Source organism: Triticum aestivum, chromosome 7D (genome assembly GCF_018294505.1).
Source record: "Triticum aestivum cultivar Chinese Spring chromosome 7D, IWGSC CS RefSeq v2.1, whole genome shotgun sequence".
NCBI lineage: Eukaryota > Viridiplantae > Streptophyta > Magnoliopsida > Poales > Poaceae > Triticum > Triticum aestivum.
In genome coordinates this window covers 390732480-390804568 of record NC_057814.1, presented here as the reverse complement: position 1 = coordinate 390804568, position 72089 = coordinate 390732480, and the positions used below count along the sequence as shown (strand labels likewise).

The 72089-nt window shown below is 43.3% G+C and overlaps 1 protein-coding gene across 2 annotated transcripts; it reads right to left on the bottom strand.

Annotated features, from left to right (window-relative positions):
* Positions 1–57656: 57656 nt before the first annotated feature.
* On the bottom strand, positions 57657–63346 carry LOC123169047 (uncharacterized). Of its 2 annotated transcripts, XM_044586900.1 has the most exons (6): positions 62709–63346; positions 61474–61686; positions 61116–61264; positions 60976–61044; positions 59183–60455; positions 57657–57836 (listed from the first exon to the last, which is right to left on the bottom strand). In XM_044586900.1, the coding sequence occupies exons 1-5, from the start codon at positions 62946–62948 to the stop codon at positions 59213–59215; spliced, it is 1914 nt and encodes a 637-aa protein (XP_044442835.1). In that variant the 5' UTR covers positions 62949–63346; the 3' UTR covers positions 57657–57836; positions 59183–59212. The 2 variants fall into 2 exon arrangements, with proteins under 2 accessions (XP_044442835.1, XP_044442834.1); XM_044586899.1 differs by lacking the exon at positions 57657–57836 and having other exon boundaries at positions 58973–60455.
* Positions 63347–72089: the final 8743 nt, after the last annotated feature.

Below are 72089 nucleotides of genomic sequence, written 5' to 3'. Positions count from 1 at the left end.
CCGTCTCTTTATTTGCCAATCTGAAATGGTATAAATTGACAGCACACTAACCATTGATACTTATGAGTTCTTGATCTGTAATCCAGTGGTGTCATGAAGCTGCCAACTCCTTCACAATGTCATTTCCTGCCATGTCTTGACCTGAACAATACCATATTGTGTTAATGCAATTTTAAACTGTGTCACTTTATTCGTCAGTAAGAAATGTGATGAATTGTCAGCACTGATACTTTTATGTGCAAAACCTGTCATCTGTCTGCTTGTTTATCTTTCAGAGTGAGGAAGATATAAGTGTTGAACAAGCGCAGTCTCATCATCTTGCTCAGCTGCTTGCGCTGCAGCTCCCCAGCAGGGCTAACCTTTCTTGAACTCTATTGAAGTGCTGTCGGTTTTGTATATTATTTTGTCAGCGTGTTTATTTGCACTGGTGGCGATCTTTGATGCCCAGTGTATGTAATCTGCTGTCTGCTTGTGCTTTATTATCATAGTGGCGAACTTTGATGCCCAGTGGATGTAATATGCCGTAATTTCTTTATTGTATAGTCTAGGTTTTTTCTTATTCACGATGCTGCAGTTATTTTACTGTATATATATATCCTGTCTTCGCAGTAAACCGGCCAAACCGTAAAATTACGGTACATAATCGGGCCGTCATGCAATCACGATGTAGGTTGGGCCTGAAACGTGCCGAACAGCTCACGGGCCGGCAGCAGCCCGAAATGAACCCCGGCCCATGATTGTGCGAATCAAATCACGGGCTTTTAACAGGCCAAAATTGTCTCGGTCCTTGTTTGGCCCAATCAGATATCGGCTGCGAGCAGGCCGGATGCAAACCGGGCCGTAGTTAGGCCCAACTATATGACGGGCTTTTAACAGGCCGAAATTAATATAGGGCCGAAATGTTAAACGGGCCCTTAACAGGCCAAAACTAATATCAGGCCGAATTACTAAGTGGGCCTTTAGCAAGTGGGCCCAAAAGCATAGTGTCCAGTTGACGGGCCGAATCTGATATGGGCCATAATTGAGCCCAAAGCCTCTTAAAGGGACGGACCTGATCTGGGCCGTAATTTGGCCCAGAACGTGGTAGGCTTTTAACGGGCCGGATCTCATATGGGCCACTATTAGGCCCGGAGCGTGGCAGGCCATTAATGGACCGGATCAAATATGGGCCGACATTTGGCCCAAAACATGGCAGCCAGTTAATGGGCTGGCCTACTAGGGTCCTCAAAATCTTGTGGGCCTACAGCTGGGCCGGCCCATTAATGTCGGCGAAATCTCGTGGGCCTTTAGCTAGGCGGCCCATTACGATGCGCAAGAATCTTGTGGGCCTTTACCTGGGCCGGCCCATTATGGCACACAAAAAATCTTGTGGGCCTTTACCTGGGCCGGCCCATTATGGCCCGCAAAATCTTGTGGGCCTTTAGCTGGGCAGCCCATTATGGTCCGCAAAATCTCGTGGGCCTTTAGCTGGGCCGGCCCATTATGGTCCGCAAAATCTTGTGGGCCTTCAGTTGGGCCGGCCCATTTAAACTTGATGGGCCGGTCCACGTGTCAACATATCATAGGCGCGTCTCGCCCATTGGATGAGTGACACCTGTGCCAACGCGGACCTGACACGTGTCTCCTCCAGCCAATGATGATTTTACACGTGGAAAATCCCCATTGGTCGGAGCTGTTAACGGGTTATCAGATCCAAAACCCGACCCGATAGCTTAACGGCGTTCCGTTACGGTGGATGCCACGTGTCGGTCACCCTTGACGAAAGCACTTCTATGACGCGTGATTTATCGTCATGGAAGTGGACACTTCTGTGATGATAATTTTGGTAATGTCATGGAACACTTCTACGACAGCACAAGTATGACTATCTTGATTCTGTCATAAATTTGTCATGGATGTACATGCATGACAAAAAACGCGACCTACTGTGACAAACACGTATCATCACGAAAGTGTTTTTTTGTAGTGCATATGGTTACAATCCATAAGTATTTCTCCTTTGGATTCATCTGTACTAGTTTTCTTAGAGAACTTTTCATCCACTCCAACCTCTTGTGAAGAAGGCTACATTTTTTTAAATTGTAATTAAATGCCCATGTTAATCATGTCGGATCGAAGATGGCACGTTAGTGCATTTTACAAATCCTGCCAAGCAAATAGGCTTGTAGTAGTGTTCAAAACTGCATGTAGGCACTAAAACATTTTCTTCTTTTGCAGATAAGATTAGGCCCGGTGGTGGATAATTGATACAATATAACAATCAAATCGAATGCCAAGATCTGCATCTCTCATAAATTACTTTGAACTCATATCGAGGGACCTCACCGGAGATTATATTCGCCAGGTTCTTTGTTGTGAGAGCAAGGGTGCTGAAGGTAATGAAGTTTACCCTATATTTATTTTGCAAAAATGAATGGTTTGCTGATCAGCGCCGGCGGCTGCGGCAGAATGGAAAAGGCTTCGAAAAAGCTGAATTTCATTTTGGAACTTCAGATGACAGAGTAATCGGAAGTCATTGTGTCAACCCCATACATGACTTCTTAGTGGCTGATCCCTTTGCAAAAATGATGAGGTTTCGAAACCAACCTAACAGGTGGTAATATTAGTTTGAACCTCTCTTATATCCATGTTCAGCGGATCAGCGCGGGCGTTCGCAGCTAATGAGCTGGATTGCATTTCTATGAACCTTGTAATCTTCGGATTTGAGCCATATAACTTTGGAATTTGAACCTTGTAATATTTCGAGCTTTCGTGGTACAATCGTTGAAATGGCATCATATGAGACTCGTATATTGGTAGTACTATTTTGATCTTAATATGCAATGGACTTAGATTTTATTAACCATTCTTGAATGTGTTTCCCTTGTCGATCTCATAGCAAACATCTGTATAGCTAACACGACTGTAATCTTCGACATTATGGCACACAGTTGGTTTCTTCAACCGTATGCCCTGTAGAGCGCATAATTAATTATCGCACTCGAGTGTCCATCATCACCCTTCTGTGTAACTTTGACCTCATCAGCTGATGACCCACAAGTATAGGGGATCTATTGTAGTCCTTTCGATAAGTAAGAGTGTCGAACCCAACGAGGAGCAGAAGGAAATGATAAGCGGTTTTCAGCAAGGTATTCTCTACAAACACTGAAATTATAGGTAACAGATAGTTTTGTGATAAGGTAATTTGTAACGAGCAACAAGTAACAAAAGTAAATAAAGTGCAGCAAGGTGCCTGATCCTTTTTGTAGCAAAGGACAAGCCTGGACAATTTCTTATATGAAGGAAAATGCTCCCGAGGACACATGGGAATTATCGTCAAGCTAGTTTTCATCATGTTCATATGATTCGCGTTCGGTACGTTGATAATCTGATATGTGGGTGGACCGGTGCTTGGGTGCTGTCCTTACTTGGACAAGGATCCCACTTATGATTAACTCCTATTGCAAGCATCCGCAACTACAAAAGAAGTATTAAGGTAAACCTAACCATAGCATGAAACATATGGATCCAAATCAGCCCCTTACGAAGCAACGCATAAACTAGGGTTTAAGCTTCTGTCACTCTAGCAACCCATCATCTACTTATTACTTCCCAATGCCTTCCTCTAGGCCCAAATAATGGTGAAGTGTCATGTAGTCGACATTCACATAACACCACTAGAGGAGAGACAACATACATCTCATCAAAATATCAAATGAATAACAAATTCACATGATTACTAATAGCAAGACTTCTCCCATGTCCTCAGGAACAAACGTAACTACTCACAAAGCATATTCATGTTCATAATCAGAGGAGTATTAATATGCATATAGGATCTGAACATATGATCTTCCACCAAATAAACCAACTAGCATCAACTACAAGGAGTAATCAACACTACTAGCAACCTACAGGTACAATCCCAGACTTAGAGACAAGAATTGGATACAAGAGATGAACTAGGGTTTGAGAGGAGATGGTGCTGGTGAAGATGTTGATGGAGATTGGCCCCCTCCCGATGAGAGGAGCGTTGGTGATGACGATGGCGATGATTTCCCCCTCCCGGAGGGAAGTGTCCCCGGCAGAACAGCTCTGCCGGAGCCCTAGATTGGTTCCGCCAAGGTTCCGCCTCGTGGCGGCGGAGTCTCGTCCCGAAAGCTTGCTTATGATTTTTCTCGGACGAAAGACTTCATATAGCAGAAGATGGGCACCGGAGGGCCACCAGGGGGCCCACGAGGCAGGGGGCGTGCCCAGGGGGTAGGGCGCGCCCCCCACCCTCGTGCCCAGGGTGTGGGTCCCCTCTGGTATTTTCTTCGCTCAGTATTTTTTATTATTTCCAAAAATAACTTCCGTGGAGTTTTAGGACTTTTGGAGTTGTGCAGAATAGGTCTCTAATATTTGCTCCTTTTCCAGCCCAGAATTCCAGCTGCCGGCATTCTCCCTCTTTATGTAAACCTTGTAAAATAAGAGAGAATAGGCATAAGTATTGTGACATAATGTGTAATAACAGCCCATAATGCAATAAATATCGATATAAAGGCATGATGCAAAATGGACGTATCAACTCCCCCAAGGTTAGACCTCGCTTGTCCTCAAGTGGAAGCCGATAATGATAAATATGTCCACATGTTTAGAGGTAGAGGTGTCGATAAAATAAAATATGGACATGAGGGCATCATGATCATTCTTATAACAACAACATATATGGATATTGTCATATGATTTCTTATGCTCAAGTAATAATCTATTCACAATGTCAAGTATGAATCAGAAACTTCATTGAGAACCAACAAACTATAATCTCAGTCATTGAAGCAATTGCAATTTATCATAACATCAGAAAGAGTCTATGTCAGAGCTTTTCAGCAAGCCCACATACTCAACTATCATTTAGTCTTTCACAATTGCTAACACTCACGCAATACTTGTGGTTACGGAGTTTTAATCGGACACAGAGGAAGATAGGGGCTTATAGTTTCGCCTCCCAACCTTTTACCTCAAGGGTAATGTCAACAATAATAGTTCATGCTAACTTACATCCAATTAGATATATATATCAGGATCTTTCCAACATACTGTTCTTGCCAAAGGATAAAATGTAAAAAGGAAAGGTGAAGATCACCATGACACTTGCATAAGGTAGAAGATAAAAGTAAAAGATAGGCCCTTCGCAGAGGGAAGCAGAGGTTGTCATGCGCTTTCAGGGTTGGATGCACAACATCTTAATGCGAAAGAACGTCACTTTATATTGCCACTTGTGATATGGACCTTTATTATGCAGTCCGTCGCTTTTATTTCTTCCACATCACAAGATCGTATAAAGCTTATTTCCTCCACACTAATCAAGTCATACATATTTAGAGAGCAATTTTTATTGCTTGCACCGATGACAACTTACTTGAAGGATCTTACTCAATCCATAGGTAGATATGGTGGACTCTTATGGCAAAACTGGGTTAAGGGTATTTGGAAGCACAAGTAGTATCTCTACTTGGTGCAAAGAATTTGGCTAGCATGAGGGAGAAAGGCAAGCTCAACATGTTGGATGATCCATGACAATATACTTTATCTCAGATATAAGAAAACATAACCCATTACGTTGTCTTCCTTGTCCAACATCAACTCTTTAGCATGTCATATTTTAATGAGTGCTCACAATCATAAAAGATGTCCAAGATAGTATATTTATATGTGAAACCTCTCTTTCTTTATTACTTCCTATTAATTGCAACGATGACCAAAGCTATGTTTGTCAACTCTCAACAACTTTTAATCATCATACTCTTTCAATGTGAAGCCATTACTCTCCATAAGATCAATATGATCTCTTTTTATTTCTTTTTATTCTTTCTTTTTCTTCTATTCACTCAAGATCATAGCAAGATAATCAAGCCCTTGACTCAACACTAATCTTTATTATATAGCTCACGGACTCGATTACATAGAGGGATCATAAAGCAAAACTCAAAACTAAATCATACTAAAATTTTATTCTACTAGATCGAGATATTACTAAAAGGATCAAACTAAGAAAAAACGGTAAAGATAGCGATGTGATGGTGATACGATACCGAGGCACCTCCCCCAAGCTTGGAAGTTGCCAAGGGGAGTGCCCATACCCATGTGATTATATCTCCTTTGCTGGTGAAGGGGTTGTTGATGACGTAGGCTTTTCGTCCATCTTCCAAGGCATAGGCTCACCATCATAGAAGGATGATTGAGTCTCCGGGATCCTTAAATCTGCAGCCAAACTCATCCTCTTGAATCTATATTCATACTCACAGTTTTGATTTTGCAGGTCATAGATTTGGGCTTGGAGGTGCTCGATTTTCTCGTGGAGCTTGAAGATGGCCTCCCCAATGTCCTTGGCATCCAGCTTGTGGTTGTTGGTGAACTCCGTGATCATTATGTGATTGGATTCAAGTCCACGCTCCACCATCTCCTGGCACTTGAAAACTTGTTGCTCCATTGCCTTGAGCCTTGTCTCCACGCTTCCGGTCCTCCTTGGTCCCTCAACATCGCAGATGTGCAGCAACCCATCACGCATCTCAATGGTTTGAGGGTGTTGCAGCACCTCCGCGAGGTAAGGGTTGATGACCTTCTCGAAGAACTTGTCCTTGGGGGCGCTAGGAGACGTCATGATGATCTAGTCCTATCAGAAAAACAGCTCAAAATGAAAACAGAAGATATTTGCGTGATACAGGAGTCAAAACCTTCGGGAGATTATATAATGAATTTTTGCCGACCAAAATATGTATCGTGCAAGAAAACGGAGTCCGGAGAGCGCACGAGGTGCCCACGAGGCAGGGGGCGCGCCTAGGGGGTAGGGCGCGCTCTCCACCCTCGTGGAGGCCTCGTGTCCTTCCCGGACTGCTTCTTATTTTCCTATTTTTCTAAATATTCCAAAACGGAGAAAAATTGCCATTAGAACTGTTTTGGAGTCGGTTTACTTACCGTACCACATACCTATTCCTTTTCGGAGTCTGAAACGTTCTGGGAAGTGTCCCTTATGTATTCCTCCGGCGTTACTATTTCAATAACGTTGGTTTCAACATTTATAGGATTACCTGAGATATAATGTTTGATTCTTTGACCGTTCACCACCTTCGGATTTGTGCCTTCGAAGTTGTTGATTTTTATGGCACCAGAACGATAGACCTCCTCGATAACGTAAGGGCCTTCCCATTTAGAGAGATTTTTTCCTGCAAAAAATCTTAAACGAGAGTTGTATAATAATACATAATCACCTACATTAAACTCACGCTTTTGTATCCTTTTGTCATGCCATCTTTTAACTTTCTCTTTAAACAGCTTGGCATTTTCATAGGCTTGGGTTCTCCATTCATCAAGTGAGCTAATGTCAAATAACCTCTTCTCACCGGCAAGTTTGAAATCATAGTTGAGCTCTTTAATGGCCCAATATGCCTTATGTTCTAGTTCGAGAGGTAAGTGACATGCTTTTCCATAAACCATTTTATACGGAGACATACCCATAGGATTTTTATATGCAGTTCTATAGGCCCATAATGCATCATCAAGTTTCTTGGACCAATTCTTCCTGGATCTATTAACAGTCTTTTGCAAAATTAATTTGAGCTCTCTATTACTCAATTCTACTTGACCACTAGACTGTGGGTGATAAGGAGATGCAACTCTATGATTAACATCATACTTAGCAAGCATTTTACAAAAAGCACCATGAATAAAATGTGAACCACCATCAGTCATTAAATATCTAGGGACTCCAAACCTCGGAAAAATAACTTCTTTAAGCATCTTAATAGAGGTGTTATGATCAGCACTACTAGTTGGAATAGCTTCTACCCACTTAGTAACGTAATCAACAGCAACTAAAATATGAGTATATCCATTAGAGGCAGGAAACGGTCCCATATAATCAAAGCCCCAAACATCAAATGGTTCAATAACAAGTGAATAATTCATAGGCATTTCTTGACGTCTACTAATATTACCAATTCTTTGACATTCATCACAAGATAAGACAAACTTACGGGCATCCTTGAAGAGAGTAGGCCAATAAAAACCGGATTGCAATACCTTATGTGCAGTTCTATCTCCAGCGTGGTGTCCTCCATAAGCCTCGAAGTGACACTTGCGTAGGATCTGTTCCTGTTCATGCTCAGGTACACAACGTCTAATAACACCATCTACTCCTTCTTTATAAAGATGTGGGTCATCCCAGAAGTAATGTCTTAAATCATAGAAAAACTTTTTCTTTTGCTGGTATGTGAAACTAGGTGGTATAAATTTAGCAACAATGTAATTAGCATAATCAGCATACCATGGAGCAGTACGAGAAGCATTTATGACATTTAATTGTTCATCAGGAAAGCTATCATCAATAGGTAGTGGGTCATCAAGAACATTTTCTAACCTAGACAAGTTGTCTGCAACGGGGTTCTCAGCTCCCTTTCTATCAATAATATGCAAATCAAATTCTTGTAGCAAGAGAACCCATCTAATAAGTCTAGGTTTAGCATCTTTCTTTTCCATAAGATATTTAATAGCAGCATGATCGGTGTGAATAGTTACTTTAGAATCAGCAATATAAGGTCTGAACTTATCACAAGCAAATACAACTGCTAAGAATTCTTTTTCAGTAGTGGCATAATTTCTCTGGGCATTGTCTAGAGTTTTACTAGCATATTGAATAACATTTAATTTCTTATCAACTCTTTGCCCTAGAACAGCACCTACAGCATAATCACTAGCATCACACATAATTTCAAAGGGTAAATTCCAATCAGGTGGCTGAACAATAGGTGCAGAAATCAATGCTTTCTTAAGTATTTCAAATGCTTCTACACAATCATCATCAAAGACAAATGGTATATCTTTTTGTAATAAATTAGTCAGAGGCCGAGAAATTTTTGAGAAGTCCTTAATGAACCTCCTATAAAACCCGGCATGACCAAGGAAACTTCTTATACCTTTGATGTCCTTGGGACATGGCATCTTTTCAATAGCATCAACTTTAGCTTTATCAACTTCAATACCTCTTTCAGAAATTTTATGCCCCAAGACAATACCTTCATTAACCATAAAGTGGCACTTCTCCCAATTCAAGACAAGGTTAGTTTCTTCACATCTCTGCAAAACTCGATCAAGGTTGCTCAAGCAATCATCAAAAGAGGATCCATAAACGGAGAAATCGTCCATGAAAACCTCACAAATCTTTTCACAAAAATCAGAGAATATAGCCATCATGCATCTTTGAAAGGTAGCAGGTGCATTACATAAACCAAAAGGCATACGTCTATAAGCAAAAGTACCGAAAGGGCAAGTAAACGTGGTCTTAGCTTGATCATCAGCTGACACAGGTATTTGAGAGAAACCAGAATAACCATCTAGAAAGCAAAAATGTGTATGTTTGGATAATCTTTCTAGCATTTGATCAATGAATGGCAAGGGGTAATGATCTTTTTTAGTAGCTTTATTTAATTTGCAGAAATCAATTACCATCCTATAACCTGTAATAATTCTTTGCGGAATCAATTCATCTTTATCATTAGGAACGACAGTAATACCTCCCTTCTTAGGGACACAATGGACAGGACTTACCCACTGACTATCAGCAACGGGATAAATTATACCTGCCTCAAGGAGCTTTAATATTTCCTTTCTTACCACTTCTTTCATCTTAGGATTCAGCCGTCGTTGATGATCAATAACTGGTTTGGCGTCTTTCTCCAAATTTATTTTGTGTTGACATAGAGTGGGACTAATGCCCTTAAGATCATCAAGAGTATATCCAATAGCAGCATGGTGCTTCTTCAGAGTTTTCAATAATTTTTCTTCCTCCTTCTCTGAAAGGTTAGCACTAATAATAACAGGATATATCTTCTTTTCATCAAGATAAGCATATTTAAGAGTATCAGGTAACGGTTTAAGTTCAAACACGGGATCACCCTTGGGTGGAGGAGGATCCCCTAAGATTTCCACAGGCAAGTTGTGTTTCAGAATAGGCCCCTGTTTAAAGAACACTTCATCTATTTCCCTTCTTTCATTCATAAACATATCATTTTCATGATCTAGCAAATATTGTTCTAAAGGATCGCTAGGAGGTACGGCAATAGAAGCAAGACCAATAATTTCATCTTTACTAGGCAATTCCTCTTCACGGTGTTGTCTACGAAATTTACAGAAATTAAACTCATGAGACATATCACCTAGACCAATAGTAACAACATCCTTTTTGCAGTCTATCTTAGCATTAACAGTGTTTAAGAAGGGTCTACCAAATATAATGGGACAAAAGCTATCTTGTGGGGAACCAACAACAAGAAAATCAGTGGGATATTTAGTTTTCCCACACAAGACTTCAACATCTCTATTCCAATTGGTGATATAGTATCCCTATTGCCAAGCTTAATTGTGACATCAATTTCTTCTAATTCAGTAGGTGCAATATCATGCATAATTTCTTTGTATAAGTCAATAGGTATTGCACTAGCACTAGCACCCATGTCACATAAGCCATGATAACAATGATATCCTATTTTAACAGAAATAACAGGCATGCCTACCACAGGTCTATGTTTATCTTTAGCACAAGGTTTAGCAATTCTAGCAGTTTCATCACAGAAATAAATAACATGCCCATCAATATTATCAGCCAAGAGATCTTTAACAATAGCAATATTAGGTTCAACTTTAACTTGCTCAGGAGGTGTATAGGTTCTAATATTGCTTTTACGAACTACAGTTGAAGCTTTAGCATGATCCTTTATTCTAACAGGGAAAGGTGGTTTCTCAACATAAGCAGTAGGAACAATAGGATCATTATAAGTGATAGTCTTTTCTTCAACTTTAATAGGTGCAACTACTTTTACTTCTATGGGAGGATGATATTTAAACCACTTCTCCTTAGGGAGATCAACGTGAGCAGCAAAAGATTCACAAAAAGAAGCTACTATCTCATAGTCAAGTCCATATTTAGTGCTAAATTTACGGAAAACATCGGTATCCATAAAAGATTTAACACAATCAAACTTAGGTGTTATACCTGACTCCTTACCTTCGTCGAGATCCCAATCTTCAGAGTCGCGTTTAATTCTTTCCAATAAATCCCATTTGAATTCAATAGTCTTCATCATAAAAGAACCAGTACAAGAAGTATCGAGCATGGTGCGATTATTGTCAGAAAGCCGAGCATAAAAATTTTGAATAATCATTTCTCTTGAGAGCTCATGATTGGGGCATGAATATAACATTGACTTAAGCCTCCCCCAAGCTTGAGCGATGCTTTCTCCTTCGCGAGGCCAAAAATTATATATATAATTACGATCACTATGAACAAGATGCATAGGATAAAACTTCTGATGAAATTCCAATTTCAATCGCTTATAGTCCCACGATCCCATATCATCACATAGCATGTACCATGTCAATGCATCTCCCTTCAAAGATAAAGGGAAGACCTTCTTCTTGATAACATCATCGGGCATACCTACAAGCTTAAATAATCCACAAACTTCATCCACATAGATTAGGTGCTCATCAGGATGTAATGTTCCGTCTCCTGCAAAAGGATTAGCTAGCAGCTTTTCTATCATACCCGAAGGAATTTCAAAGTACACATTTTCATTTTCAGTAGGTTCAGTAGGTTGAGGAGCAACTCTTTGCTCTACTAGACGGGGTGAAGATACCCCGAACAAGCCCCTCAGAGGATTACTTTCCATAGTAACAAGTGACAGTAAATTTCAGCACACTATATAAATTTTTCCTTACCAAATTCCACCTACCAAAGGCGCTTCACTCCCCGGCAACGGCGCCAGAAAAGAGTCTTGATGACCCACAAGTATAGGGGATCTATCGTAGTCCTTTCGATAAGTAAGAGTGTCGAACCCAACGAGGAGCAGAAGGAAATGATAAGCGGTTTTCAGCAAGGTATTCTCTGCAAGCACTGAAATTATAGGTAACAGATAGTTTTGTGATAAGGATAATTTGTAACGAGCAACAAGTAACAAAAGTAAATAAAGTGCAGCAAGGTGGCCCAATCCTTTTTGTAGCAAAGGACAAGCCTGGACAATTCTTATATAAGGAAAAGCGCTCCCGAGGACACATGGGAATTATCGTCAAGCTAGTTTTCATCACGTTCATATGATTCGCGTTCGGTACTTTGATAATTTGATATGTGGGTGGACCGGTGCTTGGGTGTTGTCCTTACTTGGACAAGCATCCCACTTATGATTAACTCCTATTGCAAGCATCCGCAACTACAAAAGAAGTATTAAGGTAAACCTAACCATAGCATGAAACATATGGATCCAAATCAGCCCCTTACGAAGCAACGCATAAACTAGGGTTTAAGCTTCTGTCACTCTAGCAACCCATCATCTACTTATTACTTTCCAATGCCTTCCTCTAGGCCCAAATAATGGTGAAGTGTCATGTAGTCGACGTTCACATAACACCACTAGAGGAGAGACAACATACATCTCATCAAAATATCGAACGAATACCAAATTCACATGATTACTAATAGCAAGACTTCTCCCATGTCCTCAGGAACAAACGTAACTACTCACAAAGCATATTCATGTTCATAATCAAAGGAGTATTAATATGCATATAGGATCTGAACATATGATCTTCCACCAAATAAACCAACTAGCATCAACTACAAGGAGTAATCAACACTACTAGCAACCTACAGGTACCAATCCCAGACTTAGAGACAAGAATTGGATACAAGAGATGAGCTAGGACTTGAGAGGAGATGGTGCTGGTGAAGATGTTGATGGAGATTGGCCCCCTCCCGATGAGAGGAGCGTTGGTGATGACGATGGTGATGATTTCCCCCTCCCGGAGGGAAGTGTCCCTGGCAGAACAGCTCTGCCGGAGCCCTAGATTGGTTCCGCCAAGGTTCCGCCTCGTGGCGGCGGAGTCTCTTCCCGAAAGCTTGCTTATGTTTTTTTTCTCGGACGAAAGACTTCATATAGCAGAAGATGGGCACCGGAGGGCCACCAGGGGGCCCACGAGGCAGCGGGGCGCGCCTAGGGGGTAGGGCGCACCCCCCACCCTCGTGCCCAGGGTGTGGGTCCCCTCTGGTATTTTCTTCGCTCAGTATTTTTTATTATTTCCAAAAATAACTTCCGTGGAGTTTTAGGACTTTTGGAGTTGTGCAGAATATATAGGTCTCTAATATGTGCTCCTTTTCCAGCCCAGAATTCCAGCTGCCGGCATTCTCCCTCTTTATGTAAACCTTGTAAAATAAGAGAGAATAGGCATAAGTATTGTGACATAATGTGTAATAACAGCCCATAATGCAATAAATATCGATATAAAAGCATGATGCAAAATGGACATATCATCAGCCACGGGTAAACTTATGATCAAAGTCATTCCACACACTTCGTTTTTACAAAGCTTTTTGCCAATAAACACCCACGATTTGCCCCTCTTCTAGCCGACGCGTGGCCAAACTAGCCGGGCGGGAAGCTTGCATGGTAAACTGCGCGGTCGCGCGGGAACAGGCTTACCAACGATACATTTGACGCCTCTTCAAGCCCACGCGTGGTCAAACGAAACGCGTGGGGTGCTCAAGCGTGCACTCGAATCCTCCGCCATGAACGCGGTGACAAGACGTGACAATTACAGGCCGGCCGACCCCCATTTATTGTAGCGGCCATTTAACCCTTGTGCCTCTTCAACCTTTCGATCGCGCCCCAGTATTGCAAGAAGCACATCCACCATGACAAATTCTTAGAGGGTCGTGTATCCTGCGCGGCTCCCATGGCGCTCCGAGCGGCTGACGACGACGAGCAGCAGTTCACCATGCATGCCATGGTGGACTCCCACAGAAGGTTCACGGTGCTCTCGGTGGTGTACACCAACAACCTGGTCTGGGTGGAGCACTCCATCCACATCATGGAGTTGTTGCTTGCCGATGAGAAGTACAAGGTGGTCGGGTTCGACCCCAAGTACACCCGCGCTCGTGTCGGGTCTTGTCCCAAGGTCGCCATCGCCCAGATGTGCGTGCGCAATCACGTCCTCATCTACCACCATTGCCTGGCCATAAGGCCTTGCGAGCGTTTCGTCAGGTTTGTCGACAGCCCCCACTACTTGTTCGCTATGGTGGACATCACCAACAATGTAAAGGTGCTCAAGAATTCAGGCACCGCCTGCCAGAATCTTGTCGACATCCAGGTCCAATACAAGATCTGGGGCAGCAAGGAGCATGAGAAGGACTCACTAGTTCACCTCGCCGAGGCCATCATCGACCCCTACTACAGAGACATGAAGGATTCCTGGAACAAGGACAAGTGTGCCTGGCACTCGGCCTGGATGCAGAAACTCGACAAAGCTCACGTCGTGTACGCGGCCAAGGAGGCGTACACGAGCTACAAGATTTACAGGCGGATCATTGACATGAGGAAGTGCCTCCTTCCCCAAAACGACCAGGGATCCAGCTGGAAGTAGAGCGATGGCAAGCGTCATCGCAACAAGATGTAGATGATTAGATGCCCGTTTCTCCTAGTTTAGTATGCATGTAATTGCTTACTTTGGTGTGTGGAAATGTTATGTGTGTAGTCACTTATGTAATTGTATGCTTAGTTTGGTTATGCAATGTTGTTCTTATAAGTATATATGTTGATGTTCTGTAGACAGAGCAAATCACATCGCACACGGACTAAACAATGGAACCCGTCGGTGATGATTTCATCAATCACTCACAATTGTATACCGGCAATCATTTGCTCACAACACACACGGCTTGGTAACAGGAATCGTCTGTGTTGTTATCGGTCTTCCCACACATTTTCGATTACGGACCTGTTTGCCGCGTATCACATCCTGTTAAATTGAACCGTTTCTGTTCTCTTGTCTCAACGCAAACAGTTCATCCGAGTGAACTGTATGTCGTATATCGCACACACCTTCATCTGGCTGACCGTTTCTTTTGTGTTGCCTAATCACAAACAGTTCATCCTAATGAACTGTATGCCGTATATCGCACACACCTTCATCTGGCTACCCGTTTCTGTTGTTCTGCCTCATCACAAACAGTTTATCGGGGTGAAGTATATGCCATATATCACACATACCTTGATCTGGTTGCCCGTTTCTGTTGTTCTGTCTCATCGCAAACATTTTGTATGGATCAACCGTATGCCCCGCATCGCGCACGCAACTAAAATCTAAACCGTGTTTGATGTATCCACCATCAAACATTTTGCATCTTTTTTGATGGGCTTTTTACATCACCGTTTGCGATTAATGCATCGCACATAGTTTCGTCAAAGGGTCTCTGATTGTAGTGTCGCGTTAGCAGCATCCTGCAGTAGTGTACCGTTCCTAGCTCAAAGGCATGAAAGAAAGCGCTTCTGGGAAGCAACCCGGAATTAGACTTTAGTTTGGTTTGAGTAAAGTAGGAATTTCTATCTTGTTGTAGCAAAGTCATTTCTCGTTTGCTTTCAATAAAGTGCCAATTTATGCAATTAGTTTGAATGTTCAAACTTCGTGGTAGTTGCTTTCCTATTTAGATTATTTGTTGTTATTGTAACAATTGGTACGGCTTACTAGAATGTGTTTTGGACTTGGAAGTTTTACACAGCAGATTCACCTATGTCTAGTATTTATCCTATTTATTGGGGAATTGTTTGAGTTCTGTAAGTTTCATAGAGAATTACGTTTCTACCTGTTGGTCTGTTTTTGACAGATTCTTGTGCAACTGTTGTATTTGCTACTATAGAATTGCATAGTTTTTGGTTTCTCTTTGATCAAGAAAGCCTATGATTGTGTCCTTTGTTGTAGCCCGAAATCACCATTCCGTTGAGCTATATTGTTTCTATGAGGTTAACTTCATTATGGATATCATCACAATCAGCAGCAGCAAAGAGGGTTGGAGATTCAAGATTGGGGTGCGCAAGGCATTCCCACCTCAATTCTAAAAAGACTCAAAAGGCTAAGCTTGGGGATGCCCAAGGCATCCCCGTTCTACATGAACAACCATTGTATGATACCTTTTGAACCTCTTGCATCTAGTATTGCTTTGTTTGCAGATAGATGTGTGCCTCAACCCATGCAAATGCTGGAAATTTTATCCTCCTTTAAAAAAAATAACATGATGCTAGTTTTTTCTTCATGATACCACACAAGATATATAATTGTTGATTTTGGTATGTAGAGATGGAGAAAAGGTATGCTTTTTCTTAACAAGAAGTAGATAAGAGAATTTTTCATTACACTACATGTCAACTCATAGTCACACATTTTAGTTAGATTTTAACCCTCATATTTCTCTAGAACATGGAAATATTAGTTAGTAGAGATAATCTATATTGCGTAGCATATTATATCAATTGTCATTATATGACATGGAAGAAATTAAAAAACATAAATTTTGAAATGTTGTACATTATGGTTTTACCGGTAACATCTTTTGAACGATTAAACCGGAGCAGATTCGGTCAGATATCACATAAAGCATATGTTAATTCACAATATTTTACCTTGATACAGAAGCAAGATGGATATCGGTCGGATGCAGACACGAACATTGGATTATATTTGATTCAAACATGGTGCGGTAGCGGATCAAAACCGAACACTTACCATATGCATGCATGTGAAATAGATTGTATAGATATATTTTAGAAAGAAATATATTTTCAATAAGATAAGAACCACATTGTAAGTTGGTAATTTACGAAAAACAATAAGCATATTTAAAATGTCGGATAATCTCGGCGAAGAAGTCTATATCATCGTTTATAAGCAGTAACATATCATATATATCCTAACAAGGAAGTTCAAATTCAAATCAGGTTGTGTTCATATGTCAAAGATATTTTGCCATATGAGTTTTTCTAATAAAAATTCCCTAACCATTTTCACAGTTACATCTTAGTTATCCGAAGGAGTGGTAATCCGATCCTCACATATGCTTGCATGTGTCAGCTGCATGATGGCTCTGGCGGAGGTGTCATGCTTTGCATGTTGTTGTTGAATCGAAGTTGGTGCGATAGTGACCCGGCCGTGGTGAGGTGGTATGGGACGTCTTTGGCTTCCGGTATCTCTTCCTATAGTATGCGGCTAGCAAGGTGTTGGTAGTCGGACAAGTGTTGATGGTAAAGACAACTTCAACTACGAGCATGCGCACTCCGGTAAAAACACAAGATATCGATCTAACGAGAATCTAGAACCGATGACCTCGGTAATATATGGACTGACAAGCTAGTAGTAAGTAAAATAAATTACCGTTGCACAATTAGTAATATTCGTTTTGTATGAAATATGCTCGTTGGATGCATTATTTGCGACGGATCGATGTCGGCTATGTGTAAAGCCAGTAGATATTTAAGCTAAGCTGGCTCGATAACGACTAAGATTTTGCATGAATATTCATTGATCGGACCATGGAGGAGATATTTATACTCTGAGCCACGTAGCACGCTCGGGTAGCTACATGCATGCACAAATCAGAAATGGGTCGATAGGTTTTTTTTTTCTGCAGGAATCTATTGATATTTTGAAAGGGCGACATATAATTTTGGTTTGCTTTGTGCATCAGTGCATGAGAATATAAATAATGCGATACACACGTCAGCTAAGCATTATATGAATTGGTTGTTCCAAACATTTACTTTCACACGAATCTAAGCAAAAACTTGAGTGGCGGACGCATGTCTGGATGTATGCTTAATTAAGAGATGGGGAAGCAAAGAATAATGTTGGTTACCTAAATGCTCCAAAGTGGCCGAAAGGCTCCACGCCGTCGAGGGGCCATTTCCAGTTTTCTTCGGTCCCTCCTCCCCTTACTTTATTATTAGGAATCCAATTAACTTGATAGATCGACTGATTGGAAGTTCGTTAATTATTCCAGTTAGCTAAAGCTGCCCCGCGGGCGACTTGGGAGAGCTCAGCCGCCGCCGCCGCCGCCGCCTAGTCCCTCCAGCGCCCTTCTCCCCCTCCGCTGCTGCCGATGGTCGGCGCCGGGCAAAGCCCGTGCGTGCGACGGCGGCGGCGGAGGGTCTCTTCTCCCGTTCCCGGATCCGTGGCGGCGCGGGCGTCCTGATCCGCGGGGTGTGGCCCTCCCGTCGGTGTGGCGGATCCCGGAGGCGGCGGTCTCCCGGCGGTGTACGGGTGCCCAGATCCATGGGTGTGGGACTCCCGGCAGCGTGCGGGCTCCCGGAGGCCGCGGGATCGATCGACGGCGGGCTTGGGCGATGGCGTTGGCCACGCGGTGCCGCATCTCGTCGCTCATGGCGGATCTCGCCACTCCGGCTTTCGTGGAGGAACCTGGACCAGGGGCGGCCGGTGGATCTCCTCCGTGTTGCAGGCTCTCTCCCGCTGCACTTGGTGGCTTACGATCGCGGTCGTCGGCCTCGGTGCATTCGCGGAGGCTGGTAGAGGTGACATCGGACCGGAGGAAACTCTGGATGGCTCGTTCATCCCGACGGCGACCAGGGTCGCCGCTCTCCTCCTTGCAGGCGCCGTCGAGGTCCCTGCCCTCCTCCCCGACCCCATGCTAGGGTGAAAACCCTAAATCTCCTTAGATTGGGCGCTGGCGGCACTGCGTGTGTCGTACCCTTCTTGAAGGCGCCGCCTGGGGCGTTTGGGTGCTCGATTTGAGGAACTGCAGGCGGAGGGGATGGGACCAGTGGCAACAGGTGGTGTTTCGCGTCGGAGGAGCGGCGTGGCATCTGGCACGTCGACAATGGCGGGTCTCAGCGACATGGAGCAGCGGGGTCTCGTCGGTGGGCGTGTGATGATGGACGAGCGCAGGATGATGGTGTTGTCTGGCGTCGTGGTGGCGTCGTCGGCAGCTAGACCGGAAAAGGTAGATGCAGCAGTACAACACTGAAGATGGATTGGTGGCAGGTGGCTACGGCAGCCTCATATCTGGCAGGCGTCATGGTTGAGGAGTGCGCCGGACTGGTGGGTGCCCCATACCAGGCAGGCGTCCTGGTTGGGACCTCAGGTCTTAGATGTTAGGTTTGGCTGCGAGGTCTGTTTGGTATTAGGTCCAGACTATCAGCATCCCTACATCAACTGGATAGGAGTAGCGGCAGATGTTGCCTAGACGGTGGCTTTAATCTTACTGTTGTATGACTTTGTAAGATTTTGTGTAAATAATTAATAAAGTGGCTGCATGCATGGTCGAGATGCAAAGGCCGAGGTCCTCCTCCTTTTCTAAAAAAAAGTTAGCTAAAGCTAACTTTTGCTTGGTAAATTTGTATGCACTCCACATGATGTAGGCATATGTGTTTAATTACCAAGACTAGGATCGACCTAGTTTGACAATAAGTAAATATATGCATTATGTTAACCACTAAATTAGTTTGTGCACGTATCTGTGCGGGCAAAGTTTCAAACATGTGAAGCACGCCATCGATCAACTGTAGCAATTGCGACTGGTGTGAAACAAACGGTAGGCACGGGAGAGAATGCTATAGATAATGTACGAAATGATGCGCATCTGATCTCTAAGCATCAAGCTAAAGACGTTCGTAATAGCCGTGTGCGCATTTCCGGGCTTCTAGCTACTAGTCGGTGTACTGGCTAGATGCTTAGTGCATGTACCTACAGTGAAAATAAGACATTTTTTCATCCACAGTATAACAGAAAAACAGAAAACAACGCTGTTCATTCACAGTTATAAGATATTCTAATATAGAGTATATATGGACTCCAATGAATAAACAAACACATTAAAACATGTCTATATACATCTAATTCGGGAAAGAGTTAGAACATCTTACATTTATGAACGGATGGAGTATCTTCTAATGTACTCTCGCAAGTAATTTTATATGACCGTTACAAAGATTATAATCAAACTCTCCGAATTCACAATCTTTCCTCTTAACTACCCCCCTTAGATCCCCCTTCCCCCCCTACTTCTTCCTGTTCCCGCTACACGTCCCGCGCGCACATCGCTTGGGCCCTACCTCTGTCGCAGGCGCTCTCGCCTCCCCCATCCTCCCCCCCCCTGTCCGCTGCCCGAGGGTGTCCGTCGGGTGAAGCCCGTGCGACGCAGGCGGCAGCAGGGCCTCTCCTTCCCTCCTTGTTCGAGGTTGCGGCGGCGCGGGTCGGCCACTAGACGGGGCGCGACATCCGACGGGGCTCCCGGCTGCGGGGACAACCAGATTCGTCAACTTTTGTGCTGTTGAGCTTGCTCTGGCCCAGATCCGCGTTGAGCAGAGCTTTCATCCTGGCTGGTGGTCGCGGGGGGGGGGGGGGGGCTGTGGCCGCCACCTCCTTCCTGAGGTGGTTGCGGAATAGGGTGCCGGCGGCTGCCCCGGTCGGCTGTGTGCTGGTGATTTGCTGCCTGAGGGGATGTTGTCCGGTGCTTGGCAGCGTGGGGCCGCTGAGGCAGTGGGGCGGCTGTGACCAGGGGGTTAGGGCAGCCGGCATCCGCTCGTCCTTTGGTGGCTCCGCCGTCGGTTTGGGGCTCGGGCCGGCTTTGGCCGGGTGGCTTCACAGGGACCGGCGGCTTTCTTGTGGCGAAGAGTGGTTGCTCTTCCTCAACATGGTGGTCATGCTTCAGTGCTTCGGGAGGAGGGTCCAGCGAAAGCTATGCAAGGCCTTGGCCATTGCTGGCGACAACAACGTCTAAGGATGTCGTTTTTCTCCTTGGAGGCGTTGCTCCCCATCCATCATCCCCGAGCCATTGGACTCCCTCACCGGTGTCGTGTCCTACCTTCCTCGGTGTCTTCCTTGGCGGTGTTCATTTGATTTTTCGGTACCAACATTCCTCTAGGTGCCTTTTGTCGTTGTCAATGTACCTCGATGTCTTCAATCTGCCTGGTATGTGAGGTCATCCCAAGACCAGGGGGCTCCTAGGATCGGTGTCAAGCGGGTAGGTTGCCGGTGGTACTCCTTAGTCCTGGAGCGTTAGGTGTGGTTGTTGATTGATAGTGATGCTCTCTCGGGTTGGTTGGGCGGGCGCCGCCAAATGTCGTGCTTGACCTTGTCAGGTGGACGATGACAACGTCTGCAGATGTCGGTTTCCTCCTTGGATTCATTGTGTATGTGGCCCTTCCTCCATCAAACTGATGGTAGCTTATCTTGCCTGGCCCGTCTGTTGGAGTTTGCTTTGGAGTGGTGACCTGCTTGGTGAGGTGTGTTGAGGAGCTCCGAGAAGACTTGAGCTTATTGCCTTTTACTAGCTTGCTTCCTTAGTTTAGGGATTAGTTTGGCTTGTTTAGTCCATGTTTTTTAGGAGAACTCACTATACACATGTGAGCCTCTCTCACTTGTTGACTCGCTCCTCCCTCTTCTATGTTATTCCTCATCTTCCCTTTTTTCTTTATTCAAATTAATCTCTCTTGCACATCATTGTACATTTTTATATCTAGCTACCTAAGTAGCCCTAGATCTATCTAGCTAATTTATTAAGCTCTCAGTTAGCTACTCTCTCTATACCACACTCTCCCATGCGTTAAATTAACTCGCTCGCTCGCTCTCTCTCTCTCCCCCTCTCTCTCTCTCCCTCTCTCTCTCCTTCATTAATGTTTTGTTATCTCTCCCTGAAGTCCTCTAGAGCTCTCTCCCTCTCCACTAGTATTTCTCTTTCCACACAACATATGGGGCTCATTTATCGATTGATTGATGTCTAGCTCTATCGGTCCTCTCTTGGTGAGAATTTACTTTTTGAATGAAATAAAATGTATAGAAATTGTTGTGGAAAAGATTGTTCAACCTTAGAGCCATTGTTATGTCGAGGAGTGACTTTGGTACCAGTCACCAAGCCGAGGCAACAACTAAAGTTGGTCCATCTATTTTTTTCCATGGATACATAAGAGGCCAATGTTTTAAAAATGTTGCCTCGTTAATGTTTTATCAAACTTCTCGCACACTCAATTTGTGTCATTCTTTACTAAGGGTCCTGGCAAAAATTTCTATGACCTTGTTGGTTTCAGTTTCTTGCTTGTATCATCTTACAGGGATCAATCTTGCCAGTGATATAATGGATCAAATTTTGGAAGTGTTCTTAGCATTTTCCTTCCAATACATTGAATGGGTGGCAAGGAGACATGGTGTCTCTGTAGTCATGCAAAAAATATGCAAATGTTCACATCCTATTGTGGCAAAGTGGAGGCTCACTTACTCATGCGGTATTTCATGGATAATTACATGGTGGACAAGTCATGGTGAGGAGGATGTGAATGTTTCTAATGTCGAAGGGTCAAGAAGTGAAGATTCGAAAGATGGATGGAGCACCAAGCGGCGCCTGTACACGATGAAGAGTTTTGACATGATGATGAGGCCGGACATGATGAAGAGGCTAAAGCGGCGGACACCCAAGACATATTGGCCACAATGTTGCAGACCCTCGCGGTCAAGAGCTAATAACATATCAAATTTACATACATTAAAATAGCAAACTTACCCTAAGAAAACGCAATTTTTACATGAAGCTATAAATGTTTTATATTAAATGTTGAAAAACCTGCAATGTGAAGCAAATAACAAAACTATTACTCTCTCTCTCTCTCTCTCTCTCTCTCAAACTTGCCACTTCCCCTTTGAAACCGTGATTCTTCCCCGGATATCATTCGGTTTCTAAGCAATATTAGAACTTTTGTGTAACACTTTACAAATTTGACCACAACTTCTGAAGGTCATAGAATGACAGCATGCTAAGCATCATATTTTTCAACCACACTTATATATATTTTAAATTCAAAATCCATACTAGGAGCTAATGTTTGAATTTTTTTGTACAAATGTTTCAATTTTCCAGTTTGTTTCTTCCATAAAACAGAAATATACACGCACAAACTTTCATATCAGATTTGTGACACAACGCTAACCTTTAAACGCCTTAAAATATCACCAAATTTACAAAATACCCTAAAAACTTGCTATGGCATGTAGGAACAGCGGGCACTCCACTAATAGGCTTACTAGTGGTGCGTTGTCCATTCCGCACACCGCTAATAACATATGACATTAAATTCCCTTAAAATAGAAAATTAACCATAAAAAATTCTGAAAATTTACATGGAACTATAAATGGTGTATATTAAATGTTTAAAAACATTCAGTGTTAAATAAATAAGAAAGATATCAACTCTCTCTAAACGTGATACTCTCCTTTCGGAACTATGATTCTTCCCTTGGTATCCTATGTTTCCTAAGCAATGTATACCAAAATTATTTTACAACACTTAGTAAATCTAATAACTTCTATAGGTCATATAATGCAACCATTCCAAGTTTCATTTTTCTGACCACATTTACATTATTGTTAAATTCAAAATCCATTTACTAGAATTTATTGTTTGAATCATGTTGGGGAACGTAGTAATTTCAAAAAAAATCCTACGCACACGCAAGATCATGGTGATGCACAGCAAAGAGAGGGGAGAGTGTTGTATACGTACCCTCGTAGACCGTAAGCGGAAGCGTTATGACAACGCGGTTGATGTAGTCGTACGTCTTCACGATCGACCGATCCTAGTACCGAAAGTACGTCACCTCCGCGATATGCACACGTCCCACGAACTCACGATCCAGCAGAGTGTCGAGGGAGAGCTTCGTCAGCACGACGGTGTGATGACGGTGATAATGAAGCTACGGCACAGGGCTTCGCCTAAGCACTACGACGATATGACCGAGGTGGATTATGGTGGAGGGGGGCACCGCACACGGCTAAGGGATCAATGATCAACTTGTGTGTTCTAGGGTGCCCCCTGCCCCCGTATATAAAGGAGCAAGGGGGAGGCCGGCCGGCCCTTGGGGCACGCCAAGGAGGGGAAGGAGTCATCCTCCTAGTAGGAGTAGGACTCCCCCTTTCCTAGTCCAACTAGGAGGAGGAAGGGGGAAGGAAGGAGAGGGAGAGGAGAAGGAAAGGGGGGGCGCGCCCCCTCCCTAGTCCAATTCGGACTCCCTATAGGGAGGGGGCGCGGCTGCCCATTGTGGGCTGCCTCCCCTCTTCCCTCTGGCCCATGTTGGCCCAATAGTCCCCCCGGGGGTTCCGATAACCCCCCGGCACTCCGATAATTATCCGGTGACCCCCGGAACTCATCCGGTGTCCGAATATAGTCATCCAATATATCAATCTTTATGTCTCGACCATTTCGAGGCTCCTCGTCATGTCTGTGATCACATCCGGGACTCCGAACTATCTTCGGTACATCAAAACAAATAAACTCATAATACCGATCGTCACCGAACTTTAAGCGTGCGGACCCTACGGGTTCGAGAACTATGTAGACATGACCGAGACACGTCTCCGGTCAATAACCAATAGTGGAACCTGGATGTTCATATTGGCTCCCACATATTCTACGAAGATCTTTATCGGTCAAACCGCATAACAACATACGTTGTTCCCATTGTCATCGGTATGTTACTTGCCCGAGATTCGATCGTCGGTATCTCAATACCTAGTTCAATCTCGTTACCAGCAAGTCTCTTTACTCGTTCCGTAATGCATCATCCCGCAACTAACTCATTAGTCACATTGCTTGCAAGGCTTATAGTGATGTGCGTTACCGAGAGGGCCCAGAGATACTTCTCCGACAATCGGAGTGACAAATCCTAATCTTGATCTATGCCAACTCAACAAGTACCATCGGAGACACCTGTAGAGAACCTTTATAATCACCCAGGTACGTTGTGATGTTTGGTAGCACACAAAGTGTTCCTCCGGTATTCGGGAGTTGCATAATCTCATAGTCATAGGAACATGTATAAGTCATGAAGAAAGCAATAGCAATATACTAAACGATCAAGTGCTAAGCTAACGAAATTGGTCAAGTCAAACACATCATTCTCTAATGATGTGATCCCGTTAATCAAATGACAACTCATGTCTATGGCTAGGAAACTTAACCATATTTGATTCAACGAGCTAGTCAAGTAGAGGCATACTAGTGACACTCTGTTTGTCTATGTATTCACACATGTACTAAGTTTCCGGTTAATACAATTCTAACATGAATAATAAACATTTATCATGATATAAGGAAATATAAATAACAACTTTATTATTGCCTCTAGGGCATATTTCCTTCAGTCTCCCACTTGCACTAGAGTCAGTAATCTAGATTACACAGTAATGATTCTAACACCCATGGAGTCTTGGTGTTGATCATGTTTTGCTCGTGAGAGAGGCTTAGTCAACGGGTCTGCAACATTCAGATCCGTATGTATCTTGCAAATCTCTATGTCTCCCTCCTTGACTTGATCGCGGATGGAATTGAAGCGTCTCTTGATGTGCTTGGTTCTCTTGTGAAATCTGGATTCCTTTGCCAAGGCAATTGCACCAGTATTGTCACAAAAGATTTTCATTGGACCCGATGCACTGGGTATGACACCTAGATCGGATATGAACTCCTTCATCCAGACTCCTTCATTTGTTGCTTCTGAAGCAGCTATGTACTCCGCTTCACACGTAGATCCCGCCACGACGCTTTGCTTAGAACTGCATCAACTGACAACTCCACCGTTCAATATAAACACGTACCCGGTTTGTGACTTAGAGTCATCCGGATCAATGTCAAAGCTTGCATCGACGTAACCATTTACGACGAGCTCTTTGTCACCTCCATAAACGAGAAACATATCCTTAGTCCTTTTCAGGTATTTCAGGATGTTCTTAACCGCTGTCTAGTGATCCACTCCCGGATTACTTTGGTACCTCCCTGCTAAACTGATAGCAAGGCACACATCAGGTCTGGTACACAGCATTGCATACATGATAGAGCCTATGGCTGAAGCATAGGGAACACCTTTCACTTTCTCTCTATCTTCCGCAGTGGTCGGGCATTGAGTCTAACTCAACTTCACACCTTGTAACATAGGCAAGAACCCTTTCTTTGCTTGATCCATTTTGAACTTTTTCAAAACTTTATCAAGGTATGTGCTTTGTGAAAGTCCAATTAAGCGTCTTGATCTATCTCAACAGATCTTGATGCCCAATATATAAGCAGCTTCACCGAGGTCTTTCATTGAAAAACTCTTGTTCAAGTATCCTTTTATGCTATCCAGAAATTCTATATCATTTCCAATCAACAATATGTCATCCACATATAATATTAGAAATGCTAGAGAGCTCCCACTCACTTTATTGTAAATACAGGCTTCTCCAAGAGTCTGTATAAAACCATATGCTTTGATCACACTATCAAAACGTTTATTCCAACTCCGAGATGCTTGCACCAGTCCATAAATGGATCGCTGGAGCTTGCACACTTTGTTAGCATCCTTTGGATCGATAAAACCTTCAGGTTGCATCATATACAACTCTTCTTCCAGAAATCCATTCAGGAATGCAGTCTTTACATCCATTTGCCAAATTTCATAATCATAAAATGCAGCAATTGCTAACATGATTCGGATGGACTTAAGCATCGCTACGGGTGAGAAGGTCTCATCGTAGTCAACTCCTTGAACTTGTCGAAAACCTTTCGTAACAAGTCGAGCTTTGTAGACAGTAACATTACCGTCAGCGTCAGTCTTCTTCTTGAAGATCCATTTATTCTCGATGGCTTGCCGATCATCGGGCAAGTCAACCAAAGTCCACACTTTGTTCTCATACATGGATCCCATCTCAGATTTCATGGCCTCAAGCCATTTCGGGGAATCTGGGCTCATCATCGCTTCCTCATAGTTCGTAGGTTCGTCATGGTCAAGTAACATGACCTCCAGAACAGGATTACCGTACCACTCTAGTGCGGATCTTACTCTGGTTGACCTACGAGGTTCGGTAGTAACTTGATATGAAGTTACATGATCATCATCATTAGCTTCCTCACTAATTGGTGTAGGAGTCATAGGAACAGATTTCTGTGATGAAATACTTTCCAATAAGGGAGCAGGTACAGTTACCTCATCAAGTTCTACTTTCCTCCCACTCACTTCTTTCGAGAGAAACTCCTTCTCTAGAAAGGATCCATTCTTAGCAATGAATGTCCTGCCTTCGGATCTGTGATAGAAGGTGTACCCAACAGTCTCCTTTGGGTATCCTATGAAGACACATTTCTCCGATTTGAGTTCGAGCTTATCAGGTTGAAGCTTTTTCACATAAGCATCGCAGCTCCAAACTTTAAGAAACGACAACTTTGGTTTCTTGCCAAACCACAGTTCATAAGGTGTCGTCTCAACGGATTTAGATGGTGCCCTATTTAACGTGAATGCAGCCGTCTCTAAAGCATAACCCCAAAATGATAGCGGTAAATCAGTAAGAGACATCATAGATCGCACCATATCTAGTAAAGTACGATTACGACGTTCGGACACACCATTACGTTGTGGTGTTCCGGGTGGCGTGAGTTGCGAAACTATTCCGCATTGTTTCAAATGAAGACCAAACTCGTAACTCAAATATTCTCCTCCACGATCAGATCGTACAAACTTTATTTTCTTGTTACGATGATTTTCCACTTCACTCTAAAATTCTTTGAACTTTTCAAATGTTTCCGACTTATGCTTCATCAAGTAGATATACCCATATCTGCTCAAATCATCTATGAAGGTGAGAAAATAATGATACCCGCCGCGAGCCTCAACATTCATCGGACCACATACATCAGTATGTATGATTTCCAACAAATCTGTTGCTCGCTCCATTGTTCCAGAGAACGGAGTTTTAGTCATCTTGCCCATGAGGCATGGTTCGCAAGTACCAAGTGATTCCAAAAGTCCATCAGAATGGAGTTTCTTCATGCGCTTTACACCAATATGACCCAAACGGCAGTGCCACAAATAAGTTGCACTATCATTATCAACTCTACATCTTTTGGCTTCAATATTATGAATATGTGTATCACTACTATCGAGATTCAATAAAAATAGACCACTCTTCAAGGGTGCATGACCATAAAAGATATTACTCATATAAATAGAACAACCATTATTCTCTGATTTAAATGAATAACCGTCTCGCATCAAACAAGATCCAGATATAATGTTCATGCTTAACGCTGGCACCAAATAACAATTATTCAGGTCCAAAACTAATCCCGAAGGTAGATGTAGAGGTAGCGTGCCGACCGTGATCACATCGACTTTGGAACAATTTCCCACGCGCATCGTCACCTCGTCCTTAGCCAATCTTCGCTTAATCCGTAGTCCCTTTCGAGTTGCAAATATTAGCAACAGAACCAGTATCAAATACCCAGGTACTACTGCGAGCATTAGTAAGGTACACATCAATAACATGTATATCACATATACCTTTGTTCACCTTGCCATCCTTCTTATCCGCCAAATACTTGGGGCAGTTCCACTTCCAGTGACCAGTCCCTTTGCAGTACAAGCACTCAGTCTCAGGCTTAGGTCCAGACTTGGGCTTCTTCACTTGAGCAGCAACTTGCTTGCCGTTCTTCTTGAAGTTCCCCCTCTTCCCTTTACCCTTTTTCCTGAAACTGGTGGTCTTGTTGACCATCAACACTTGATGCTCCTTCTTGATTTCTACCTCCGCAGCCTTTAGCATTGCGAAGAGCTCGGGAATTGTCTTATCCATCCCTTGCATATTATAGTTCATCATGAAGCTCTTGTAGCTTGGTGGCAGTGATTGAAGAATTCTGCCAATGACACTATCATCAAGAAGATTAACTCCCAGTTGAATCAAGTGATTATTATACCCAGACATTTTGAGTATATATTCACTGACAGAACTGTTCTCCTCCATCTTGCAGCTATAGAACTTATTGGAGATTTCATATCTCTCAATCCGGGCATTTGCTTGAAATATTAACTTCAACTCCTGGAACATCTCATATGCTCCATGACGTTCAAAACGTCGTTGAAGTCCCGGTTCTAAGTCGTAAAGTATGGCACACTGAAGTATCGAGTAGTCATCAGCTTTGCTCTGCCAGACGTTCATAACATCTGGTGTTACTCCTGCTGCGGGTTTGGCATCTAGTAGTGCTTGCAGGACGTAATTCTTCTGTGCAGCAATGAGGATAATCCTCAAGTTACGGACCCAGTCCGTGTAGTTGCTACCATCATCTTTCAACTTAGCTCTCTCTAGGACCGCATTAAAATTCAACGAAACAACAGCACGGGCCATCTATCTACAACAACATAGACATGCAAAATACTGTCAGGTACTAAGTTAATGATAATTTAAAGTTCAATTAATCATATTACTAAAGAACTCCCACTTAGATAGACATCCCTCTAATCATCTAAGTGATCACGTGATCCATATCAACTAAACCATGTCCGATCATCACGTGAGATGGAGTAGTTTTCAATGGTGAACATCACTATGTTGATCATATCTACTATATGATTCACGCTCGACCTTTCGGTCTCAGTGTTCCAAGGCCATATCTGCATATGCTAGGCTCGTCAAGTTTAACCCGAGTATTCTGCGTGTGCAAAACCGTCTTGCACCCGTTCTATGTGAACGTAGAGCTTATCACACCCGATCATCACGTGGTGTCTCGGCACGACGAACTTTCGCAACGGTGCATACTCAGGGAGAACACTTATACCTTGAAATTTAGTGAGAGATCATCTTATAATGCTACTGTCTAAGCAAAATAAGATGCATAAAGGATAAACATCACATGCAATCAATATAAGTGATATGATATGGCCATCATCATCTTGTGCCTTTGATCTCCATCTCCAAAGCACCGTCATGATCACCATCGTCACCGGCGCGACACCTTGATCTCCATCGTAGCATTGTTGTCGTCTCGACAACTATTGCTTCTACGACTATCACTACCTCTTAGTGATAAATTAAAGCAATTACATGGCGATTGCATTTCATACAATAAAGCGACAACCATATGGCTCCTACCAGTTGCCGATAACTTTGTTACAAAACATGATCATCTCATACAATAAAATATAGCATCATGTCTTGACCATATCACATCACAACATGCCCTGCAAAAACAAGTTAGACGTCCTCTACTTTGTTGTTGCAAGTTTTACGTGGCTGCTACGGGCTGAGCAAGAACCGTTCTTACCTACGCATCAAAACCACAACGATTTTTCGTCAAGTATGTGATGTTTTAACCTTCAACAAGGACCGGGCGTAGCCACATTCGATTCAACTAAAGTTGGAGAAACTGACACCCGCCAGCCACCTGTGTGTGAAGCACATCGGTAGAACCAGTCTCGCGTAAGTGTACGGTTAATGTTGGTCCGGACCGCTTCATCCAACAATACCGCCGAATCAAAGTATGACATGCTGGTAAGCAGTATGACTATTATCGCCCACAACTCACTTGTGTTCTACTCGTGCATATAACATCTACGCATAAACCTGGCTTGGATGCCACTGTTGGGGAACGTAGTAATTTCAAAAAAAATCCTACGCACACGCAAGATCATGGTGATGCACAGCAACGAGAGGGAAGAGTGTTGTCTACGTACCCTCGTAGACCGTAAGCGGAAGCGTTATGACAACGCGGTTGATGTAGTCATGCGTCTTCACGATCGACCGATCCTAGTACCGAAAGTACGGCACCTCCGCGATCTGCACACGTTCAGCTCGGTGACGTCCCACGAACTCACGATCCAGCAGAGTGTCGAGGGAGAGATTCGTCAGCACGGCAGCGTGATGACGGTGATGATGAAGCTACCGGCGTAGGGCTTCGCCTAAGCACTACGACGATATGACCGAGGTGGATTATGGTGGAGGGGGGCACCGCACACGGCTAAGGGATCAATGATCAACTTGTGTGTTCTAGGGTGCCCCCCTGCCCCCGTATATAAAGGAGCAAGGGGGAGGCCGGCCGGCCCTTGGGGCGTGCCAAGGAGGGGAAGGAGTCCTCCTCCTAGTAGGAGTAGGACTCCCCCTTTCCTAGTCCAATTAGGAGGAGGAAGGGGGAAGGAAGGAGAGGGAGAGGAGAAGGAAAGGGGGGGTGCCCCCCTCCCTAGTCCAATTCGGACTCCTTATAGGGAGGGGTACGACTGCCCCTTGTGGGCTGCCTCCCCTCTTCCCTATGGCCCATGTAGGCCCAATAGTCCCCCCGGGGGTTCCGATAACACCCCCCCCCCCCCCGCACTCCGATAATTATCCGGTGACCCCCGGAACTCATCCGGTGTCCGAATATAGTCATCCAATATATCAATCTTTATGTCTCGACCATTTCGAGACTCCTCGTCATGTCTGTGATCACATCCGGGACTCCGAACTAACTTCGGTACATCAAAACACATAAACTCATAATACCGATCATCACCGAACGTTAAGCGTGCGGACCCTACGGGTTTGAGAACTATGTAGACATGACCGAGACACGTCTCCGATCAATAACCAATAACGGAACCTTGATGTTCATATTGGCTCCCACATATTCTACGAAGATCTTTATCGGTCAAACCGCATAACAACATACGTTGTTCCCTTTGTCATCGGTATGTTACTTGCCCGAGATTCGATCGTCGGTATCTCAATACCTAGTTCAATATCGTTATCGGCAAGTCTCTTTACTCGTTCCGTAATGCATCATCCCGCAACTAACTCATTAGTCACATTGCTTGCAAGACTCATAGTGATGTGCATTACCGAGAGGGCCCAGAGATACCTCTCCGACAATCGGAGTGACAAATCCTAATCTTGATCTATGCCAACTCAACAAGTACCATCGGAGACACCTGTAGAGCACCTTTATAATCACCCAGTTACGTTGTGACGTTTGGTAGCACACAAAGTGTTCCTCCGGTATTCGGGAGTTGCATAATCTCATAGTCATAGGAACATGTATGAGTCATGAAGAAAGCAATAGCAATATACTAAACGATCAAGTGCTAAGCTAACGGAATGGGTCAAGTCAATCACATCATTCTCTAATTATGTGATCCTTCTAATCAAATGACAACTCATGTCTATGGCTAGGAAACTTAACCATCTTTGATTCAACGAGCTAGTCAAGTACAGGCATACTAGTGACACCCTGTTTGTCTATGTATTCACACATGTACTAAGTTTCCGGTTAATACAATTCTAGCATGAATAATAAACATTTATCATGATATAAGGAAATATAAATAACAACTTTAGTATTGCCTCTAGGGCATATTTCCTTCAAATCATTCCATAAAATGTTTCAATATTTTACTTTCTGATCCATTTACTACAAGTTACTGTCTAGATCCTCGTGAACAACCTTAAGGGGAAAATGAAGAAACACACATTAAGCTCATACTCCCTCAGTTCCTAAATATAAGCCTTTTTAAGATTTCAATACAGACTACATACGAAGCAAAATAAGTGAATCTATACTCTAAAATATGTCTATATACATCTGTATGTAGTGTGTATTGAAATCGCTAAAAATATTTATATTTAAAAGTAGAGGGGGTAGATTGGAAGAATTGGCACCTTAGGTGGCCTAAGACGCAAATATATTTCAGCAAATCTTCCCCACATGAAACTCCAATGCCATTGGTGCTCCATAGTAACGTTCCCACACTAGGAGTCTAGGATCATCTCCCTTGGGTATGGGCAAAACCCAAGCTTCTGAGGATGTGGTGGCTGCTAATGATGCCACCGTCGAAGATGAGCAGAGTGAGGACATAGATATGTACTTTAATCAACACTATGATGGCATGCTTTGCACGATTAATTATATTTATTCTAAGAGTCTATTAGTACATTGTCAGCTGACATGAATGATCAAGGTCCCCTCTAGAAAAGATCACTCTGAAGACCTTAAAACGGGCACCCGAGAAGCTCTGGTCGGTGCCCAAGTGGCACAGGTCAGACCCGAAAAGAGGAAGCTAGGGAAATGGTCATTACGCCAACATGGAGGTGGCAACCAAAAACCGACTGAGAAGATCGGTATCCAAGCTAAGGATTATCGTATTACATTCTGAGCGGGCCATGTCCCTGGTGAACCCATTCTACCGAGTGATACGGATGACACCATGTCACACAAAATGAGGAATCTTTGTGATGACATTCTTGAAAGAGCGAAGGGGGGCATATGTGCTAGTTCCCATATTACACGGTCAAGGTGCCACCTGGTTTTGCATCGTTGAAGAAATTATATTTTGACTTCAGGGAGATCTTCAACATGTTCCACCTCAGGCTCGGTGGAACGTTAGTCATGCTATCAGCACTTCATCTAGCTAGTACGGCCAAGATTAAGAAGCATGATGATGTCGTGATAGCAGACCCTTATACCTGCACAAGAATAGTATTCTCAACCCAAGAGGTTTAGAAACAATGAAGTACCTTCATGACATCATGGTTTCCAATAAGTATCTTGAGTACCATCTTGCACCCTACCATCCCTGGTAAGTTCTTTGCTAGCAATAAATAAAATATGCTTCCATAGATTTCCATTGTGCGTGCATTGTACCAAGGTTAGCGATACTAGTATGTTCAACTGCTTGCCCAAAGATCATCGTATTCCTTTCGTTCTATCTGTGAGGACTACCAACTCTTATTTCTTAGATTTGTATCGAATAGAGAAGAGAGACTACATCAAAATGAAAGGTTTCTAGATTACACTATCTTCGACTAGTTTAGGGAGGTACCATCAAGGAAATTTCATGAACAGGACCAAGGTCGGCATGCTCCGCTTCGGCCACGCAACAAACTTGTGTTCCTTGCAACAGCAGAATGGAAATAGTGTGGCGTGCGCCTACTATGTCATGCACCACATGCATGAGTATACACGGGATTAGGAAACATTCAAAGAACAGGAGAACGTGACCAAGTGGTGGTAAAACCATGAAGAAAATCGCACTCATAGATTGTGAAGAAGATTTTAGACGAATCTAGGTTTCCCTTGCCAAGATCATCAACAAGGATGTCGTCAACGAGAATGAGATCTTATATGGCGGCATAGAAAGCCAAGAGGAGCACGCGTCTCGCATGAACAGACATTATTAGCACATGTCGTCCTTGGTTACCTCGATGAGAGATGCTCCCCCTTCTTCATCCTAGTATAACAGAAGCTTGTGCCCCTGAAGTGAACAACTAATGATAGAGTGGTGGTTTCTATAACAATAGTTTCCATTTTTAGTATGTTGTTCCAAACTTGAGTCTGTAGAGTTATCTTTCTGTGTTGTTGTTACTTAAGTTTGTTGAAAGTCACCTATTATGTATACTTAATTAGCCCAAGTAGGTTTTCTGAGGTATCGAAACATAAAAGTCAATCCATGAAAGTAAAATGAGCATTTTGACTAATAAATAAAGCCTTGGCAGCAGAAATAAACATGAAATGCAACCATGACAATAAATATGAGCCCCGATGCTCAAAAAAATTCTATTGCAGCAAAATAAGCACTTTGGCTCATAAATGTTGTCCTGGCAGCTAAACTGGATGTAAAATGTTGCCATGGTAGTAAACATTGGTGGAAAGGCTAATTTTTTCCATGGAACCAAATATGAGCCCAAGGCTAAAAAACCAGCCATGGCAAATTTATGAGCACTTTGACTCATAAATATTACCATTGCAGCAAAAATGAACATAGTATATGTTGCCATGGCAGCAAACATGAGCGCAAGGCTCAAAAAATCTGCCATGGTAGCAAAATGAGCACTTTTGGCTCGCAGATGGTGCCATGGCATCAGAAATGAACACAAAATGCTGCCGTGGAAGCAAAAATAAGACTCAAGGCTTAAAAATTATGCCATGGCAGCAAAATGAGCCCTTGTTATATTAACGTGGTAATATTGCCATGTGTTCTTATGTGCTATATTTGGTATCTAAGTTGATACAGAAGGTGCCTTTGCTATGTACTCCCTCCGTTTATTTTTACTCCGCATATAAGATTTGTTTGAAGTCAAGCTAAGCAATGTTTGACCAAATTATATCAAAAAATATCAACATTTACAATACTAAAATTATATAGTATGAAAATTAATTTCATAATGCATCTAATAATATTGGTTTCATATTGTGAATGTTGATATTTTTTAATATAAACTTAGTCAAACTTTACAAAGTTTGAATTTGACTAAATTTTATATGCAGACTAAAAATAAATGGAGGGAGTATGTATGTTGCTATATGTTTAGTATCTATGCTGATATTGTGCTCTTTGGACACCATTGATTCGTCGTCCGCAACTTAAACCGTTCCGCCTCCTCCCCGCCCCACGACCGAGTAGCCACCCTCAAGCTAGTATGCATGAGATGGCACTACTTGTTTTACAAATTCAACATCTGAAATCATGCATGTAACCTATGGATGTCGATGTGTTTTGATATTTTGATTCATATAAAAACATTGCTACGACAGCAAAAGGCACTACCAATTTCACTATCGCGATAGTGAATTTGTTGTCGCGGCATTATTTTGGCCCTAAAAAATTTACTATCGGCATGTGTTGCACGCCGCGTGCCACAAGTGTGGTTCTCTACTAGTAGTGTCCAACACTAATGGCATCCAATAGTAACTACACAAAATTAGCTTTTTAAAAGGGCATGCGCCCTAATTAAGTTCAACACTATATACATAGCAACTACCTAAAATATACATAATAACTCGTGTGAATTAAGCTTAACTTACATGGTTAGCTTTCACGTGTGAACTAGCCAATCCAGGTTTAAGTCATAAACATAACACGGCTGCTCGCATAGTTCCTAGATTTATTTATGCTTTTCCGGCAATATTCTTTCAACGATATAGTGTGCCGTCAACTATGAGGTGTTTGTGGTGATTTTGCCAATCTCAAAATCTATAGGCTCAGTCTCTCTGAGGTGTTCATAGGGGTAGGTTTGTTTGCGTGTATTTATAGGTGTTGAATACATGTAAGTGTGTGCGCATGTTGTGAATGCACGTCTATCATGTGTCTTCAAAAAATCACACAAAAGAAATGCAACTTTACATAACGTCTCGTGGCCGGCATGCATCCGCTTATCACAATTCAACAGGTGATGTACTTACTATTTAATCTAATCCTCCGCGAAGCAGAGAACGACGGAAGCGGGTCGACTCATGTTACACTTTCCATTTCCATGTAACATTCAATGTATCAACAACATTCGATCATTATTTTCCTTTCAAAACATTCGTTTCCTTTCAAAATATTCGATCAGTATGGAGTATATAAAAACTAGAGGTCACATAATGAGCAAGCTACTAGTTGCAGAAAGGAAGAAAGAGAGATCTCTCGTAGTATAAAACAGTGGGAGAAAGGGGAAGGGATGAGGCCTATTACGTGGCAAGGCTCGCTTTACATTCAAATCAAATATTCGCCATATCATCTTGTAAAAAGAAAGTGCAAAACGTAATCTTTCTATACTTTTGGTCGATTGGTAGCTCTATTATTCATTTTATTCAGAACGAGGAAAGGGAATCTTTGCGTGAGAATAAAATATCATGTAACTGGCCAATATGCAATGAGATGTTTTACTAATCAGAACCAATTAATGAGTGGACTGAACGTGAATCAGCATGCTTACTCATCTCATCTTTTGAATGTTTCAGAACATGCAGTCAACATTGTAAAACTTTGATTCGTACATCCAAAAGAGAAAAGCTTTGAACTCAGTCAAGTTTAATTTCCTTGTAGATTCATATATGGAAGTGGAAAGTGCATCTCCTTGTGCTTTCTAATTGAAAAAAATAATATGTCTGGTGTATGAGATTGCCTGTCGATGTCTAAAAAGACCAACGAAATAGGAGCATACCCTAGCATGTAATACATAGGCGCATGTCTAATCAGTTTGACACATGGACCTATGTGCATGTCGAACTCAAGGTCAGTCCATGGTTACTCACAAAGATGGAGATAACCAACGAATCGGCCAAAACTTATCCTCGTATATATGGTATGTTTTACATTCAAATTGTTCTTCATTGATAGAGATGGGTCGAAAGGTGCATATTTAATAAATAGGAGCTTCTCGATCGATAATCTTGGATGCATTAGGTTGTCAATTCAATATTATCTATCATAAACTTACCCTTTTATTCCTTTTCTGTGATCTATGTTGAATTTGTGGCAGATGTGCTTTATTTGATTGTTCACACTTGTCACCATCATCTCCCTTTCTTTTGTGAAACTAATCATCTCGTCTATTAGTTAAGAGAAAGAGAGTTGTCCGTTAATTAATGGAAAACCGAGTGAAAACCGATATATAAAGGGCCAAACCCACTCCTGAACACCTTACACACATGGACAAGCCTACTCTCGGCGATAACATGCTCAAGTACTCAACAAACTGACAGGAACCCCTCTCTGCCAAACTAGCCGACCTTCCACGCTGTCGAAAAGATGAATTTGTGAAGGAGCAGCCACAACTCTTTCGCGGAAATAAAGGGTACGCAATCCACAGGGCATGCGCCATTTGCATCACCTAACATGTTCACGACCAACATCGAAGGCAACTTCGTCGCCCAAAGGACATGAAGCTGAAGCCCTCAAATATATGAAAATGTCAGAGCCGCCCCGACATCATCTACTTCGTTGCAGCATGCACAATCAACCAACACCACCTTCCGGGTCCTCCGCTCCGACATACCACAAGTTTCCCTCAAGCTAAAATGCCGCATGACCCAGCTACCAGCAGACCACGGTCGCCATAGCACCTTCGGCACCACCACCCCGACTTAATGTACAATCATCCAATCTGGAACACGTCTGACTAAGCTAACAATCCTCCTACCCTCGCAGCTCAAGGTCATGCCCCAGGCATGCTGAGCTGCAGTCCTACCTCATGGAGCCGTGGCTGCATTGCTGTCCGAGATCGCTAACTCCACGCGGAATTTCCATGCAACTGCCACTTCATCCACTATTATAATGGTAGAAAGATCCCTCCCGACGTCTGCAACAATGCCTCCAACACTAGTGGTGAAAAACCTACAAACGATGTCCGGAAGACGTTGCTAGTGGCGCGTAGGTTCGACGCCACTAGTACAATGCCAGTGATGAGGTGTCACTAGTGGCGTAAGTCGTCGACACCACTAGTAGAATAACGATAGCGGAGTTGTGCCCGAACGTCAGTAATAACTAATGGTGGCATTGGAAACTAAACGTTAGATATATGATCTGCCTTAGTGGCGTTGCTCACATATACTCATCGATAGTAAATAATTAACTACTGACATGGCACTTTTCAGCAACGCCACTAGTAAACTAGAAGATGCCCCGCCATGGGAAATCTTGCGAAAATAAATTCATAAATAGTTGCTACAAAAACATATGAGGAAAATATAATCTGAAAACATACAAAGTGTATAAAAAATTGAATTGCAGTTAAAATAATGTCATTTCAAACAAAAATGTGAAGGTCAACTACATAGATATAGATATGCTACAATCATCCAACACATATATTGTCAATACAAAATTCGTGCAAAGAATAAACTATGAATAATTAACATGCAAGAATTTATGATGTGGCAGCATTGCATGCATAGTGTAATGCAAAAAATGGAATAGATGACTTGCATGCATGACTTGCTTATGTGGCATGGTTGCATGGCTAGGAAAAGTAGGTAGTGGGTTGTAGCTATTTACGAATAGAAGATATTGACAATATTTAAAATATACCGCACTGACAGCTTTTTCTCTAATTAATCCATATTCCCTGAAGGCAAGTAGTACGACATGTACATTTCTAACTAGGGTTACATAAGATGAAAGATATAACAAAAACCCATAAAAGCGGATGTGGAGTTTTTGCAGCCGAACTCATATGCTCCCTTATAAACAGTAAAATCAAAAAAATAGTAAAAAGACTCAAAAAAAATCTGATTTTTTGTGATAAACATTGATGAATGTTTTCATTGCACACAAATTTGTGAAGAAATGACATTCGTGGGAATGTGGGGAAAACAAAATCGATCCTTCGAAAAGACTATTGTTGGAAGCATTTTGGAGGATCGATTTTGCTTTTTTGCCCACATTTCCATGAATGTTATTTTCTCACAAACTTTTGCACAAAATGAAAACTTTCGTCAATGCTTATCAGTAAAAAATCAGAATATTTTGAATTATTTTCCTATTATTTTATTTTACTGTTCATGAGGGAGCATGTGAGCTCAGGATCAAAAAAGCATTTTCGCATAAAAGCATCCTACTACTACCCAGGGTAGTTACCCTCATGTCCTATATACTACCATATGGTATGTTTATATACTATATAAAAGATATTTGAAAGCAAGCTTTATGAAAAAATCGCATGTGAGTTCATAGTTTTTTGTATATTCTGGAAATACTTTAAATTTTTACATATAAATAATATATTAAAAAAGTAGTACATACTACCTAAAAAGTAGGATATATATTATTGAAATATTCTTATATACTACATACTACACGTACGTACTCTGGATTTTGACAGATACTACATATAACATAAAAAACTCACATGAGGGTAACTACCACTGAGTGGTAGGAAACATTTGTGTGTGTAGCTAGTTTTTCCGCTAAGTCTAAGAAAATACTAAACGCATATGTCTAGTGCTACTCTTATGCCTCCTTGGTCAGGTTGTTGACAACCAGTTTCATCGAAGATTGTCGTAGGTGCTTGACCAACCTCCATACCCATCCTTCATCGCCACCAGGTACAAAGATTCTAGGGGGTAATAAATCTTTTTCATTTTGATTGTATGCCCTTGTCAAGTTGCACAACTACAATGTTTGGTCCCCGATGATCGACCTTGATTTCGCTTTGTGCAAGTCCCAATTATACCCACGACACTCTCTCGCTTGAGAAAGCAATGTTGTGCCAGCATTTTACTGGTGTGTTGCACATCATGGAATGCTCTGTACATGTAAAATGTTATTATTGTTAGTTCATCCATGTTTGTTGCTCAAACAAGCATGTTTGTTCCTACATGTATGTCATATGATATGGCATGACATCAAAAAGCATGCAAGTCAAGCAAGTCATGTCAATATGGGGACGATGTCGACTAAGGCAACTTACGCTCCCCCTTGCCCCCCCCCCGACCGAGACATCAAGTTGCTTGTCAAGAGGAATGGTGGAAGCAAACCATGGGTATAGCAAGCCCTCATCAAGGAAAAAAGCATTGAAGTGATCTACGAGAGTAGCCTCCGCCCCACAAATCATGAGCAACATGCTCGCCATGTCTACATGCTTCACTCTCTCCTTTAAGGGAGCACACAACAAGTAAAGGCGAAGTACAGTGAGGCATACAAAAGACCAGGGCGCGTGGGACTCACCCTAAGTCGTCGCATCTTCCTCATCAACCTTGCAAGAAGGCGAAGCTGAAAATTCGCTGCCACCATCAACAACAACCCCGAACTCGAAGACTCGAGACTAGCGTATCTAATAACTTTTTCTTGTTTCATGCTGCAATTATATTATTTTTGCACAATTTTGGCACGTATTTTAATTATTTTTTACTAACCTATTAGTTTAGTGCCTGGTTCCACTTTCTGTTTTTTGTTGTTCTTAGACTTCTAAGAAAAACAATTTTCCAGAGACCAAAAAAATCGAGAAAAAATACATGACGTGGAGTTTCAAGCCTAGAAGCCTCCAAGAAGCACAAGAGGGCGGAAGGTAGTGCCCGTGACCCCCACGACGCCCTCACTCGCGGCCAGGAGTGCAAGTCAAGTCCCCATAGGCATCCCCTCCACCGCCTCCAGGCACTCCTGTCTTTATATTAACCTAAAACCCTTCATCATATTTATCGAGTATTGTTTTCGCTGCCACACCTCTATGTCCCATCGTGATCCAATCTTGAGTCCTTTTTTGTACTCTGCCTGATGGGAAATTCATCATGGCAGCCATCTACATCAATTGAGAACCCTATCCATAAAGGTCATCATTTGTAGCTCTATATTTTGCATCTTGAAGTTCCTCTGGAAATCCGGTGAAAAACCCACAAAAGGGTAGACTTGTAAAACTAGACTTGCATCAAAGGTTAGAACCTATATTTATTTGTTGAATGTGTTGTGGCGATGGGAAAAAAACCTTGGAAAGGAGGTTGTTGTATCGCGAATTATCCCATAAGAAGTTCATGGTCACAAGAAAAAGTGAAACATGAGAATCTCTAACCACATTAAAGCTTCAGAGCACGATCATCACTACCACCGGCAGGATACACCAAAGTACCGAATGACAAACAACCAGATCTAGAATTGACGGTCAGGTGGGGAGGGCAAACCACCATATACTAAAACCCGCACAATGGGATAGAGCCATGTTACCTTGTTTACTGAGATCCCTATGACTTCTACTCCATGGCACACACATGCATTTGATGTTACAGAAAATTCAACTACACTCTAACATGAATTTTAGGTTCCTCGTCTTCCAGTGCTAGGTGGGTCGTGGGAGACAAGAGACCCAATGAATAAACATGGGACGGGACCTTTGTGGGGGCTAATTGTGGTATTTCCTATTTGATGCACGTTGTGTCAAATTGTTTGTAAATCGCACAGAGTGACCTAAATGGGTCGGCCTCTACAGGAATCTGGTTTTGGCAAGGTTCTTGGCTTGGTTACTCTAGTTTTACGTACTTTTTAAAGTTTTTATGTATGATTTTCTTATCTGTTGTTTTTATCTACCAATATTCATCGAGTTTATGTATTTTTATTCTTTTCATTTTTTAGTTAGCTTTCATTTCTTTTAAAAATATTCATAATATTTATACATCCCTGAAAATTTTCATAGTTTTTCAAAAATATTCACAACAATTTTAAAATGTTCATGTTTTTAAAAAGCTTAGAGTTTTTTTTAGAAAAATTGTTCGAAAGAGTTCCATTTGCTCCATTATTCAAAAAGATGTTCACAAAGGTTTTAAAGTGCTGATAGGAATTTTAATAAAATAAAAATCGACCAAAAGCTAATAAAGTAGAAAAAGAAAACAATGAAAAACACAAGCAAACACTGGCTCATCCTTGTGTGTTTGATGGGCAATTCACGATTTAAAAAATGTTTACAAATTTGAAAATTGTTTGTGATTTCAAAAAATGTTCATGATTTCAAAAATGTTCACCATTTCATAACATGTTCAATATTCCAAAAAATATTCGTGGATTAGAAAAATTGTGCATGGTTTCAAAATAAAATTGACAATTTTAAAAAAAGTTCATGATTTCCACGATGTTCGTAAAATGACAAGGAGAAAAAATGAATGTTTGGGTCTTCAAATTTTTGTGTGGCTTTAAAATATAGGAAACAAATCCCGAGAGAACAAAACTGAAAACCCCAATAGAAAAACCACAGAAAATGATAAAAACAAATGGGTTTTCGGAAGGTTTGAGAAACACCCAGGAAACAGCCGCACTGGTCTGGCCCAATATAGTGCGTGCAGTCCGGGGAAACCTTCGTGAACCAACTCCAAAGCAGATTCGAAATATTTCTAAAATGTGGAACGTACTTTTTTCTAAGGCAGCTCGAATCATTAAAAACTGGAAAAAAAATTGAATATTGTGAACAATTATTTGAAATGGGAACATTTTTTGTGAAACCAAACATTTTTAAAAATCCCGAAGAAAATTTTAAAAAAATCGAACAATGTTTGAAACACTTAAAAAATGGAAACACCAATTGTTAAAAAAAATTGTGAACATTTTTCGAAGTGCCGAGTAATTTTTTAATAACCTACCGAACAATTTTCGAAAAACACAAACAAAATTTGAAAAGATGAACATTTTTTAAACATGCAAACAATTTTCAAAACTCCAGAAAAACGGAAACATGAACCTTTTTAAAGTTGGTGGACTATTTTTGAAAATCGGAACATTTTCGGATTATGGAGGAACTGTAGTACTCGCCCCAAAATGCAAGCCGGGATAGATACTTAAAGAAAGGGGGAGCGGTGGGCCTTCAAAAAGGAGCGAGGGAGTGATGGGCAACTTTTTTCTATATGTTGCTCGTGAGCCGCCAAGTACCAGTCTCGCAACAGTACTTGCGTTAAAGGATCGGTCCTTCACTTGCGGATCGTTCGCGAGTCGAACTTGCTCTCTTGCCACGCCTTTGACTAACGAACTCGAGTCGGACTCATTCACAAAATTCTGATAATTTTTTTTTTTAAGTTTTGAACATTTTGTAGAAAACATTCTGAACAAATTTTAAAAACATGAATATGGAACGGGAACATTTTCTAAAAACCTAAAAAATGGACATTTGAGACAATTTTTGAAACATGAACTTTTTTGAAAAAATTGAATACTTTTTTATAATGCGAACAGTTTTTAAATTCTGGACATTTTTCGAAAAGTTTGAATCAATACATTATGAACAACATTTGAAAAATACAAACATTTTATCAAAATCCTGAACATTTTTTGCATTCATAAATAAACTTTAAAACATGACGATTTTTAGAATATTTGAAAAAAATGATGAAAGAAAAATATAATTGAAAATGAAAAATTAAAATGAAAGGAAAGAAATGGAAAAAGCGAAATATAAAAATAAATAGAAAAGGGAAACATGAGAGAATATATAAAAAAGGGAAACAAACCAAATAACAGAACAAGAAAAAAAAAACCCGGTTCAGGAACTTTCTAGAAGTTTCCCAAAACCAGGAAAGAAACGGCTGGGAATCCCTAGAAGGTTCCCAAAACCAGGGACATTGAAACGGTTTAACGGGCTGGGCCTACTTGAACAATAGATCGATCTCCTCTGTGCAAAACTGCTACAGTTTGACGCAAAATGCGACAAATAGGGATTTCCGGAGGGAACACCGTTTTTTTTTTTGAGATTTCGGAGGGAACACAGCTAAAAAAGATTTTGACCTAAAATATACATAAACAAACAAAAGGATTGGCCCATCAGTATACCCAGCTCGTTACAACATATTCTAGCCCAACCTAGTGGTAAAGGGCATGCAACATCTTCAGCAACTTAGAGCATCAAGCATTCATCTTTACCCATCGGGCCCCATGCTTGGCTTATTTCATTACTAGATATTGTTTGTATCATTTGAACGATTGTTATAAAACCCAATGGTTCCTTAAAAACATATGCATAAGTTCAGACAAAAAGCATGCATAATTGTATACATATGCATTATTTCATCTCATCCAAGCTTGTTCTAAAACAAATCTCATCCAAGTTGTACTGGTAACTATTATTATCGGTATTGCTAAAGCACATGTAGATCTGCCACAAGTATTACACATCTAAGTCTGGTGTCATTGATCTTACATGGAGGTTCGCGTGGGTATTTTTTCCTTTCTATGTGTGGGTACTTTTTTTGCAAAAGCGGAAGGAAAAAAAGAAAGGCTTAATGTGTAGGTTCAGAGCAGTAGCATATCGTGCTACCACATGTACTGTAGCAATGATACACATGATCCCGCAAAAAAAGCAATGATACACACGATCTGGTTTATATAGTGAAGGTTCCTTTTTCGTACAAATAATCATTGGCTATTTTTTATACCAGGGTAGTTAGGTAGTTCCTCGGTATTAATATCGTTATGTTGGTAATAAGAACAAGACCACTAGTGTAGTTAGAGCATTTACAATCGAAGCCCCCATATCCGTTCAAAAATCTGGCAGCCTACCCGGTCAGTGCGCAGACAGAAAATTGCAATCAAACTGGACCTGACAAAGTCAGCCCAAATGTCTGGGCTGACCGGCACCCCATACCCAGCCCATATGTGGGGCGTATACGAGGACGCCCAGACATGTCTGCCATGCCGAACTGACGGCATGGGCCCGTGCCAAATCTTTTTAAGATGTCCCCGTCCTTTCCCGAACTGCCATCTTCCTCTCCTCTTTTCTGCCTCCTACGCACATCCACCACCGTAGCTCCGCCGCCACCATTGCTCCGATATTGTCCCCAACCCACAACACTGCCACCGGAAGCCCCAACCCACAATGCCGCCGTCCGTGCCGCTACAGGACGCTGCCCCGGTACGTTTAACTTCTCCCTACATACACCTGGGGCTCTATATGTTCGATGAAATGTTCGAGCAGTTTTTTAATTCTTTTGTTCATTTGTAGGTCACCGATGGATTCGACGTCCAGTGATGCGTATGGAAACATAGACCTTGACGAATTCATATATAAAGAGTTCATCGATTCATCAAATTCAGACGATAAAGATGCTGAAATAATGATGATGATTAGCATCCAGGAAGAATTGGGGAAAGCAAGAGGAGCATGTACTAAACTTCAACGGTTCGATAAAGGGCAGGAGAGTTGTTCCCTGGGATAGGATCATTGGCACAAGACTTCTCTATGCCGACTACTTCGAACCGAAACCAACATACTATTGAGAGTTTTTTCAACATCGCTTCTGGATGGGTAGAGATTTGTTCTTGTGTGTAGTGAATGTCGCGGAAGAGGCTGATGACTACTTCAAGCTGAGGAAGGATTGTTCTGGGGAACTTTCTTTGTCTACTCTGCAGAAATGTACGGCTGCTCTTAGAATGCTTGTTTATGGTAAGGCCGCATATGCCATTGATACCGAAATCCGAATGGGAGAAACCACATGCTTGAACACAACGATGCAATTTGCACGCACCATAGTGAAGGTGTTTGGACCATAGTACCTAAGAGAACCAACTGTGTATAACACAAAAAATTGTTGGCAATTAAAGAATCAAGAGGATTCCGAGATATGCTAGGTTAAGTTGATTGCATGCACCAGCAATGGTAGAACCACCCCCATGTTGGGTAACGTAGCAATAATTCAAAATTTTCCTACGTGTCACCAAGATCAATCTAGGAGATGCTAGCAACGAGAGAGAGGGAGTGCATCTTCATACCCTTGAAGATTGCTAAGCGGAAGCATTACAAGAACGTGGTTGATGGAGTCGTACTCGCGGTGATTCAAATCGCGGAAGATCCGATCTAGCGCCGAACGGACGGCGCCTCCGCGTTCAACACACGTACAGCCCAGGGACGTCTCCTCCTTCTTGATCCAGCAAGGGGGGAGGAGAAGTTGAGGGAGAACTCCAGCAGCACGACGGCATGGTGGCGATGGAGCTCGTGGTTCTCCGGCAGAGCTTCGCTAAGCACTACGGAGGAGGAGGAGTTGGAGGAGGAGAGGGTTGCGCCAAGGGAAGGGTGTGGTTGCCCTCCCACCCCCTCACTATATATAGGGGGAAGGGGAGAGGGGGCCGGCCCCTTAGATGGATCTAGAGGAGGAGGCGGCGGCCAGGGGAAACCCTAGATGGGTTTGGGCGCCCCCACCCCCTAGGAAACTTGCCCCCCAAGCCGGGAGGGGCGGCTGCCCTAGGGGTGGCACCCCCACCTCTCCTGGTTACGTGAGAGGGGTTGGGAGGGGCGCACAGCCCCTTAGTGGGCCGGTTTGCCCCTTCCCCTTGGCCCATAAGGCCCCCCAACGCTTGCCGGGGCCTCCGAAACCCCTTTCGGACATGCTGGCCATAGCCTGGTACCCCCGGAACAATTCCGGACTCCAATACCCTTCGTCCAATATACCGATCTTCACCTCCGGACCATTCCGGAGCTCCTCGTCATGTCCGGGATCTCATCCGGGACTCCGAACAACCTTCGGTAACCACATACTATTTCCCATAACAACTCTAGCGTCACCGAACCTTAAGTGTGTAGACCCTACGGGTTCGGGAACCATGCAGACATGACCGAGACACCTCTCCGGCCAATAACCAATAGCGGGATCTGGATACCCATATTGGCTCCCACATGTTCCACGATGATCTCATCGGATGAACCACGATGTCGGGGATTCAATCAATCCCGTATTCAATTCCCTTTGTCTATCGGTATGTTACTTGCCCGAGATTCGATCGTCGGTATCCCATACCTCGTTCAATCTTGTTACCGGCAAGTCTCTTTACTCGTTCCGTAACGCATGATCCCGTGGCTAACTCATTAGTCACATTGAGCTCATTATGATGATGCATTACCGAGTGGGCCCAGAGATACCTCTCCGTCATACGGAGTGACAAATCCCAGTCTCGATTCGTGCCAACCCAACAGACACTTTCGGAGATACCTGTAGTGCACCTTTATAGCCACCCAGTTACGTTGTGACGTTTGGTACACCCAAAGCATTCCTACGGTATCCGGGAGTTACACAATCTCATGGTCTAAGGAAACGATACTTGACATTAGAAAAGCTCTTAGCAAACGAACTACACGATCTTGTGCTATGCTTAGGATTGGGTCTTGTCCATCACATCATTCTCCTAATGATGTGATCCCGTTATCAATGACATCCAATGTCCATGGTCAGGAAACCATAACCATCTAGTGATCAACGAGCTAGTCAACTAGAGGCTTACTAGGGACATGTTGTGGTCTATGTATTCACACATGTATTACAGTTTCCAGTTAATACAATTATAGCATGAACAATAGAAAATTATCATGAACAAGAAAATACAATAATAACCATTTTATTATTGCCTCTAGGGCATATATCCAACAGTCTCCCACTTGCACTAGAGTCAATAATCTAGTTCACATCACTATGTGATTGTAATAAATCCAACACCCATGGGGTTTGTTCATATCTCGCTTGTGAGAGAGGTTATTAGTCAACGGGTCTGAACCTTTCAGATCCGTGTGTGCTTTACAAATCTCTATGTCATCTTGTAGATGCAGCTACCACGCGCTACTTGGAGCTATTCCAAATAACTTCTCTACTATACGAATCCGGTTTACTACTCGGAGTCATCCGGATTAGTGTCAAAGTTTGCATCGACGTAACCCTTTACGACGAACTCTTTTACCACCTCCATAATCGAGAAAATTCCTTAGTACACTAGTTACTAAGGATAAGTTCGACCCTTGTCATGTGATCCATTCCTGGATCACTATTGTACCCCTTGACTAACTCATGGCAAGGCACACTTCAGGTGCGGTACACAGCATAGCATACTGTAGAGCCTACGTCTAAAGCATAGGGGACGACCCTCGTCCTTTCTCTCTCTTCTGTCGTGGTCAGGTCTTGAGTCTTACTCAATACTCACACCTTATAACACAGCCAAGAACTCCTTCTTTGCTGATCTATTTTGAACTCCTACAAAATCTTGTCACGATATGTATTCATTTGAAAGTACTATTAAGCGTTTTTTATCTATCCTTATAGATCTTGATGCTCAATGTTCAAGTAGCTTAATCCAGGTTTTCCATTGAAAAACACTTTTCAAATAACCCTGTATGCTTTCCAGAAATTCTACATCATTTCTGATCAACAATATGTAACAACATATACTCATCAAAAATTCTATATTGCTCCCACTCACTTCTTTGGAAATACAAGTTTCTCATAAACTTTGTAAAAACCCAAAATCTTTGATCATCTCATCAAAGCGTACATTCCAACTCCGAGATGCTTACTCCAGTCCTTAGAAGGATTGCTGGAGCTTTGCATACTTGTTAGCATCTTTCAGGATTGACAAAACCTTCTGGTTGTATCACATACAACCTTTCCTCAAGAAAATCGTCGAGGAAACAATGTTTTTTGACATCCTATCTGCAAGATTTCATAAATAATGCAGTAACTGCTAATATAATTCCAATAGACTCTTAGCATCGCTACGAGTGAGAAAATCTCATCGTAGTCAACTCCTTGAACTTGTCGGAAAACGTCTTAACGACAAGTCGAGCTTTCTTAATGGTGACACTTACCATCATTGTCCGTCTTCCTTTTAAAATCCATCTGCACCCAACAGCCTTACGACCATCAAGTAGTTCTTCCAAAGTCTATACTTTGTTTTTATACATGGATCCTCTCTCGGATTTCATGGCCTCGAGCCATTCGTCAGAATCCGGGCCCACCATCGCTTCTCCATAGCTCGTAGGTTCATTGTTGTCTAGCAACAGGACTTCAAAGACAGGATTACGTACCACTCTGAAGTAGTACGCATCCTTGTCGACCTACGAGGTTTGGTAGTGACTTGATCCGAAGTTTCATGATCACTATCATAAGCTTCCACTTTAATTGCTGTAGGTGCCACAGGAACAACTTCTTGTGCCCTGCTACACACTAGTTGAAGTGATGGTTCAATAACCTCATCAAGTCTCCACCATCCTCCCACTCAATTCTTTCGAGAGAAACTTTTCCTCGAGAAAGGACCCGTTTCTAGAAACAGTCACTTTTGCTTCCAGATCTGAAATAGGAGGTATACCCAACTGTTTTGGGTATTCTATGAAGATGCATTTATCCGCTTTGGGTTCGAGCTTATCAGCCTGAAACTTTTTCACATAAGCGTTGCAGCCCCAAACTTTTAATAAACGACAGCTTAGGTTTCTCTAAACCATATTTCATACGGTGTCATCTCAACGGAATTACGTGGTGCCCTATTAAAGTGAATGCGGTTGTCTCTAATGCCTAACCCATAAACGATAGTGGTAATTCGATAAGAGACATCATGGTATGCACCATATCCAATAGGGTGCATTTATGATGTTCGGACACACCATCACACTATGGTGTTCCAGGCGGTATTAGTTGTGAAACAATTTCCACAATGTCTTAATTGTGTACCAAACTCGTAACTCAGATATTCATCTCTATGATCATATCATAGACATCTTATCCTCTTGTCACGACGATCTTCTACTTCACTCTGAAATTACTTCAAACTTGTATTTCATCAAGTAAATATACTTAGAATCTACTCAAATCATCTGTGAAGTAAGAGCATAATGATATTCACTGCGTGCCTCGGCACTCATTGGATTGCACACATCAAATGTATTACTTCCAACAAGTTGCTCTTTTGTTCCATCTCACTGAAAACGAGGCCTTTCAGTCATCTTGCCCATGTGGTATGATTTGCATGTCTCAAGTGATTCAAAATCAAGTGAGTCCAAACGATCCATCTGCATGGAGTTTCTTCATGCATATATACCAACAGACATGGTTCGCATGTCTCAATCTTTTCAAAAACGAGTGAGTCCAAAGATCCATCTACATGGAGCTTCTTCATGCGTTTTATACCAATATGACTCAAATGGCAGTGCCACAAGTATGTGGTACTATCATTACTATCTTATATCTTTTGGCATGATCATGTGTATCACTACGATCAAGATTCAATAAACCATTCATTTTAGGAGCAAGACCATTGAAGGTATTATTCAAATAAACAGAGTAACCATTATTCTCCTTAAATGAATAACCATATTGCGATAAACATAATCCAATCATGTCTATGCTCAATGCAAACACCAAATAACAATTATTTAGGTTTAACATCAATCTCGATGGTAGAGGGAGCATGCGATGCTTGATCACATCAACCTTGGAAACACTTCCAACACATATCGTCATCTCACCTTTAGTTAGTCTCCATTTATTCCGTAGCTTTTTATTTCGAGTTACCAACACTTAGCAACCGAACCGGTATCTAATACACTGGTGCTACTAGAAGTACTAGTAAAGTACACATTAATATAATGTATATCCAATATACTTCTGTCGACCTTGCCTGCCTTCTCATCTACCAAGTATCTAGGGTAGTTCTGTTTCAGTGACCGTTCCCCTCATTACAGAAGCACTTAGTCTCGGGTTTGGGTTCAACCTTGGGTTTCTTCACTAGAGCAGCAACTGATTTGCCGTTTCATGAAGTATCCCTTCTTTCCCTTGCCCTTCTTGAAACTAGTGGTTTTACTAACCATCAAAAATTGATGATCCTACTTGATTTCTACTTTCGCAGTGTCAAACATCGCGGGTTGCTCAAGGATCATCATGTCTATCCCTGATATGTTATAGTTCATCACGAAGCTCTAATAGCTTGGTGGCAGTGACTATGGAGAACCATCACTATCTCATCTGGAAGATTAACTCCCACTCGATTCAAGCGATTGTAGTACTCAGACAATCTGAGCACATGCTCAACGATTGAGCTTTTCTCCCTTAGTTTGCAGGCTTAAGAAACTTGTCAGAGGTCTCATACCTCTTGACGTGGGCACTAGCCTGAAATCCCAATTTCAGTCTTTGGAACATCTCATATGTTCTGCGACGTTTCAAAAACGTCTTTGGCGCCTCAATTCTAAACCATTAGCATTACGCACTGAACTATCACGTAGTCATCAAAATGTGTATGTCAGATGTTCGCAACATCCACAGACGACGCTCGAGGTTCAGCACACCGAGCGGTGCATTAAGGACATAAGCCTTCTGCGCAGCAATGAGGATAATCCTCAGTTTACGGACCCAGTCCGCATAATTTCTACTATCAACTTTCAACTAAATTTTCTCTAGGAACATATCTTAAACAGTAGAACCAAAGCGTAAGCTATGACATAATTTGCAAAGACCTTTTGACTATGTTCATGATAATTAAGTTCATCTGATTATTTAATGAACTCCCACTTAGATAGACATCCCTCTAGTCATCTAAGTGAACATGATCCGAATCGACTAGACCGTGTCCGATCATCACGTGAGACGGACTAGTCATCATCGGTGAACATCTTCATGTTGATCGTATCTACTATACGACTCATGTTCGACCTTTCGGTCTCTTGTGTTCCGAGGCCATGTCTGTATATGCTAGGCTCGTCAAGTCAACCTAAGTGTTTCGCATGTGTAAATCTGGCTTATACCCATTGTATGCGAACGTTAGAATCTATCACACCCGATCATCACGTGGTGCTTCGAAACAACGAACCTTCGCAACGGTGCACAGTTAGGGGGAACACATCTCTTGAAATTTTAGTGAGGGATCATCTTATTTATGCTACCGTCGTTCTAAGCAAATAAGATGTAAACATGACAAACATCACATGCAAATCATAAAGTGACATGATATGGCCAATATCATCTTGCGCCTTTGATCTCCATCTTCGAGGGGCGGCATGATCACCTTCGTCACCGGCATGACACCATGATCTCCATCATCGTGTCTTCATGAAGTTGTCTCGCCAACTATTACTTCTACTACTATGGCTAACGGTTAGCAATAAAGTAAAGTAATTACATGGCGTTTTTCATTGACACGCAGGTCATAGAATAAATTAAGACAACTCCTATGACTCCTGCCGGTTGTCATACTCATCGACATGCAAGTCGTGATTCCTATTACAAGAACATGATCAATCTCATACATCACATATATATAATTCATCACATCCTTTTGGCCATATCACATTCATACCCTGCAAAAACAAGTTAGACGTCCTCTAATTGTTGTTGCATGTTTTACGTGGCTGCTATGGGTTTCTAGCAAGAACGTTTCTTACCTACGCAAAAGCCACAACGGTGATATGCCAATTGCTATTTACCCTTCATAAGGACCCTCTTCATCGAATCCGATCCGACTAAAGTGGGAGAGACAGACACCCGCTAGCCACCTTATGCATCAAGTGCATGTCAGTCGGTGGAACCTGTCTCACGTAAGTGTACGTGTAAGGTCTGTCCGGGCCACTTCATCCCACAATGCTGCCGAATCAAGATAAGACTAGTAACGGCAAGCAAATTGAACAAATCATCGCCCACAACTACTTTGTGTTCTACTCGTGCATAGAATTTACGCATAGACCTAGCTCATGATGCCACTGTTGGGTAACGTAGCAATAATTCAAAATTTTCCTACGTGTCACCAAGATCAATCTAGGAGATGCTAGAAACGAGAGAGGGAGTGCATCTTCATACCCTTGAAGATCGCTAAGCGGAAGCGTTACAAGAACGCGGTTGATGGAGTCGTACTCGCGGCGATTCAAATTGCGGAAGATCCGATCTAGCGCCGAACGGACGGCGCCTCCGCACTCGACACACGTACAGCCCAGGGACGTCTCCTCCTTCTTGATCCAGCAAGGGGGGAGGAGAAGTTGAGGGAGAACTCCAGCAGCACGACGGCATGGTGGCGATGGAGCTCGTGGTTCTCCGGCAGAGCTTCGCTAAGCACTACGGAGGAGGAGGAGGAGTTGGAGGAGGAGAGGGCTGCGCCAAGGGAAGGGTGTGGCTGCCCTCCCACCCCCTCACTATATATAGGGGGAAGGGGAGAGGGGGCCGGCCCCTCTAGATGGATCTAGAGGAGGAGGCGGCGGCCAGGGGAAACCCTAGATGGGTTTGGGCGCCCCCACCCCCTAGGAAACTTGCCCCCCAAGCCGGGAGGGGCGGCTGCCCTAGGGGTGGCACCCCCACCTCTCCTGGTTACGTGAGAGGGGTTGGGAGGGGCGCACAGCCCCTTAGTGGGCTGGTTTGCCCCTTCCCCTTGGCCCATAAGGCCCCCCAACGCTTGCCGGGGCCTCCGAAACCCCTTTCGGACATGCTGGCCATAGCCTGGTACCCCCGGAACAATTCCGGACTCCAATACCCTTCGTCCAATATACCGATCTTCACCTCCGGACCATTCTGGAGCTCCTCGTCATGTCCGGGATCTCATCCGGGACTCCGAACAACCTTCGGTAACCACATACTATTTCCCATAACAACTCTAGCGTCACCGAACCTTAAGTGTGTAGACCCTACGGGTTCGGGAACCATGCAGACATGACCGAGACACCTCTCCGGCCAATAACCAATAGCGGGATCTGGATACCCATATTGGCTCCCACATGTTCCACGATGATCTCATCGGATGAACCACGATGTCGGGGATTCAATCAATCTCGTATTCAATTCCCTTTGTCTATCGGTATGTTACTTGCCCGAGATTCGATCGCCGGTATCCCCATACCTCGTTCAATCTTGTTACTGGCAAGTCTCTTTACTCGTTCCGTAACGCATGATCCCGTGGCTAACTCATTAGTCACATTGAGCTCATTATGATGATGCATTACCGAGTGGGCCCAGAGATACCTCTCCGTCATACGGAGTGACAAATCCCAGTCTCGATTCGTGCCAACCCAACAGACACTTTCGGAGATACCTGTAGTGCACCTTTATAGCCACCCAGTTACGTTGTGACGTTTGGTACACCCAAAGCATTCCTACGGTATCCGGGAGTTGCACAATCTCATGGTCTAAGGAAATGATACTTGACATTAGAAAAGCTCTTAGCAAACGAACTACACGATCTTGTGCTATGCTTAGGATTGGGTCTTGTCCATCACATCATTCTCCTAATGATGTGACCCCGTTATCAATGACATCCAATGTCCATGGTCAGGAAACCATAACCATTTATTGATCAACGAGCTAGTCAACTAGAGGCTTACCAGGGACATGTTGTGGTCTATGTATTCACACATGTATTACGGTTTCCAGGTAATACAATTATAGCATGAACAATAGACAATTATCATGAACAAGGAAATACAATAATAACCATTTTATTTTTGCCTCTAGGGCATATTTCCAACACCCCAAAGGTTTGAGCGGGGAAGTATCAAGGTCGCACCAAAGAGGCCACCATCATAGTTGAAGTAGTGACATCGAATGACTTGTGAATTTGACATGCTTTCTTTGGCACGCCGAATTCTAACAATGACATCAATATGCTCCAATGATCTCCTTTGTTCAAGAGATTTTGTGATGGGGATGCTCCGGCATGAACCTACACCGTCAACGAGCACAACTCAACATGGGGTACTACCTTGCTTATGTTATCTATCCTCAGTGGGCGGCGTTTGTGAATACTATATCCGACCCTCGTGGTAGGAAAACAATGTCTCGTTGCAAAAGTGCAAGAAGGTGCTAGGAATGATGTCGGGAGGGCATCCGGAGTGGTCCATGCTCATTGGGGTATTGTTCGTGGAGCTGTAATGATGTGGGAACAAGAGACGCTTTGGCAGATCATGATATATTGTGTAATCTTGCACAACATTATAGAGGATGAGGACAAAGACGCAGCCTCCATGCATGATTTTGAGAAGCCTGGAGTTCAGGTCCGCCTCCCAGAACAAGATGTGGAGCATATTGCCAACTTTCTTGAGATGCATCAACAACTTTAAGACCAACAGGTGCACATGCAACTTCTCAATATAGTGGAGCGTATGTGGACCACGTTGAAAATCATTGAACTATTGTTTTTATGTTTGAATTATGCACTGTGAAGAAATTTTATGTTTGGACTATGTAGTTTTATGTACCCATAATTTTAATATGTACTCCCTCCGTCCGAAAAAAGTTTGTCCCTCAAATGGATGTATCTAGCACCAAGTTAGTGCTAAATACATCCATTTGAATGACAAGCTTGGGACAAGTTTTTTCGGACGGAGGGAGTATGTGAATGCATGTATATGAGGTTTCCAAAATAGGGATTATGATTACAATAAGACATTTGGAGGGCCGGACTTGCGCTGTCCACTGACACATCCAGGCGACATATAGAGGCCCGGATTTGCCGGTCCGGTTGTAGATGCTCTTACCAGGCATTGCATCGCTGTCGTTTGCTACCAACGGTCTACCAAGGCACGTTTGTTTTTAAAGTTGTCATTTGGAAAACTTCAAGAAATTACTGTCACAGCGGTGTACCAGGCATTGCATCGCTGTCATGTGGAAAACTCCGTGAAAGCCATATTTTAAAAGTTTTGAAAAATCTGAAAAAAAATACGAGATGTTAAGAGGGTGATGTTTTTTTGCCACGTAAAATTTCAAGTTGAAACACATTATGAGATGTGAGTTATGAAAAAGACAAATTCAGCCCTGAATAGTGACATTACTGTTTGGCACTATTCAAAGTTGTTTTTGTCTTTTTCATAGCTCACATCTCGTAATGTATTTCAACTTGAAATTTTGTGTGGCAATAAAGCATCATCCTCTTAACATCTCGTATTTTTTTGAGATTTTCTGAAACTACAAATATATTTTTCTCGTGGTTTTCATCGGTTTCCACCGAATGTTGGTTTCCGTATGATATTCTCCCTTTTGAAAAATTCTACTACCAAAGTACCACAGCGAAATATATATACACGCTGATGTACGCAGTTGAGAGTATGAAAATATACACTAGCACATGCAACCGAGAGAAATGGTTGGAGGGTGTGCCGTGCTCAACAACGGGTGTTGTAAATATATAACATAAAAAAATATGAATAGGGAAATATGATAGAAATGACACATCAGCGTATAATTATGTGGTCCATCATAGCATCTTATTTTCAAATTCCATGTGACATGCATTAACTCGTTCACCCCATTGCCCCACGCCACACACACACACACACACACACACACACACACATCCATATCCAGGAATCCTCCTACCAACGACCCAGCACACACGGCCGAGGCCTATATGTATGGCACCCCTCCCTTCACCGCATGATGTGTTCCCTCCCCATCAGCTATCTTCCCCACTCCCACTTTGCAGTCCACACATACGCATGCATTCCTCATACAATATATCATGCATCTCAGCTAAGCTAGTGACAGCACATGCATCACCAATCGCCATATCTTTCAATGGGAAATGGAGCATGAATGCAGTCTCCGTGTACTAGCTACTAGCTACTGCTAGCTCGGTTCCTCGAGAATGTGATAGCAATGGCAACATTGCAAAGGTGATGAAGCTAGCTTAACTGCTGGGATATGATATGATGTGCCTGGCTCCCTGTATGCCACTCATCCAGAGCAACACCTTTTGCAATAAGGTTGCCTGCGATGGATGGCGTGCACGGATCCAAGCATATCGAACCCTCTCCCTCTCCCTCTCCCTCTCGTCTCCTAGTTAGTTTCATTGCTGTTTATCTTCTCTTTTAAGCTATCAGTTTTCTCTCCAATGGCGCTTGATGATGTTCATAGTTTTTTCTTAATATATGGTTTCCCCCCAATGATCTGCTCTCGATATACATAGTATCAGCATGGAAAGGAAATCAATCAAATTTTAACTGGTTTTCTTCAATGTGTCAGCTATACATGTTATTTTATATCAATGTATATGTCAATACGGTTAATTATTATTTGTTCAACAACCATACGCGTGCATGCTAGTAATGAAAATGATGATTTCATATATATGTTTGGACAATGCAAATCGTGGAGTATATATGAGCAAGCAAGTAAATTAGTGTTTCCCTAGCTTCCTCAAGTCTTCTGGATGACATCTTAACTTAGCATCAAGTTATATTTTCAGGGTTAAATTTGCTCCAGTGATGACTAACTCTCACTTTGATAGCCGGCAAAAGTCGGAGAATCTGCAGACAATTTCAGGTCTTCGGGAAGCAGTGCCCATTTCAGGTCTTCGAGAAGCAGTGCCTCCCAGAAGTTGAGCCCAACCTCGTTTGAAGAGCTACAAGATGAACAATTCCAGATGTTCCATATATGTATATAGATTTTCCGTTTTGGAAAAAAAATGTATAGATTTCAAGTCGTTCACACTTCTACCCACGTAATTTCTCATTTTATTTTCATTGTACAAGACAGTTTCTGCCCTAGTTGCAGAAAGACACAAAAGAGCCTTTTGCACATTCCAAAGGGAAGAAATGAGACTGAGAATTTGATCATTAACTTGATTGTAATCAGGCATGAATCACATTAGTATTTTCATCGGTAGTACCTACTTCTGTCCTTTACTTCCAGACACTAATTGATCTTTATGGTGCTTTCTCTCTCAAATTGAGAATTTTATCAATAGAGTAGCAGCGTAGGCCATACTTTCTTCCTTTTTATGGTGGTGCAGGTTCCAAGGCATAATACATCTGACCACTTTTTCTGTAGCTCATGTTAGCAAAAAAGGAAAAGGAAAATAAAGTACTTTTGATGACAACCTACTTGTTCATTGTTTATGTTTAGGAAAATAGTTGCCTTATGCACATATTGGTGCTCAAAGTGTTGAAACTCTAAATAGCATTTACTTTAGAATGGAGGGGGGGTAGTTGTGGGTCTTCTTAAGTAGTATACTGTAAAAAAAGATCGATAGCAGTTGCTAAATCAAGTTTGATTATTATTTCAGTACATCTTTGAAAAAAAAATCTCTCTCCACACCGATTTCCATTAAAGAAACCGCCATAGTGTTGAGTACAAAGTTCAGCAAAGACTAAAGTAAAAAAATACAAAACAAACCGCCATAGTGTTGAGTACAAAGTCCATTAAAGCAACAAACCACTATAAACTAAACAAGTTTCATGATTTCGGACGCGTTGAGTAATCGCCGTAGACACGTGAAATCCATTTCTCCCTCCATGACTCCAATGATTGATCGACTTGAACGAACAATGAACAGTTTCCCCATATAGTACTCGCCTGAAATAGTCATCGGCAGGTGATGCAGGTCATGGTCGGCTAGCTGACTTGACTGTTGCTACTGCATACTCTGGACCTTTACCTTAGAATATGTTCCAGAGAAACCGTAATACTCTCTCTGTCCCATAATATAAAAGCATTTTTGACACTAGTGTAGTGTCAAAAACGCTCTTATATTATGGGACGGAGGGAGTACCACATACACAGTAGGACGCTAATGTAATGGACGCCAATGCACACACATATATACACATGTAGGTATAAGCAACTTCTGACCAATCATGCACCAGAATTATTGCCTTCTCATTTACACTTTTAGGTGAACTGGTTGGTGCACAAACATGCGACATGAACAGTGCCACAAGGATCCGCTTAGCTGGCGGCATCGACCACCTCAGCCTAGAGGTAAGTTAATACTCCCTCCGTCCCATAATGTAAGACGTTTTTTAACACAAAAAACGTCTTACATTATGGGACGGAGGGAGTAATTTTTATGGGTGGACATGTCGCATTGAACGCAATAGTGTGACTAGGGACGTCGCGCCACATTAGGGCTAGCTGCGGCGTCGACAACCTCGGCCGGCAGGTCAGTTTATTTTTTTTGGATGAATTGGTTGGAGCACACAACGGAACAATGCCGACGAAGGCAGGCATATGGCGCCACCTTCGGCTTAGCTGGCGGCGTCGACCCGTCTCGGCGTGCTGGTCAGGATGAGGTGAAGGGCTCAAGGCTGCCATTGCTGCCGAGAGGCAGGGCACAGCCATGTTAGCACCCTCAGTGGACGCAGTGGGAGGAATCCACCTGACTCCAGTATGTGGACAAGGTAGAAAATGCCATAGAGGGCAAGCACTATGCGGATCGATGCAGGTGCATGGTAGCTCAGTCAGTGAACTGCATGCATTTGCCATTGCTTGTCTCTGCAAAGGCTCAGATCTTGCAGGAGATGTCTAGCCATGCAGCACGAGAAACCACATGTGCTTAGCAAATGAGCCACGCAGTAACATCTAAACAGTAGTGCCAAAAGGTACAAGGACGCTAGTGTTAGTAGTATATGCATGGTAAGCAGCAGGGTTCACTGCTGCAAAAGGAAAAATCGTAGCAGGGTTTTACTTACCATCTTTTACAGGTTAAATTATTACTTGGGGTGACAAAGGAAAAATATATATGCAGCTAAAAAGATACTGTCTACTTGGATTTGAAGTGCGATTCATGGACTTGTTAATAATATGGACCGGTGATGATACTCGGCAAGTTCCTTAGCTCTACATGATTGTTGCACATTCCAATGCTAGTGCTCTTCTCATCTCTGGTGGGAAACAACAACTACTTACTAGTAAGAACTTACATCAACGGTGAGTGAAGAATAAAGATGTAGCTATGCAACATTTTGCTTCATCTCATTTGTGATTTCCTGGAAGACCCGCAAGCGGTTCTGTGGCCTCCACGGTCTTGTGCTCGCCACGTTCTTCGGCCACCGGTTAGTGGCCTCCGTGTGATTGGTACCCTGAGAGTGTCCATTGTCACCGAATGGTGCATGACTGTGGAAAAGTGAACGCTGAGCTGCACTGCTTCTCCATGGTGTTTGCTTGGTGCCTTGAGCTTTCTCATTGAGATGCATCGTATTGAGCATTTGGCAGACTCGATTGCTGTGATCTTGAACCTTCTGCTGCTTCCACGCTGGAGCTGTCCTAGCAAACTTCCGGTTCACGTTCTCATCTGTCGACATTCTGGAGTCGTTACGTCTCCATGAACCTGCAGATGAACTTTGTCGCGGAACACCCGCGACCGGGGTTTTGAGGCTGCTGCTTCCTTGAGAAGGTGATGATGTTTTCTCCCTCTGCTCACTTGCATCCTTGCTGCTCTCACCTTGCGCGCTAGTGTTCTTGCCATCGCCCAGCTGCTGTTCATCCTCCTCCACCATGTCAGCCCATGCTTTTCTACCACCATCAACCAAACCCTTCCCCTCTTGCACAGGGTTCTCACTAGCATCCATGGCACCATTAGGGTTTGGCAGGCATTCAGCTGAGCTAGGAGTTTGAACTTGATTCTGTGTGCTGAAATTTGGTCTGTCCTTTCTTACCAGCCGCTTTCGTAGTTTCTCAAGTTGAGACTGTGGTGTGGCAGCATCATTGAACAGTCTTGAAAGATATTGGTACTCCTGCAGACTTTGTCCATTCTTCTCTCCATCAGTAGCAACCATAATTTGTGGTCCTTCACGCTTCAACTGAGTTACCGGAGATGGAAGCACTTGTGAGTTGCAATCCTCACGCTTCTCTGTATCCACCGAAACTGAAGCTTGCAGTTCTTCATAATTCAGTTGAGTTGAAGAACTAGAGAATATTTGTGGATGTAGATATTCAAGACTCTCCACATCAGCAGCAAGTAAAATCTGTGAATCTTTAGACTTCATCTGAGTTATGGGAGAAGGGAGTGTTTGTGACTCAAGTTCCCTAAGCATTTCAGTAGCCCGTGCAAAAGATCTCAAATGGTTTTCATCTTTGCAGTTGTAAGGTATAGGTTGGAGAAGGTATTTAGCTTCAGCTACCTTTCCCATCTTCATCAAGCAGATGGCTAAATTACACTCTTTGTTATAATCAGCTTCCATAGCAAGAGCTTGCCTGCAAGTGTCAAACGCCAAGTCAGTAGGAGCTGGATTTAGTTGAACGAGCTTTACTGGAAATGATGCATGAGGTTATGACAGAAAAAACAGGGTCCACTTCTACTAGTATCAGCATTTATCAGTGCTGAGAACAGTCATTTCTGCATCCTTGATGCGGACTGACAAACTACTCCCTCTGTCAAATATAAAAGGTCCCCTCAAATTTCAAGCCTAAATTTGACTAACAAAATATGAGTTGTATGCCATAAGAGTTACACCACTGGAAACCTCTTTCAAATACGAACCCAATGATATAACTTTTTGTGGCATATAATTCATACTTTTTTAGTAAAATTCATGGCCAAATTTAAGTTCAAAATTCGAGGGTGCGTGTATATTTGAACGGAGGGAGTATAATGGTGCCATAATATTATTCTTACAAATAGCACCAAAAAGAGTATTGAGAATTTCAAGAGAATACGATCATGTCTACCGAAATCCACATCAGCTTAATAAGTCCATCACCAACATAGATATACCTGTAGAGCATTTCAGCCTCCTCATAGTTTTCAGACTGCATATAGGCCCAGGCGAGGTTACCCAACAACCTTCATGACAAAGCAGAGCCTTAGAATGGCGTTTGCGGGACAAATGAAGATGTACGAAAGACTTTTATTACCTTGCCTTTTCATCCCTCAGAGAGAGATAGACTACTCTTCCATGAGATTTAGACAGCTTTGCTTTCCACCGGCCAGAAGCTAGATCCTCGTCAACCATTCTCAGCTTCAATGTCAGCATTTCAATCTGTTCTTTTGTCCTACCGCATTTCTGGTTCAACACAGACAAGATCTTTATCAATACTAGGCTAACTATTCATACACAAATGCGGTATGGGTTTATTATTAGCTGATGACTTTTTCGTATGGGTTTGCGCAATATATTAATGTGTTCAGGATCTACTAGTATAATCAAACGTCAAAAGTGGGCTTCAGAAGAAACATTTAGCTTATATACGTAAATTTACAGGACCGAAATACCTTGTATAGGTCAAGAAGAATATTGTCAAGAGACTCTTGAGCTTCATTTGGACAACGGTGACGGAAGGATCTTATCGCTTCGACGGCTTCTTCAGCCCGATTTGCTTGTTTTAGTACAGTAGCCATATCCTTCAGTGCACTCTCAATTCGTTCACCACTGTTAATAGCTGCCCAGAACAATGGAACTGCCTTGTTTGGATCCTTTTCAATTAACTGGAATAACAGAAGCAAAGTGAGGAAACAAAGAGAAACACAAGCTTATCTTACAAAAGCTTTTAAGATCAAGATTGTAAATGCATCTTGATTGATTCACAAGTCTGCAAGTGCCACAGATAAAATAAAAAATACACTGTAGAAAAGCAGGTAATGCACAGAAGCATTTCAGAGCATCAGGCAGAATGAGCACCTGTTACAGCTACTAGTGAGACTCAAACATGTGCAGTACATCATCACATCTTGCCAAACTGTTTCGATATAATCTTTTGATACAACAAACTTCCGGTAATAGAACACCTACTCACCTAGACATATGTAGAAGGGCAAAACTTTCGTGCCACTTTAGGCTAATGTCATTTTTTTCAAAATTATTATTTATGCCAGGGAGTCTACTTTCATATTTCTCTTTTTTATGCAGTTAACAGATATCCTGATACAACTGAAGATGGTGTGAAACAGCCATATAATGGTTTTTCATTGGAAAAATACTAAGCTTCAAAGCTACTGCATCCTTCCCTCCCATATACTACTCGAGGATTTGGTGAATTTAGCATCTCACGAGATTCAGCAAGCTGCAGTTATTACAGAATACCATTACGATGCAACTAAAAGAACAATGATAGGTTCATTGAAGACAAAATTCAATGAATTGACTCAGGCCCATGATGCATATTTATTGACATTTGGCCCCAGGAAAATGGATGCCAATGAGTTTTCACAAAAGAGCGCTGTAGTCTTAACAATTGAGGCAGCCTGGTGGCATTTGAGCTTTGCATGCAACTGTGCAAGTCAAGGAAGCTAGCACTAACTGTTATCACTAGTACACGGGGCACTGGGGGGGACACACGTTAGGAGAAAATCAAGTTCCCTCCTAAATTTCAGTTCCGCAGTTATTCTGAAGAATTGCATCCATTTAGCCAGCCCGATTGGTAATGGCCAGAACCAGACAGATATAGCGCTCAATTTTGGACCCTGAAGAGGAAGAAATTGCACCTGATGGTGGTGCTCGATCGTATTACCTGCGCCTGCTTCGCCCTCAAGTACGGGGAATCGACCGCCGGCGGCGCCCTCGGCGGCCGGGGACACCCGCCGCCGCTCACCGGCGGGGTGACGCGGTAGGAGCAGCAGCCGGCGCTCAAGGGCGGAGTGAAGTGGTTCCCGGAACCGGCGGGGGTGCAGGGGCTACACCTCTGCGGTACCGCCTCCGCCGCGCCCCTCGGCGACGTCCACGGCGGCAGCCGCCTACCCCCGCTCGGCATGTCGGAATTCCGTCGAACACCTGTGGCGCGTTCGCCGGAAAGCCAGACACCGCCGATAGAAAAGCTCTCCCCGATTCCGGGAAAGGGACCAACCCGGCGTCGAACACAGCAGAGAAGCCCTTGCCTCCGAGACGGATCAGTTCGCCGGCGATCGCATCCGCAAGAAGAATTCCTCGGAGCCAGCGAGAGGAGGGAAGCAGAACGAACGGCCTGTTATATACGCCAACCGAAGAACGGAAGAATTTTTTTGAAACGGATGGAGGGAGGGAGGGTGCCGACGTGGATGGCGTGACGGGCCCACATTTGGCCGACGTGGACGTCGCGTCACGGGGTTCCCGTTCGCTCGCGTACTAGTGCTGGCAGTAAGTGCAGCTCATGCGCCCCTAGTGCGTGCATGTAATGCGTATCGATTGATCGGTTGGTTTCGAGCTTGCATTCCTGCACACGCGACGCATGTGCTGCTCATGGCCATGGGTTTTACCTTGATCTGATTCTCGTTTAAAAGAACAGTTTACAAACAACCTTGCTTCACCGTTTCATTACCCAAAATATGCAAAACTTTCAAGAAAAATACATAACTTCCTTTTTCCACAATGCATCATTTGGCAAACCTGGGAGTTCTGATGTTTGAAATGTAGTTCTGATGTTTGAAATGTAGTTTTTTTTTACTTGACGAGTGTAGCATGCAACTTTTGCGAAATTACTAGTCAAGTGGGCACTCTTTGCAAAGATTACCCCAAAACTCCTCCAGAAAAGTTTTTGTGGGTTTTCCCCAATATGTGGGTTTGCAAAGTACACTCTTTTGTTTTCTTTTCTTAGCGAATTTATAAAATCACGTATCATTTCATCGACGGGTAGCGAGCGACAAAACCACATACACACTCTAGTGTGGTAGCGAGCGCTTGAGGCGAACAAGAAAACAGGTGCTCAACCAACAACTACAAGCTCTACGTCTCGGGTAACAGTTGGTAAAGCTCTTTGGCTCCAACTCTAGCCCGTAGAGGGCGTCAAACCATCAAAGACGCATCCATTGCAATGCTTCTAGAGCCACCAAGCAGACAACACAAGAGAGGAGGGCCCCTTATGCAAGGTCGGGGGGCATGGTCGCGGGCGACCGCCAACCAGTCTAGAAAGTCAGCTCTGGACGAGGAAGGTCTCTCGTGGAACGACACCAGGATAGGATCTCATGCCACACCTGGTGGGAGAAGGACCACCCAACGAGGATGTGTTGCATGTCCTCAGTCTCCTAGTTGCCAAGGATGCACTGGTCGGCATGGGAAGGCCCACAGACTAGGCGGCTCGCATGCCAGCACCTATTTTGGAGAGCAGAGACGGCGCCACTGGCCGATGTAATGGACCATAGCGGCAAGGCGACGTGCGCCTTGGATGTCCCAGACCCAAGAGCGAAGGGGGAGGTCATCCTTGTTGGGAAACGTACATGCAATTTCAAAAAAAAAATCCTACGCTCACGCAAGATCTATCTAGGAGATGCATAGCAACAAGAGGGGGAGAGTGTATCCACGTACCCTCGTAGACCGAAAGCGGAAGCGTTTTGTTAACGCGGTTGATGTAGTCGAACTTCTTCTCATTCCGACCGATCAAGCACCGAATGTATGGCACCTTCGAGTTCTGCACACGTATAGCTTGATGACGTCCCTCGAACTCTTGATCCAGCAAAGTGTCGAGGGAGATGAGTTCCGTCAGCACGACGGCGTGGTGACGGTGATGGTAAAGTGACCCGTGCAGGGCATCTCCTAAGCACCACGAAGATATGACCGGAGGCGTAAACTGTGGAATGGGCACCGCACACGGCTAACAATTGTTGGTGTGTGTTCTAGGCGCCCCCTCCCCACGTATATATAGGTGGGAGGGGGAGGGGGACAGCCTTGGGGCGCCCCAAGTAGGAGGAATCCTACTTGAGGGCCTTGTCCAATTCAGCCCCCCTACCATATCCACCAGAGGGGGAAGGAAAGAGGAGGGAGGAGGGAAGGAAGGGGGAGGCCAAATCCCTCCCCTTCCTTCTCTCTTCCCCTCTTTCCCTTTCCCTCAGGTGCGGCCCATATGGGGGGCGCAACATGTTGGGAATCGTAGCATAATTTTAAAATTTTCCTACGCTCACCAAGATGCATCTATGGAGTATACTAGCAACGAGGGGAAAGGAGTGCATCTACATACCCTTGTAGATCGCGAGCGGAAGCGTTCCAATGAACGTGGATGACGGAGTCGTACTCGCCGTGATCCAAATCACCGATGACCGAGTGCCGAACGGACGGCACCTTCGCGTTCAACACACGTACGGTGCAGCGACGTCTCCTCCTTCTTGATCCAGCAAGGGGGAAGGAGAGGTTGATGGAGATCCAGCAGCACGACGGCGTGGTGGTGGATGTAGCGGGATGCCGGCAGGGCTTCGCCGAGCTTCTACGAGAGAGAGAGGTGTAGCAGGGGAGGAGGGAGGCGCCCAAGGCTGTGATGTTGCTGCCCTCCCTCCCCCCTTTATATAGGCCCCCTTGGGAGGGGGGGGGCGCCGGCCAAACCCATCTAGGGTGGGGGGCGGCGGCCAGGGGGGTGCCTTGCCCCCCAAGGCAAGTGGGAAGCCCCCCACCCTAGGGTTCCCAACCCTAGGCGCATGAGGGAGGCCCATGGGGGGGCGCCCAGCCCACTTCAGCCCACGGGGCCCTCCGGGATAGGTGGCCCCACCCGGTGGACCCCCGGGACCCTTCCGGTGGTCCCGGTACAATACCGGTAACCCCCGAAACTTTCCCGGTGGCCGAAACTTGACTTCCTATATATAATTCTTCACCTCCGGACCATTCCGGAACTCCTCGTGACGTCCGGGATCTCATCCGGGACTCCGAACAACTTTTGGATTTCCGCATACACATATCTCTACAACCCTAGCGTCACCGAACCTTAAGTGTGTAGACCCTACGGGTTCGGGAGACATGCAGACATGACCGAGACGCCTCTCCGGTCAATAACCAACAGCGGGATCTGGATACCCATGTTGGCTCCCACATGTTCCACGATGATCTCATCGGATGAACCACGATGTCGAGGATTCAATCAATCCCGTATACAATTCCCTTTGTCAATCGGTATGTTACTTGCCCGAGATTCGATCGTCGGTATCCCAATACCTTGTTCAATCTCGTTACCGGCAAGTCTCTTTACTCGTACCGCAATGCATGATCCCGTGACTAACGCCTTAGTCACATAGAGCTCATTATGATAATGCATTACCGAGTGGGCCCAGAGATACCTCTCCGTCACACGGAGTGACAAATCCCAATCTCGATCCGTGCCAACCCAACAGACACTTTCGGAGATACCCGTAGTGCACCTTTATAGTCACCCAGTTACGTTGTGACGTTTGGCACACCCAAAGCACTCCTACGGTATCCGGGAGTTGCACGATCTCATGGTCTAAGGAAAAGATACTTGACATTGGAAAAGCTTTAGCAAACGAGACTACACGATCTTTTATGCTATGCTTAGGATTGGGTCTTGTCCATCACATCATTCTCCTAATGATGTGATCCCGTTATCAATGACATCCAATGTCCATAGTCAGGAAACCATGACTATCTGTTGATCAACGAGCTAGTCTACTAGAGGCTTACTAGGGACACGTTGTGGTCTATGTATTCACACATGTATTATGATTTCCGGACAATACAATTATAGCATGAACAATAGACAATTACCATGAACAAAGAAATATAATAATAACCATTTATTATTGCCTCTAGGGCATATTTCCAACAGTCTCCCACTTGCACTAGAGTCAATAATCTAGTTACATTGTGATGAATCGAACACCCATTGCGTTCTGGTGTTGATCATGTTTTGCTCTAGGGAGAGGTTTAGTCAACGGATCTGCTACATTCAGGTCTGTATGTACTTTACAAATATCTATGTCTCCATTTTGAACACTTTCACGAATGGAGTTGAAGCGACGCTTGATATGCCTGGTCTTCCTGTGAAACCTGGGCTCCTTCGCAAGGGCAATAGCTCTAGTGTTGTCACAGAATAGAATCATCGGGCCCGACGCATTGGGAATCACCCCTAGGTCGGTAATGAACTCCTTCATCCAGACTGCTTCTTGTGCTGCCTCCGAGGCTGCCATGTACTCCGCTTCACATGTAGATCCCGCCACGACGCTTTGCTTGCAACTGCACCAGCTTACTGCTCCTCCATTCAAAATATACACGTATCCGGTTTGTGACTTCGAGTCATCCAGATCTGTGTCGAAGCTAGCGTCGACGTAACCCTTTACGACGAGCTCTTCGTCACCTCCATAAACGAGAAACATATCCTTAGTCCTCTTCAGGTACTTCAGGATATTCTTGACCGCTGTGCAGTGTTCCATGCCGGGATTACTTTGGTACCTTCCTACCAAACTTACGGCAAGGTTTACATCAGGTCTGGTACACAGCATGGCATACATAATAGACCCTATGGCCGAGGCATAGGGGATGACACTCATCTTTTCTATATCTTCTGCCGTGGTCGGGCATTGAGCCGTGCTCAATTGCACACCTTGCAATACAGGCAAGAACCCCTTCTTGGACTGATCCATATTGAACTTCTTCAATATCTTGTCAAGGTATGTACTCTGTGAAAGACCAATGAGGCGTCTTGATCTATCTCTATAGATCTTGATGCCTAATATATAAGTAGCTTCTCCAAGGTCCTTCATTGAAAAACACTTATTCAAATAGGCCTTTATACTTTCCAAGAATTCTATATCATTTCCCATCAATAGTATGTCATCCACATATAATATGAGAAATGCTACAGAGCTCCCACTCACTTTCTTGTAAACACAGACTTCTCCATAAGTCTGTGTAAACCCAAACGCTTTGATCATCTCATCAAAGCAAATGTTCCAACTCCGAGATGCTTGCACCAGCCCATAGATTGAGCGCTGGAGCTTGCATACTTTGTTAGCATTCTTAGGATCGACAAAACCTTCCGGCTGCATCATATACAACTCTTCCTTAAGGAAGCCATTAAGGAATGCCGTTTTGACGTCCATCTGCCATATCTCATAATCATAGTATGCGGAAATTGCTAACATGATTCGGACGGACTTCAGCTTCGCTACGGGTGAGAAAGTCTCATCGTAGTCAACCCCTTGAACTTGTCGATAACCCTTAGCGACGAGTCGAGCCTTATAGATGGTCACATTATCATCCGCGTCCGTCTTCTTCTTAAAGATCCATTTGTTTTCTATGGCTCGCTGATCATCGGGCAAGTCAGTCAAAGTCCATACTTCGTTTTCATACATGGATCCTATCTCGGATTTCATGGCTTCTAGCCATTTGTCGGAATCCGGGCCCGCCATCGCTTCTTCATAGTTCGAAGGTTCACCGTTGTCTAACAACATGATTTCCAGGACAGGGTTGCCGTACCACTCTGGTGCGGAACGTGTCCTTGTGGACCTATGAAGTTCAGCAGTAACTTGATCTGAAGCTTCATGATCATCATCATTAATTTCCTCCCCAGTCGGTGTAGGCACCACAGGAACATTTTCCCGCGCTGCGCTACTTTTTGGTTCGGAAGGGGTGACTATCACCTCATCAAGTTCCACTTTCCTCCCACTCAATTCTTTCGAGAGAAACTCATTCTCTAGAAAGGACCCGTTCTTGGCAACGAAGATCTTGCCTTCGAATCTGAGGTAGAAGGTATACCCAATAGTTTCCTTAGGGTATCCTATGAAGACGCATTTTTCCGACTTGGGTTCGAGCTTTTCAGGTTGAAGTTTCTTGACATAAGCATCGCATCCCCAAACTTTTAGAAACGACAGCTTAGGTTTCTTCCCAAACCATAATTCATACGGTGTCGTCTCAACGGATTTCGACGGAGCCCTATTTAAAGTGAATGCGGCAGTCTCTAAAGCATAGCCCCAAAATGAGAGCGGTAAATCGGTAAGAGACATCATAGATCGCACCATATCCAATAGAGTGCGATTACGACGTTCGGACACACCGTTTCTCTGAGGTGTTCCAGGCGGCGTGAGTTGTGAAACTATTCCACATTTCCTTAAGTGTGTACCAAACTCGTGACTTAAATATTCTCCACCACGATCTGATCGTAAGAATTTTATTTTTCTGTCACGTTGATTCTCAACCTCACTCTGAAATTCCTTGAACTTTTCAAAGGTTTCAGACTTGTGTTTCATTAGGTAGACATACCCATATCTACTTAAATCATCAGTGAGAGTGAGAACATAACGATATCCTCCGCGAGCCTCAACACTCATTGGACCGCACACATCGGTATGTATGATTTCCAATAAGTTGGTTGCTCGCTCCATTGTTCCGGAGAACGGAGTCTTGGTCATCTTACCCATGAGGCATGGTTCGCACGTGTCAAATGATTCGTAATCAAGAGACTCCAAAAGTCCATCTGCATGGAGCTTCTTCATGCGCTTGACACCAATGTGACCAAGGCGGCAGTGCCACAAGTATGTGGGACTATCGTTATCAACTTTACATCTTTTGGTATTCACATTATGAACATGTGTAACATCACGTTCGAGATTCATCAAGAATAAACCATTAACCAGCGGGGCATGACCATAAAACATATCTCTCAAATAAATAGAACAACCATTATTCTCAGATTTAAATGAGTAGCCATCTCGAATTAAACGAGATCCAGATACAATGTTCATGCTCAAAGCTGGCACTAAATAACAATTATTGAGGTTTAAAACTAATCCCGTAGGTAGATGCAGAGGTAGCGTGCCGACGGCGATCACATCGACCTTGGAACCATTCCCGACGCGCATCGTCACCTCGTCCTTCGCCAGTCTCCGTTTATTCCGTAGTTCCTGTTTTGAGTTACAAATATGAGCAACCGCACCGGTATCAAATACCCAGGAGCTACTACGAGTACTGGTAAGGTACACATCAATTACATGTATATCACATATACCTTTGGTGTTGCCGGCCTTCTTGTCCGCTAAGTATTTGGGGCAGTTCCGCTTCCAGTGACCACTTCCATTGCAATAAAAGCACTCAGTTTCAGGCTTGGGTCCATTCCTTGACTTCTTCCTAGTAACTGGCTTACCGGGCGCGGCAACTCCCTTGCCGTCTTTCTTGAAGTTCTTCTTACCCTTGCCCTTCTTGAACTTAGTGGTTTTATTCACCATCAACACTTGATGTTCTTTTCTGATCTCCACCTCCGCTGATTTCAGCATTGAATATACCTCAGGAATGGTCTTTTCCATCCCCTGCATATTGAAGTTCATCACAAAGCTCTTGTAGCTTGGTGGAAGCGACTGAAGGATTCTGTCAATGACCGCATCATCCGGGAGATTAACTCCCAGCTGAGACAAGCGGTTGTGCAACCCAGACATTCTGAGTATATGCTCACTAACAGAACTATTCTCCTCCATTTTACAGCTGAAGAACTTGTCGGAGACTTCATATCTCTCGACCCGGGCATGAGCTTGGAAAACCATTTTCAGCTCCTCGAACATCTCATATGCTCCATGTTTCTCAAAACACTTTTGGAGACCCGGTTCTAAGCTGTAAAGCATGCCGCACTGAACGAGGGAGTAATCATCAGCACGCTGCTGCCAAGCGTTCATAACGTCTTGGTTCTCTGGGATTGGTGCTTCACCTAGCAGTGCTTCTAAGACATAATCTTTCTTGGCTGCTATGAGGATGATCCTCAGGTTCCGGACCCAGTCCGTATAGTTGCTGCCATCATCTTTCAGCTTGGTTTTCTCTAGGAACGCGTTGAAATTGAGGACAACGTGGGCCATTTGATCTACAAGACATAGTGTAAAGATTTTAGACTAAGTTCATGATAATTAAGTTCATCTAATCAAATTACTCAATGAACTCCCACTCAGATAGACATCCCTCTAGTCATCTAAGTGAAACATGATCCGAGTTAACTAGGCCGTGTCCGATCATCACGTGAGACGGACTAGTCAAGATCGGTGAACATCTCCATGTTGATCGTATCTTCTATACGACTCATGCTCGACCTTTCGGTCCTCCGTGTTCCGAGGCCATGTCTGTACATGCTAGGCTCGTCAAGTCAACCTAAGTGTATTGCGTGTATTCCGAGGCCATGTCTGTACATGCTAGGCTCGTCAACACCCGTTGTATGCGAACGTTAGAATCTATCACACCCGATCATCACGTGGTGCTTCGAAACAACGAACCTTCGCAACGGTGCACAGTTAGGGGGAACACTTTTCTTGAAATTATCATAAGGGATCATCTTACTTACTACCGTCGTTCTAAGCAAATAAGATGCAAAAACATGATAAACATCACATGCAATCAAATAGTGACATGATATGGCCAATATCATTATGCTCCTTTGATCTCCATCTTCGGGGCACCATGATCATCTTCGTCACCGGCATGACACCATGATCTCCATCATCATGATCTCCATCATTGTGTCTTCATGAATTCGTCATGCCAACGATTACTTCTACTTCTATGGCTAACGCGTTTAGCAACAAAGTAAAGTAATTTACATGGTGTTATTCAATGACACGCAGGTCATACAAAATAATAAAGACAACTCCTATGGCTCCTGCCGGTTGCAAGTCGTGATTCCTATTACAAGAATATGATCAATCTCATACATCACATATATCATTCATCACATCTTCTGGCCAGATCACATCACATAACACATGCTGAAAAACAAGTTAGACGTCCTCTAATTGTTGTTGCAAGTTTTACGTGGTTTGTAGGTTTCTAGCAAGAAAGTTTCTTACCTACGTATGACCACAACGTGATTTGCCAATTTCTATTTACCCTTCATAAGGACCCTTTTCATCGAATCCGTTCCGAGTAAAGTAGGAGAGACAGACACCCGCTAGCCACCTTATGCAACTAGTGCATGTCAGTCGGTGGAACCTGTCTCACGTAAGCGTACGTGTAAGGTCGGTCCGGGCCGCTTCATCCTACAATGCCGCCGAAACAAGAAACGACTAGTAGCGGCAAGAAGAATTGGCAACATCAACGCCCACAACTTCTTTGTGTTCTACTCGTGCATAGTAACTACGCATAGGCCTGGCTCATGATGCCACTGTTGGGAATCGTAGCATAATTTTAAAATTTTCCTACGCTCACCAAGATGCATCTATGGAGTATACTAGCA

Coding starts and splice junctions, on each gene's coding strand:
- LOC123169047 (XM_044586900.1), bottom strand. CDS start 62,948: ATGCCGAGCGGGGGTAGGCGGCTGCCGCCGTGGACGTCGCCGAGGGGC. Junction 61,687..62,708: donor TGAGGGCGAAGCAGGCGCAG/GTAATACGATCG, acceptor CTGTTATTCCAG/TTAATTGAAAAGGATCCAAA. Junction 61,265..61,473: donor TTCTTCTTGACCTATACAAG/GTATTTCGGTCC, acceptor GTGTTGAACCAG/AAATGCGGTAGGACAAAAGA.